General features: G+C 44.0%; 1 protein-coding gene across 1 annotated transcript; it reads right to left on the bottom strand.

The window, feature by feature from the left end:
* Nucleotides 1-21,268: 21,268 nt before the first annotated feature.
* On the bottom strand, nucleotides 21,269-39,858 carry LOC126253584 (cuticle protein 18.7-like). Its single transcript, XM_049955011.1, has 4 exons — nucleotides 39,704-39,858; nucleotides 32,604-32,852; nucleotides 27,385-27,477; nucleotides 21,269-21,539 (listed from the first exon to the last, which is right to left on the bottom strand). The coding sequence occupies exons 1-4, from the start codon at nucleotides 39,713-39,715 to the stop codon at nucleotides 21,384-21,386; spliced, it is 510 nt and encodes a 169-aa protein (XP_049810968.1). The 5' UTR covers nucleotides 39,716-39,858; the 3' UTR covers nucleotides 21,269-21,383.
* Nucleotides 39,859-72,089: the final 32,231 nt, after the last annotated feature.

Genomic DNA, 72,089 nt, shown 5'->3' with positions numbered 1-72,089 from the left:
TGGACAAAGTATGGAAATACCACAGACGCAACACATTACCACGCCCAAAGCGGTGCGGAAATCCAGTCGGCACTCAAAACAGCTTTCAGCCGTCTCGGAGTGGTTAAGTACAGGTTCTATATGGTTTTCAAGGGAATCCTAAAACATTCTTCTAGCAAAATATTGCAACGTTCAGGTAACGATGATGGAGATTGGTAGCGACACGCAGTCTTCTCTCCATAGTAGACCCTTAAGTCTCAGTAATACAGAGATGTGGTTACTGTGGTGGCCAGCGGAGGTGAGAAAATGCATCCTCTTTTTCACAAAACCAGTCCCGGACGATGCGAGCCGTGTGAATGGCGGTCCTGTCGTTTGTAACACATCACCATTGGGGAGCAAATATTTTACTATGGATTTGTACTAACAATCCTGATAAGCACGTAAACCTTGACAGTAATGCGACAGTAAGTGGGTCAAAATCATCTATTCTGATCTCTCAGCTATCATACCGGCACCGAAACGGAAGATAACAGAGGAAAGGCTGAAATACTGAATTCGGTCTTCCGAAGTTGTTTCACCGCGTAACGTCGTAACACTGTCCCTCCTTTCAATCGTCGTGCGAACTTCGAAATGGCAGATACTGAGATAACCGATCGCGGAATTGAAAAGCAGCTACAATCGCTTAGTAATGGAAAGGCGTCAGCACCACATGAGATACCTGTAAGATTCTATACAGATTATGCGAAAGAACTTGCTCCCCTTCTAGCAGTAATTTATCGTAGATCGCTTGAGCAACGAAAGTTATCTAACGACTGAAAAAAGCGCAGGTCATTCCCGTTCTTAAGAAAGGCCGTAAGACAGATCCACACAATTATAGACCTGAATCGTTGAAGTCAATCTTCTGTGGAATTATGGAACATGTTTTGTGCTCAAGAATTATGACGTTTTGGAAAATGAACATCTCCTCTATAAAAATCAGCATGGATTCCGCAAACAGAGATCCTGCGAAACTCAGCTCGCTCTGTTCCTCCATGAGATAAACAGCACAGTGGATGAAGGCGCTCAGGTTGATGCCGTGTTCCTTGATTTCAGTGAGGCATTTGACACCGTCCCGCATTGCCGTTTAATGAAAAAAAGAATGGAGCTTACGGAGTATCGGAGCAGACCTGCGATCGGATTCAAGACTTTCTTGCAGATAGAACACAACACATCGCTCTTAACGGAACTAAATCGACAGATGTATAGGAAATATCCGGACTACCACAGGGAAGTGTGATGCCCCCGTTGCTGTTTACACTATATGTCTAGTAGTAAGCGTCGAATGCTCTTTAAGGCTATTCAGAGATGATGCAGTTGTCTATACCAAAGTAGCAACGCCAGAAGACAGTAAGAATTTGCAGAACGACCGCAGAGAATTGATCAATCGTGCATGCAAGCTCTGGCAGATGACTCTGAACGTAAATAAATACAACATATTGTGCATACATAGGAAAAGAAATCCACTGCTGCACAGTTACACTATTGATGACACACAGTTGGAGACAGCGTCTGCCGTAAAATATCTAGGCGTAACTATCCAGAGCGACCTTATGCGGAATGGCCACATAAAACAAATAGTGGCAAAAAGAAGACACCCCACTCTTACGGAAATATAACCCATCCACGAAAGAAGTGATTTATAAGGCGCTTGTTCGCCCCATTCTTGAGTACTGCTGATCTGTCTGGAATCCCTATCAGGTAGAACTGATATAGAGAAGTTTCAACGAAGAGCGGGGCGTTTCGTCACGGGTTCGTTTAGCTGGTGAGAGAGTTACGGAGATGCTAAACAAACTCCACTGGCAGACGTTAGAAGAGAGGCGTTGTGCATCGCGGAGCGACTTACTATTGAAATTTCTGGACAGCACTTTTCATGAGGAGTCGGACAACATATCACTTCTCCACACATACATCTCGCGTATTGAGCACAAGGTGAAAATTCGAGAAATTAGAGTCAATGCAGAGGCTTGCTGAAGACCCTTCTCCCCACGCACTATTCGCGAGTGGACCAGGGTTGGAGGGATCAGATAGTGGTAACGAAAGTACTCTCCGCCACACACCATTAAATGGCTTGTGGAGTATGATGTAGATGTAGATGTAGACCTTGCACACTTTGCACAGTAACCATAGAGCCCATGGAATAGTACGGTATGGCTGCCCAAATCATCGCAGATCCCCACCATGTTTCAGTCTTGGAACGTAATCTGTGCCAGAAGTTATAAAAAGTGCGAAACAAGATTCGTGAGACCAAACGGCTGTCTTTCATTGCTCATTGTCCAGGATTTGTTGTTAGTGGCATTTGCATCACTGATATAGCTTTGGAATTTCAGCTCGCTCTGCAGTACCTTGTTTATGGATCTTCCCCCGCCCCCCCCCCCCCCCATTTGTTTTGGTGCTGACAGACTCGCAAGAGTGACATTCAGTTCTGTAGTGACTTTTGCAGCTGTCGTCCTCCTTATTTTTCGTCAAAATGCTCTTCAATGATAGAGCACAACTTTCACTCATACTTTCGTCCTCGTTCTGACAAAACAGATGATGTTCTTCCGCTTTCCCTGTATACGGTATAATTGTTCGATACGGTGTTTCTGGAAACACGAAACACTTCGGTTACCTTGGCTTCGAAAGCACTCACTATACAAATACGAGCACCAGCAACAGAGCACCAAGAATTAACCCACATTTTAATTCACTTGGCTCCAACATAATGCACTCATAACTAGACAGAACATTGCTCTGATCCCGACTGACGCCTGCAACTTATTGAAGACATTCCACAGTTTCCGACTGTGATCACATACAACAGAGCAGCCTGCAGGCTTGATTAGCACCTAGAAGTAAGCATTTCATGCGGTGTTTCCATATTTTTATCTAACACCTGTATGTAGTTCCGTTTATTATTCATAATTGCTGTATTTAATGGTGTATTAATGGTTACTAAAACAATTAACTGAGCCTGTCACAGAGTAACAAGTGGGAAATAATGTTTGTGCGACATCAACAAGTTGATTTAAATGTGTGTGTAATAATTCCGTGTGTTCCTACAGATGTTAACAGTAATTTTGGAATGATCAAAAGCAAGCATGTTGTTAGTGCGCAGCGCCAGCAAAACTGAAACTGCAAGTGAAAACAGCGCTAGGTTTCACCAAATAATGAATCATATCCACGAATACTCTGGGAAAAATTCTCACCGGAAGACAGTTCTCTACAGGCATAATTATGATGGCAGAGCAAACCGTTTCTAATTTGTCCTATTCGCTGTGCAGGAGACATGTTAGATCTTAATTTTTAATCTTAATATTTCTATGAAACGATCATGTGCAACTTCTGTATTGGGACTTCCAGTGCATACAGTTGTGTAAGCTTTATGCAATCTCTGAAGAATACAAACCTCACGTGCTAGATGTGATTGCTGTGTAAGTGTATTTACTTTCTGCGTAACCTTTATATCTTAACTTCTAATACAGAACATTTATGCAATCTTTTAATTATACAACATCAGTATGTGTGTTAAACAAATCAACGTTTACGTACGTAGCTACGCAAGAGTCTTGCATCATGACTAAAGTAATCACTGAATATAAGGTGTACCTATCCACTACTATGAGTGCAGAAGAACACAATATCTTTAACATAATACTGTGAACACGATAGAACGTTTCGCCTAACAACTTTAACTGATAGACATCCAGGATAAACAAATGCTCTAGCTGAAATAATATAAATCTGTGCAAAATGCACTCTCTGTTCCTTAACGCACTAAGCGGTGTCTGGACCTAGCACTAAGAATGATATGGCTCACCAACACAACAACGGGACCGTAGCTGTACTCTGCAGTGCGTGTCTGCCATGATTGTATCATCTGTAACAAAACGGGCTGGAAACCATCACGTTGCTTTTGATGTTATATATACAACTCTCTCTAGGTGCTAGTAAACCAAGCGCCATTAAAAGATATTCATTAATACAAGCTGTAATGCGGTTCGAGACAAGCGCTTAAAAGCTTTTCAATAGGAACGTGGGACGTGAAGGCTGAGTGAAGTATATGTTGAAAACTATTGTGCTATGGTTGTGTGCTATCCATGAACGACTAACACGAACAGAAATAGCAAATATGACTCTTTATAATGGGTCACCCTCCTCTAACATCACCATTTTATATAAATATCCAATACCATGTATACTGTCGATTCTTGTATAGGTGAACATTGTATCAGCTGTCTAACTCAGTGAGCTTCACATGATTTTCTATACGATGTGTTATGTTTCAGGCTAAAATGTATAAAAAGAAATTAATTTGTTACACTCTGTATGTACGGTTACTATTACTCTTCTTTTAAAAATATTTTAAATTACGAAATTTATAGCATATTTAGAATTAATATTATTAATTGTAAAATTTGACTTAAATCATTAAATTTGTTCTGGACTCATTTACAAAATAGTGTTATATCTTGCTGATGATTTTTCCTTTGGTGAGAAAGCTTGTAAACGCTTTTTCTTTGTAAAGTCTTTGGAATATTGTGAGTACGGCAGAATGTGAGTAGTTGTGGGCAAGCCTCTGATGGAATGAGACGTGTTTTCAATTGTGTCACCAATAATGTAATTTGTGGCGTTATAGAAGTGAAAATTGTAAATTTAGAAGAATGGGATACAATAAAAAGACATTCATCGCAACAGGCAAGTCTTTATCAGTTATTTCGTCTTCAGGAACCCGCAACGTTATAAAATTACAGCCTCAAAATGTACCCCTGGACACAACAAGAATCAGAGCCAACAACCAGAAGAGAAAATCAAGATAAGTAAAAAGTTTTTCGTTTGTATATCTTACGCCTCTCGAAGCTTTTAAAATTTGTGCAAAGATAGAGAATTTTAATAGTGATGTGTGGGAGGTAAGATTACAACTTCTACATTGATGATAATTGTTATCCACAAAAGCTGTAACTAAAAATTGAAACAGATAGCTCACGAGTGAGCACTTTTGACAGAACTTCCCCTTGCAATCAGTACCTTAAAAAAGAAGGCGAGAAAGAGCGATGTGAACTTTTCTGGGTACACACATATTATGAAGTGCTTACATCGTCAATGTTCTAATAATCGAAATACAGGTTATAACAACGGAAAATTTTAAAGCTCGACATTCTGCTATATTGGCGCACATGAATACATGTTACCTCACTTGACATGTTCCAAGCTGCAGCAACTGCATTCCGAAACCAAGCCTCTTCACCAGCACAATCGCGACATCACGTCCGACTCTACCAACGCACAGCGCTCGACGAGGAAGTTCTACCCAGCACAGACTTACTATGCGACAACATTCTAAGTCACAGCATTCAGAGAGGCTCCTCTGTACATGCACTCAAGAAATACGACTCTGTAGCAAATATTACGCAAACAATAACTGTCATATGTTTTAATACAGAAAGATTACATATTGTCCAGAGATCGTATGTGTGTCCAGCAAACGCCTTTCTACTGCCATTGTTTTACCAGATTCTTGCTTAGCCCCGGAAAGGAGGTTCAGTTGGTTGTTTAAAATCTACTTAAACTATTTTTGTAGTTTGGTCATGGTAATATGTTTAATCATGGTTCTTGCCAGTGTTTAAATTGCAGTATTCTTGAAATTCATAGTTTAATTTGTTAATCGGCGTTTCCTGGGGTTGTAGAAACTTATTCTGCATTGCCTGTTTAGCCAGCTATTTGTACGACAATGAGAACGAATGTTTCAGTCAATGTCGGAGCTGAGACACATTCCCTTATTCTAGCTGCCTTAATTACGTCCGTAACGAAATAGGTCACGAGACTATATTTTTGTTTGAAACTTCCGATGCAGTTAGGCATAGTACGCGTGCGTTTAGTTATTTTCAACGAGAAACGTAAATGCCCAGGAGAGCAGGGTGGTACATTGAAAGCAACCACAAACGGAACCTTAAACGCACTATCGCATCTAATTCGGAGAAACCCTTCACATATTCCTCCCAATTTGACAATAAGGTAGAGAATGAAACTTCCTGGCAGATTAAAACTGTGTGCCCGACCGAGACTCGAACTCGGGACCTTTGCCTTTCGCGGGCAAGTGCTCTACCATCTGAGCTACCGAAGCACGACTCACGCCCGGTCCTCACGGCTTTACTTCTGCCAGTATCTCGTCTCCTACCTTCCAAATTTCACAGAAGCTCTCCTGCGAACCTTGCAGAACTAGCACTCCGGAAAGAAAGGATATTGCGGAGACATGGCTTCGCCACAGCCTGGGGGATGTTTCCAGAATGAGATTTTCACTCTGCAGCGGAGTGTACGCTGATATGAAACTACCTGGCAGATTAAAACTGTGTGCCCGACCGAGACTCGAACTCGGGACCTTTGCCTTTCGCGGGCAAGTGCTCTACCATCTGAGCTACCGAAGCACGACTCACGCCCGGTCCTCACGGCTTTACTTCTGCCAGTATCTCGTCTCCTACCTTCCAAACTTTACAGAAGCTCTCCTGCGAACCTTGCAGAACTAGCACTCCTGAAAGAAAGGATACTGCGGAGACATGGGTTAGCCACAGCCTGGGGGATGTTTCCAGAATGAGATTTTCACTCTGCAGCGTGATTGGCTGACGTCTTCTCCACGGTCCTCTATGCTCTCTCGCTTTGGACTGGCGTTCCGGTGCTTGACTTCACGCCGTAACAATTTGTAGTGCCTAATTTCGAATTTCCTATTCAACTAATGTCCTTCGCACTCTGTACCGATGCCAGGGTTGTGTTCTGATGGTACCTGCTTCTCCGACGTGACGTATGGCAATCTCTGTTGATCCATTCTGGAATTGGAACAGCGGCCCGTCAAATATTTATCAAGGAAAATCGGTAACCAGCCGTATGTTTTGAGTTTCACTTCCATACATGGCTACACTCCACACAAATATTTTTCAGAAAAGACTTCCTGGCTCTTAAATCTATACTCGATGTTAACACATTTCTCTTCTTCAGAAACGCTTTTCTTGTCAAGTGGACATGTAGGTCCATATCTCATAGATGTTATCTATGCTGCCTTAGAAAAGTAGCGTCTTTTGATGATGATACGCTGTCATGGTGAGAAGTTATTTTATTTAGACAAGCGGCTTCGGCACGTACATTAAGTACATAGGGACCTGAATAGGGCATTAATGGGACAACCGATTTCGGCACATACACGAAGTGCATAGGTACCTGAACAGGGCATTAATTAGATGACGAAACTCGTTTTCTAAATAAAATAACTTCTCAAAATTTACAGATGTTTTGCGATTTTCCTTGGTAAATAAATGACGTATGACGTGTCAGAGTTTGTCTAATTTCTCATGAACTTTTTTCAGATCTGGTTTTGATTATTTCATTAAGAGGTTCCATACAGAGTTCCTCATACAGCGTCTGGATGCGCTCGTATCGTGAAGCCCTAAGCATCCGCCGAATGACTTTATTTTGTAGCACCTGAATATGCTGCGTTTGGTTCTTACTAGCAAGGCTCCATAAAAGATTTTTGATAGAACATTAGCCTTCTAGAGTATAACTTCTATTAAGATGTTGAGCTCCGTAACGCAGAGTACTGGCATTTGTTCCGTCATCATGCCAGAGGCTTTAAGCTTTAGGTCATGCATGTGTCTATGAAAAACTTGACAGCTGAGCTCCTTGGTACCTCTTGCTCCTGTATAATACGGTTTCTCTCTAAATGTGGACTTTTTTGCTACAGTATATGGACGCTGTTTTCGTCGAGTTGCTTTTAATCTTGTTATGTCTGCACCACTCTGTGGTTAGGTCCTATCGTGTGTCTTCTGCTGAGGCTGTGATCGAAACCTCATATTTATGTCAGTGTTAGAAGTAACTGCGCAGACGTGAACGCGCCGAATTCGTGACCAGTAGCGCAGATATCCTGATCGATAGCAAGACAGGCAGCCACGCCACTTGTCGGGCGACGAGGCAACAACTTCGACGCATGTACAGAGGCTGTCAATCATACTAAGCATGCACTGGCGGTGTAAAAAGACTGTTGGAGGAACATAAAGTTTTAATGCATCTTTCGTCCGGCAAAGATGATCTTGGTTTTAGAGGTGCTGGTATATATAAAATTCCCTGTATCTGCGGGGCGCCATATATTGGACAAACGTGTCGTACTGTGGAGTACGGATGCGTCGAACATCGACGACACACACGTCTGGACCAGCCAGAGAAATCTGCAGTGGCCTAGCAGCGTCTCAATACAGGACGCAGTTCGGAATACAGGAACACCAAACTTCCGTCGTCGACATCTTCTTACTGGGAGTGTTATTAAACAAAGCAGTAGAAGTGCCGCCCGGAGTGGCCGAGCGGTTCTAGGCGCTACAGTCTGCAACCGCGCGACCGCTACGGTCGCAGGTTCGAATGCTGCCTCGGGCATGGATGTATGTGACGTCCTTAAGTTAGTTAGGTTTAAGTAGTTCTAAGTTCTAGGGGACTGATGACCTCAGACGTTAAGTCCGATAGTGGTCAGAGCCATTTGAACCATTTGAGCCAGTAGAAGTACGCGGCTTGACAGAGACACGGTATACCAACCTAGCTCAGAATGTGATTCAGCGCTGGCCACGTTAAAATCACAGCGACCACAAAGAAGAACTGTTCGCCGTACAAAGGATGTGGCTGCGGTGGCGACTAGATATGCGGGTGACAGGCACGTGACTGGCAGGCTGAAGAGAATCTACAGGTTATCACGAAGACCAAAGTTTTCAGGGCTTTCCAGCAGCAAGACGACGTCAGTGCCGCAACTACGCCTGCCGAGCAAGCACACCAAGTTCTTCAAAATTGGTAGACCGGTCAGAGTTTTGGCGGTATTGACCTACAGCTGATCTTTGGTGTTGCCCCACTCGCGTGAAGCGTTCTCGTTCCGACCCCCAAGTTCGCCACCGTAGATTTCGTAGTATTCACATCGAAATTCGTAGACGCTTATGGTGTACAGAACCTATACGGCATTCGGAAGTCTTTTACGCTAACCAAATTTCACTTGCTATACGAGACGGAAGTATTTTCACAGTCCCTCTGGATAGTATCAATATTTCTGTCTAATTCGTCATCTTAACAAGCTAAATTTTTTGCAAATACCCGTATTCACTCTTGTTGCAGAAGTGGTACTGTAACTACAGTCCGCGGTGACACTTCTGCCAGCGAAACGTTTCCAGTATGTACTTTGAAATAAGGCAATCGGAATACTTTAAGGTACTCTATGGGCTTTTATTTTGCTTATTCCTTTCAGAGTATCCGCGGTGGTGTAGCCCTGGACGTCCTGAGTTCAACCCTTGGCAGGGGTAGGGGTTTTTCCTCTTCCCAATCCCTCCAGCACGGCCCCAGCTCCACTCAGCTACTAAAATGAGTACTGGGGTTCACTCCCGGGTGCAAAAGGCGGCCGGCGCGACGGACCCGCCACCCGTCCTCCTCCTAGTGCCGTGGCAAGTAGCAGTGATGCACTCTGTCTGCTGTCACATTGATTATACAGTCCGGTCACGGACTTGTGGTGCAGACTTTACCTTACCTTTCACTTCCTTCAGTGTTCATCTACTCGCATAGAAGTTCACACGTTAGTAAACTCTCTGCTTATGACACTGCCCCATCCGTGTTTCGTCAGTAAAGCGGTTTGCTGGCTGGTATGATCCCCTCAAATCAGTACTTTAGTTGTTCTCGCGAAGACCATTTCAATCCTGTAGCTTACCGACCATAAGGTTTGCGCGTCTCTCTCAGAATCTGGTAACAATGTGTATAATACCGACCTATTCCTATCCAGTTTCCTTCAAATCCAAGCTGTTTTTCGTTCATCCATTACTAGCAAGCGCAGAAGCTTTTTCTTGCCTTCTCACGAACTCATCCTTGGTTGGGAGAGAGTCACATGTGTGAGCCCTCTCTTCCCTTAATAAGTATTTCTGCCTTCTTGCCGCTATTAATGTTTGGCTGTCCCATCACTCCATATATTTCTTGTTCTGTGCAGCTTTCCCGGCCGTCTGTATCTCGTGATCGATCAGAAATCTTCCTGAGGATTTTGTACATGAATAGTTCCTTCCCTTCCAACTATATGAATTTATGACAGTCTCTGTTTGGTATGCTAGCAGTCGCATATTATTGAATAGAAAGGCTTGTTTATCCATGAGGTCGTAATACCTGCTTTCTGACGAAGCCAAGCTCGACATCTCTTGTCATCCTCGTCAGAGTAGTAAGTAAAGGGCTGTGTATATTGTGAAGCTACTGTCACACATCGTGATGCGATATTAATTCATTTTGTGCCGCTATGTCGATGGATATTTTAGTCAGACTACTTGAGGTGTGTACCAGGAAAGGTAGCCTTGCTGCCTCGACGCTGGGTGTTGTGACACGGGAAACGCCTCTGTGGCCTCTTTTGTCTGCAGAAGACTGTGAATCTCATTAGCTGAAGAGCGCCTCGTTTTGGAATACTGGCAGTTTTCGCTGAGGTCTGCTGGCGATCCGTTCTGCGGGCTTTTGAAAGCCGGGCTGGCACCTGAAGCCCTCTGGTCAGTGAAGACTGTGACCACCCTACAGTCCCTAGAGAATGAATGAAACTGCCACTAATAGCGCTAGTAGCAGCACAGTTCTGTATGCGTTTACAATTCGTTGTTTTACCTCTACGTTCATAGAAAGACTGTTTGTAAAGTAAGATCCGACAGGCCTCTAAGGGGCAACGACAACGAAAATCCGATTGAGCTTTGCACACATGAGCTGAGTACTGTCTCGAGTAGTCCTGTCGATCGCGTCACGTCGCTCTATTCAATGCTGAGCACACACAGAGCACGTAAAGATGCCTACAACAATAGTGTCTCCCACCAAGTACGGCTGCCTGCTGCGAGGTTTCTCCTGATTTCATGCAACCCCACATAACGTACTGGTCGTGCATTTCCTTCTTCATGAGAGTATTCTAAGCCGCACACTGCAGAAGCAACGACCACGCCCCTGCAGCGTTTGATCACCCACAATACTCACCATCGCATCATCATTTCATCACTATTCAGGTAGTGGTGACTCTGGAAATTGAAAGAAAGGAACTTACATGGGCGCTGAAGGCCATGATGTTGAGCGCCCCACAAACCAACATCATCATCATCTTCACTCTACAGCCCAGGCCTCTCACCTTCTGACTTCCATCTGTTTGAGCCAATGAAGGATGCACTCTGCGACAAGCAGTAAGTACATGATGGGGAAGCTATTGATGTAGCAAGACTTTGGCTCCAACGTCGACCAGTAGAGTATTACCATGCGGGCATACATGCCCTCCCAGTAAGGTGGCGTGGGTCCGTCGCTTTGAACGGCGATAATGTTGAGAAATAGGGTTTTGTAGCCAAAATAGTTGGGAGTAATATGGTGTACTGGCATCCTCAATAAAACCAACATGGTTTCAGAAGAAAGAAAAAGTGTTGCACTACTTATTGAACATCCTTCGTACCAGTCATGTAGCCATGACACTGTTAAATATATAATAAAAAACTGACTTTGACTATCCTGCTCTAGAACACACTGCAGGTACCCGGGTAAGATAATTGATCCACTTGCTGAATTTAACGCCAAACAGACCAAAATACAAGGAAATGCACACTGGTCATTCTGTCAATTGTTTTCAGTTATAGGTTTTTGTGATATAATGTACACCAACCAACAGAAGATAGAGGTGCTACGCATATATTGAGAATAAGTTCTTGGAATAGTAACTGCAATAATGTATTTGTTTACAATTAAGTTCGTGGAGCACAGCACTGTAATAATTTTAATCGATAGTTGCGTAAGTAGAAGTAGTCACTGATGAAAAAGTTCTTCATCATGACTCATTACTCTTTTTACTTGCATATAAGAAAATATCAGCATCGACTGCGGCAATGAAACCAACCTTTACCTACGTTTCAGCCCAAATAATTGAGCCTTCTTCAGAAGATATACCTGAATCTATAATTTGTCTAAGAGAGCATGGTCCAGAAATAAAACTAAAACAGCCTGAATAGGCGTAGTCATATTTTAAAAATGCGGTATATAAATACTAAGTCAACACCAAGACTTAACTGTTCTAGTTTTATTTCTAGACCATGCTCTCTTAGACAAATTATAGATTCAGGTATATCTTCTGAAGAAGACTGAATTATTTTGGCTGAAACCTAGGTAAAGGTTGGTTTCATTACCGCAATCGAGGCTGATATTTTCTTATATATGAGATTATCACGATTGCTGACTGTGCTGCGATGTTGAAAGTACAAAAACTTTTTACTTGCGGTTGACGGTGCTCACAGTGCTACTCAGGCAGAATATCTCTACAGAGAGCGATATAATACTGATCAGAATCCACTATCCCAAAGGATGTTTTCTTATCTTGTTGTGACGTTGCTGGAAATTGAAAGTTTCAGCCTTTGGTTCAAATGGCTCTGAACACTACGGGACTTAACATCTGAGGTCATCAGTCCCCTAGAGCTTAGAACTACTTAAACCTAACTAACCTAACTGCCCGAGGCAGGATTCGAACCTGCGACCGTAGGTAGAAGTCACGCGGTTCCCGACTGAAGCGCCCAGAACCGCACGGCCAGCGCGGCCTGCTTCAGCCTTTGCTTTTAATCAGTAGTTGCCTTTGTTATACACAACATATAGTATCAAAGTACTACAGAACTATAGTAGATGTACCTGTATTGTAAATAAGAAAACATTATTACAATTAATATTTGTCTAACATATTTTTCATAGGTGAGTGTCACTTCCACCTCCAACTCGTTGGTATACACTGTACTCACACAAAGGCTCACCTGAATGACTGACGTGAATTTTCTTGGTATTTCCATCTGTTTACTTTCAACTCCAGCAAGTGAACGAGTTACTTTATGTAGCGTACGTACACCGTGTGCTGAACAGGAAAGTCTAAACGAGTTTTGTGTTACGTTTTTAATTACTTCGTGTTTACCTGAGTTGTGCACGGCGATACAGTTTTGAATTGGACTTGGCGAGAAGAAATAGGTTGCAGAATACAAAATATAAGGTACTATTTTAAAAAAGACGTACGTTTTTCATAGCTACGTAACCATCAAAGGTACAAGAGAAGTAGTCAGGCTGGTTAAAGGCCCTGTGGCCGCTATACAACAATGGGTTTCAGATATTTTATTTTACTTCTAAACAAAATGTTAGTTGTGGTGATAAATATAAGTGGGACACGCACTATTAGAGTTTTGTGTCTCGTGCCAGCCTTGAGGCGCTTTTGTGATGATGCACTGATAGCTATTGTGCTTGAGAAGATGAGAGTGAAATTATTCTCTACACATCATGGTGCTCACAAGGACATCTTCTGCCAGTTCCACACCAATGTATTCGAGATTGTTGTATAATGTTCTCGAGTTTTAACGGATATTCTACAACTTTGACGAATGTTTTCTAATATTCTACAATATTCTCGGCTGGAATAGAACTTAGAAATGGCAGATACCTTACTGATCCTCACGCTCGCAAGATCAACTTAAACATTGAGCTGTGCAATATAGAAAGACAGAGGCAAACATCATCAACGAATTTTATCGGCTTAAGAGAAAGATACTATATAACCAAAGACCTGTTTTGTGAATGCATCAATTTAGCAACAAAAAATGACGTAGTTCAACGAACAAGTCTGCGAATACAAAATATGAGACCAGGGAAAGATAAAATATTTAAATCCACTGATATGATGATGAACCATGATGAATGCGTAAACTTCCGAACTGAATTCTAAAATTCGCTCAGTGGTAGATGTTTTAGAATTAAGATGATTAATTGCACATCTTTCCAATTCAGAAAACAAATGCGGAAAAAAGACCTGAGTTGCGTGAAAAACTGCCGCATCATGTATGGCGTTTTAATTCATTATGCCTTTACTTCTACCTATATTCGTAACACATTTCGCGTTCAGTATCCAAACATTACAGTGAATGTACCTCAAAAATTACGTTATTATACAGCTCATATGATTCTTGAGTTTCTCCCGGCGTATTTGATAATCAAAATATCCACGGGTGTACTGCCGGTCTACAGTGTCCAACGGGCACAATATTTCGGCGATCATACATGTCGCCATCATCAGGTGAACTGACGGACTGAGCTCCTGTGAACGTGCCGGCACGGAGATCCGTACACTATGGCTGCTCAGGTGGAACTGGGTTCGGTCGCGGCGGCGGCGGATTTAAATACCCTCCGCCCGCGGCGCGCTCACTCCGTCGTCCGCGCCCCGCGCCACGGTCGCGCGGTGGAACAGATTGCGACGGCGTCTGAGATGACGTCGGTGTGATGGCTCCGTCCGCCGTGGTCGTCACAACTATACATTTGCTCGATTTACTCTTGATTAACCCAATCGCTAGTTCCCAAGCCTTGCTAAGATTATAGTTCCACCTGAGCAGCCATAGTGTACGGATCTCCGTGCCGGCACGTTCACAGGAGCTCAGTCCGTCAGTTCACCTGATGATGGCGACATGTATGATCGCCGAAATATTGTGCCCGTTGGACACTGTAGACCGGCAGTACACCCGTGGATATTTTGATTATCAAATACGCCGGGAGAAACTCAAGAATCACATCATACACCTTTACGGGGAGGAGATGTATCGCAGCATGAAGAAATTTGAAAAGTTGCGCCACCGTAGATGTCGTTTGCTAAGTACTCTTGCCTTTCTAAAGAGATGTCGTTCCGAGAACGTTGTTCCAAATTTTGCTAAGGTTATGCATCACATCGATTCTGCAGCAGCTAAGAGAATCAAGAAACGAGCCAGCCTCGCATTGGTACGTGAGAGAGTGCAATTCACCCGCCGGAGCCTTGAGTTTATCTCACAGGAATTACTCAAACTACATTTGCAACTGGCTAGTAATTTCACTTCTTTTTCCTGGGATCGGATTGATGGTGTCACCTGGGTTGCAGCTGATTCCGCCCATAAGAAGGCAACGGGACGTCAAACAGCTAAGTTCTCACGTCTCCTTGACAAACCATCTCTGCAGGTTCCGGGCAAGACTGTCATCAATTTGAGTGGCATGGTGTTGAGTGATGATGCGGTCTCGGTTTTGCAGAAAGGTCTCAACTTCGCTCCCACCCCCAAGTTCACTCCGGTCGCAGAAATTGTTAGTGCTGTTGAACAGGTTGCAGCTCGACTTCCGCCTGAGTCAGCTGAGGAAATACGTCGTGAAACTTGTCGTGCGTTGACGAAATCCAAGCCGATGAAGTCAAATATCACTAGTAAAGAGAGGCCGGCCATTCGTGATCTGAGGGAGCGCTCTGAAACTGTTGTCTTACCGGCTGACAAAGGCAATGCTACCGTTGTTGTCTCCCATAAGGACTACACTGATAAGATGCAGAGCCTGCTAAATGACGACTCCTACCGGAAGATCAGCGTTGACCCTACAAAGAAGGTGGACAACAAGACGAGGTCGCTTCTCAAGGACGCAGATTTACCGGAGGGTGACGCTAAGAAATTGTTACCCCAAGGTCCGGTACCGCCTAGACTATATGGACTCCCGAAGGTTCACAAAGAGGGGGTACCATTACGCCCCATTGTCAGCAACATCAGGGCACCTACATATTTGTTGGCCAAATACCTGACGGGAATATTAAGTCCTTACGTGGGTAAATGCCCTCATCACATCCGTAATTCCGTGGATTTTGTTAAACGCCTTGATAGCTTCACGTTGGGTGAGTCAGATATCATGGTGATTTTTGACGTCGTTTCCTTGTTCACGAGGGTACCCCTGCGAGAGTCACTAGAATTGATTAGTCAGAAGTTTGACGAGAAGACCACTGAACTTTTTAGGCATGTCTTGACTTCCACGTATTTTCTTTTTAATGGAGAATACTACGAACAGACGGAGGGAGTCGCCATGGGTAGCCCACTCTCACCGGTGGTAGCGAATTTGTACATGGAGAACTTCGAGGAGGAAGCCCTGTCGTCATCCGAATGGAAACCTACTTGCTTTTTCCGTTACGTGGACGACACTTTCGTCATCTGGCCACATGGTATGGATAAACTCCTTGACTTCCTTACACATCTAAACTCCATACACCCCAACATCAAATTCACTATGGAGACTGACGCGAAGGGTAAACTACCTTTCCTTGACGTCTTCGTCAAGAGAAGGCCTGACGGCACCCTAGGTCATGGGGTGTATCGGAAGACAACGCACACTGATCTGTATTTGCACGCAGACAGCTGCCACCACCCTTCACAGAGGAATGGGGTACTTAAAACTCTAGTACATAGGGCGCGCACTATCTCTGACGCAGAGAGTCTACCCCAGGAATTGGAACATCTGAGAACTGTATTTAAAAAAAAATGGGTACTCAGAGTGGCAGATTCAACGTGCTCTCCGCCCAACCACTACAGCACAACCTGTGGATATGGATGAAATCACGAGGGAGGAGGTAGGCACTGCGTTTATCCCATATACAGGCGCACTCTCGGGAAAGATCGCCCGCATTTTGAAGAAACACCGGTTAGGAACGGTGTTTTGTCCTCCGAATAAAACTCGTGCACTGGTGGGGAGCGCCAAAGATGACCTCGGTTTGAGGAAGGCCGGCGTGTACCAGATTCCGTGTCAATGTGGCAAGTCGTATATTGGTCAGACGATGCGTACCGTCGAGGATCGATGCCGTGAACACCAGAGGCACACTCGACTGATGTATCCGAGCAAGTCGGCGGTCGCTGAACATTGTTTGTCGGAAAATTACGCTATGGAGTATGAACGCACGAGGATTCTGGTACAGACGTCGAGATACTGGGACAGCGTTGTTAGAGAGGCCATCGAAATTCGCACCAATGACTGTGGCTATAATCTTAGCAAGGCTTGGGAACCAGCGATTGGGTTAATCAAGAGTAAATCGAGCAAATGTATAGTTGTGACGACCACGGCGGACGGAGCCATCACACCGACGTCATCTCAGACGCCGTCGCAATCTGTTCCACCGCGCGACCGTGGCGCGGGGCGCGGACGGCGGAGTGAGCGCGCCGCGGGCGGAGGGTATTTAAATCCGCCGCCGCCGCGACCGAACCCAGTTCCACCTGAGCAGCCATAGTGTACGGATCTCCGTGCCGGCACGTTCACAGGAGCTCAGTCCGTCAGTTCACCTGATGATGGCGACATGTATGATCGCCGAAATATTGTGCCCGTTGGACACTGTAGACCGGCAGTACACCCGTGGATATTTTGATTATACAGCTCATAGTTCAGAAGATATAGTATCATAAAAACTGTGCTCTGTCAAAAAGAAACTGCAGCTCCAATTCTCTAGAGAACAGGTCAAATACACTAGGTTACAAAAGTAGTGGGATAGCGGTGTGCACGTATACAGATTACCGCTCTATAGCGTACACAGGGAACAAAAAAAGTATTGCACTGGCGAAACTGTCACTTGTACTCAGGTCATGCATGTGAAAAGAGGTGTTCGACGTTATTGTGATCGCACGACGAGAATTACCAGACTTTGAACGCAGAATGGTAGTTGTAGCTAAACACATGGGACATTCCATTTCGGAAATCATTTGGAAATTCAATATTCCGAGATCCACAGTGTAAAGAGTGTGCCGAGATAACCAGATTACAGCCATTACCTCTCTCTATGGGTAACACACTGGCCGATGGTATTCACTTAACGACCGAAAGAGCGTAGAGTTGTCATTGCTAACAGACAAGCAGCACTGCGTGATATAACCTCAGAAATGTTTTGTAGTACGTGCGACGAACATATCCGTTAGGACAGTGCAGCGAAATTGGCCGTTAATGGGCAATGGCATCGAGTGCCTTTGCTAATAACACGACATCGCCTGCAGCGCCTCTCCTGACCATATCTTTTGGATCCTAGATTACTGGAAAACTGTGGCCTCGTCAGAAGAGCCTGATATCAGTTGGTAAGGGCTGATGGTAGGGTTCGTGTGTGGCGTAGACCTCACGAAGCAATGGACCCAGATTGTCAACATGGCACTGCAGAAGTGGGTGGTAGCTCCATAGTGGTGTGCGCTGTGATTAAGTGGAATGGACTCTGTCGTCTAGTTGAACAGAACCGATCACTGACTGTAAAAGCTTCTGTTTGGGTATTTGGAGGCCATTCCCAGGCATTGATGGACTTCATGTTCCGAAAAAACGATGAAATTTTTATGGGTAACAACGGGCCATGTCACCAGGTGACAACTGTTCGCGATTGGTTTGAAGAACATACTGCATTATTCGAGCGAATAATTGGCAGGGCAGATCGCCTGACGTCAATTCCGTCAAATATTTACGGGCCATAATCGAGAGACAGTTCGCGCACAAAATCCTGTACTGGAAACACTTTCGCAATTATGGACGGCTATAGAGACAGTATGGCTCAATATTTTTGCAAGGGACTTCCAAAGACTTTCTGAGTTCAAGCCACGTTGAGTTGGTGCACTAAGCCGGGCAAAAGGAGGTCCGGCATGATATTAGGAGGTGTCTCATGACTTCTGCCAGCTCAGTGTTTGTGTACAAATACGTGTGAAATACGTTAAATGTTGTTGTTGTTGTTGTTGTTGTGGTCTTCAGTCCTGAGACTCGTTGATGCAGCTCTCCGTGCTACTCTATCCTGTGCAAGCTTCTTCATCTCCCAGTACCTACTGCAACCTACATCCTTCTGAATCTGTTTACTGTATTCATCTCTTGGTCTCCCTCTACGATTTTTAACCTCCACGCTTCCCTCCAATACTAAATTGGTGATCCCTTGATGCCTCAGAACATGTCCTACCAACCGGTCCCTCCTTCTTGTCAAGTTGTGACACAAACTCCTCTTCACCCCAATTATATTCAATACCTCCTCATTAGTTATGTGATCTACCCATCTAAACTTCAGCATTCTTCTGTAGCACCATATTTCGAAAGCCTCTATTCTCTTCTTGTCTAAACTACACTCCTGGAAATTGAAATAAGAACACCGTGAATTCATTGTCCCACGAAGGGGAAACTTTATTGACATATTCCTGGGGTCAGATACATCACATGATCACACTGACGGAACCACAGGCACATAGACACAGGCGACAGAGCACTTTCGCAGCAATGCAGGCTGCTATTCTCCCATGGAGACGATCGTAGAGATGCTGGATGTAGTCCTGTGGAACGGCTTGCCATGCCATTTCCACCTGGCGCCTCAGTTGGACCAGCGTTCGTGCTGGACGTGCAGACCGCGTGAGACGACGCTTCATCCAGTCCCAAACATGCTCAATGGGGGACAGATCCGGAGATCTTGCTGGCCAGGGTAGTTGACTTACACCTTCTAGAGCACGTTGGGTGGCACGGGATACATGCGGACGTGCATTGTCCTGTTGGAACAGCAAGTTCCCTTGCCGGTCTAGGAATGGTAGAACGATGGGTTCGATGACGGTTTGGATGTACCGTGCACTATTCAGTGTCCCCTCGACGATCACCAGTGGTGTACGGCCAGTGTAGGAGATCGCTCCCCACACCATGATGCCGGGTGTTGGCCCTGTGTGCCTCGGTCGTATGCAGTCCTGATTGTGGCGCTCACCTGCACGGCGCCAAACACGCATACGACCATCATTGGCACCAAGGCAGAAGCGACTCTCATCGCTGAAGACGACACGTCTCCATTCGTCCCTCCATTCACGCCTGTTGCGACACCACTGGAGGCGGGCTGCACGATGTTGGGGCGTGAGCGGAAGACGGCCTAACGGTGTGCGGGACCGTAGCCCAGCTTCATGGAGACGGTTGTGAATGGTCCTCGCCGATACCCCAGGAGCAACAGTGTCCCTAATTTGCTGGGAAGTGGCGGTGCGGTCCCCTACGGCACTGCGTAGGATCCTACGGTCTTGGCGTGCATCCGTGCGTCGCTGCGGTCCGGTCCCAGGTCGACGGGCACGTGCACCTTCCGCCGACCACTGGCGACAACATCGATGTACTGTGGAGACCTCACGCCCCACGTGTTGAGCAATTCGGCGGTACGTCCACCCGGCCTCCCGCATGCCCACTATACGCCCTCGCTCAAAGTCCGTGAACTGCACATACGGTTCACGTCCACGCTGTCGCGGCATGCTACCAGTGTTAAAGACTGCGATGGAGCTCCGTATGCCACGGCAAACTGGCTGACACTGACGGCGGCGGTGCACAAATGCTGCGCAGCTAGCGCCATTCGACGGCCAACACCGCGGTTCCTGGTGTGTCCGCTGTGCCGTGCGTGTGATCATTGCTTGTACAGCCCTCTCGCAGTGTCCGGAGCAAGTATGGTGGGTCTGACACACCGGTGTCAATGTGTTCTTTTTTCCATTTCCAGGAGTGTAGTTATCGTCCTTGTTTCACATCCATACATGGCTACGCTCCATACAAATATTTCAGAAACGACTTCCTGACACTTAAATCTATACTCGATGTTAACAAATTTGTCTTCTTCAGAAATGCTTTCCTTGCCATTGCCGGTCTACATTTTATAACCTCTCTACTTCGACCATCATCAGTTATTTTGCTCCCCAAATAGCAAAACTCCTTTCCTACTTTAAGTGTCTCATTTCCTAATCTAATTCCCTCGGCATCACCCGACTTAATTCGACTACATTCCATTATCCTCGTTTTCCTTTTGTTGATGTTCATCTTATACCCTCCTTTCAAGACACTGTCCATTCCGTTTAACTGCCCTTCCAAGTCCTTTGCTGTCTCTGACAGAATTAAAATGTCATCGGCGAACCTCAAAGTTTTTATTTCTTCTCCAGGGATTTTAATACCTACTCCGAATACGTTAAATATATGTGAAATATTTTTGACATGTGTGTACGTGGGCTAAGCCACTGGTAAGAAGCTTCTCCTAGACCCCTTAATGATTTCAAACAAATTTGGTACACTTATTAGCTACAATCCGGAAAGAAATACTGTAGGAGTAAGAATCAACAGCCTTCTGTTGGTTTGAGTGTGATAATGTGAATAAAGAAAAGGGAAGGGAAGATGAACAGGAAGAGAGAGAGAGGAGGAAATGGACAGGGAAAGGAAGAGAAGGAGATGGGCAGAGAGAGGGGAGAGAAGGAAATGAAGGAAAGCGGAGGAGATGAGCAGGAGAGTGGGGAGGAGGAGATGTCAGAGAGAGGGGAAGGTGGAGAGGGAGAGAGGGTGGAGGTGTTGGTGAGAGAGATGGGGTGGAGAAGGTCGACAGAGAGGGGTTGATGGAGGGGATGGACGGAGTGAGGGAAAGGGAGGAGATAGACTAATAGAATATTGGTATAAATGCATTCTTGGGCAACGCCAGATGCTAAGATAGGGTTAAATAAAGCACGTGTTTTGTACTTGCTGATTGTGGCCATTTATTGTATAATTGCAGCGTTACATAAGTTAGACAGTTTGTACAGCAGGAAGCAGGTGTGGTGTCTGTATGAAGGCGGCAGATGCTCCCCTCAGCCGAGCAGCGCGGCCTTGGCGTGCAGGTGCGCCAGGACGCCGGGCGCCGCGGCCACGGCGGGAACACCCACACCCAGCAGGTGGGCGCCGCCCAGCGCCGCCGCCGTCGCGTCGCGCACCGCCGTCGTGGCCACGGCAGCCGCGTGAGACACCTGCCGGCGATTTAGCATCTCATTCAGCAACGTTATTAACCAGGGAATGTATTCTGAATATCTTAGATAAAATAGGCTAGATTCTACCAGAGAGTGCTCATATCACTTAATATTTCATGTCGCTGTGACCTTCTGTCCAAATAACGTTTTGATATAGCTCTTCATACTAGTCCATCCTGTGTGTGCTAACGTCTATACGTGCATAGCTACTGCAGCCTACATCCATTTGACCCTACCTACTGTAGTGAAACTTCGGTATTCCTCTGCAGTTTTAAACTCTCCCCCCCCCTCTCTGTCTCTCTATCACACACACACACACACACACACACATTCCGTGATTTCCCCAAATCGCTTCAGGCAAATGCCGGGATGGTTCCTTTTGAAAGGGCACAGCTGACTTCTTTCCCCGTCCTTCCCTAATCGATCGGACCAGTGACCTCTCTGTTTGGTCCTCTCCCCCAAATCTATCAACCAAACAACCCACACCCACACCCACACATACAAACACACACCCACACACACACACACACACACACACACACACACACACACACACACACACACACACGCACGCATCACAGACATGTCTATTCGAGTTCCCTTGACCCCAATTCGAATCAGTTCATCAAAATCACTGGGAACAGCTGAAAATGGTTCAAATGGCTGAGCACTATGCGACTTAACATCTGAGGCCATCAGTCACCAAGACTTAGAACTACTTAAACCTAACTAACCTAAGGACATCACACACATCTATGCCCGAGGCAGGATTCGAACCTGCGACCGTAGCAGCAGCGCGGTTCCGCAATAAAGCGCCTAGAACAGTTCGGCCACAGCGGTCGGCGGGAACAGCAGAAATTTCAGAGAAGCAGGATAGGCTCAGCTAGAATGGATAAAGTAAGGAATGAGGCAGTGAGAGAAATAGTGAAGAGAAGCCCATCCAGGAGACCATAGGAGAAACAAGATCAAGATAGTATCGTCTTGCTAAAAGAATGGGACTTCGAAGGATACCAATACAGGCTCATGAAATGACAGTAGGAAGTAAGGGACGTAAAGGAAGACGGAGACATAGGTGGATTGCTGTAGTGATGGAACGTGTAGAGAAGAAAGAAGAAGACCCGAGCCAACTACAGAAGGGATCGTGGTGGGAGGCACTAAAAGATGGAAAGGCTTATGTGGCAATCAGACCCAGCCAAGGGCTGCAAACTCTACAAATTGATGATGATCTTGACGACTTCTTCATTACATATCCGATGTTCGCATTTGATCTTCAGCATTCTCCTGTAGCATGACATTTCAAAAACGTCTACTCTCTTCCTGTCTGAACTGTTTATCAGCCATGTTTCAGTTCCGTGCAAGTCTCCACAAATAACTTTAGGAAGGACTCCCAATTGAATTTAAATTAGATGTTAAAAAACTTCTCTTCTCCAAAAATGCCTTGCTTCCTATTGCCTGTCTGCAGTTCACATCCTTTCTGCTTTGGTCATCTTCAACTACTTTTCTGCCCAAATGGCAGAACCCATCAACTAATTTTTGGGAGTCACTTCCTAATCTAATTCGCTCAGCGTAGCCTGATTTAATTCGGCTACACTCCATATTGAAACTTCCTGTCGAGGCCCTACCCATTCCGCTCATATTACATGTCCTCTGCCTTCCTCAATATTATTACAATGTGACTAGAAAACTTAGGAATGAGTCATTCAGTTGCCGGATCTTGTTACAGTTTGTTCACAGATGAGCAGCTCAGTTCTCGTCCCCGGGTCTTTCGACAACAATGGACACATGGTGAAGATGAAAAGCAGATGCAAAAACATCTACTGCAATACCCGGGGGACTGAGTAACAAAATAACAAAATAACAAAATAATGACCGATTTTTTGGGAGACCCTGTTGAGAGGTGGCATGAGCCCCCTCTCATATTTCTATCTTACGATTCTCCTCTCTAGTTGCATGCGGTGGAGGGTTGCTTTTCCTTAACACGCGTACTTCCCACGCAGCGTCTCTCGTCACCCGGGTGGGCCGGTGACAGGCGGGCTCTGTGGAACTGGAGAGAGTTAAGCCGACGTGTGTGAGGCAGTCGAGTGAATGCTTTTCAGACGCCGACATTGTCAAGAGACACGCCCGCTGGGGTGTGAAGTAGCGGCTGGGCTAGAGGTTCCGTTACTTCAGAGAAACTTTGCGAAAACACTTTCTGGCGGGCTACCAGCGAGGCGTGGGAATGACTTGTGTACCCACGCAGTTGTGGCGGGAAAATTCCCGCACATTTAGTTGTTCATCCATTACAAAGCATCAGTTATCACACACCATGTACTTACTGAGATCGGTCTCTACACGTATATCAAAATAAATTATTTCCATGTCTAGATTAGATGTTATAATGATTGCCATAGATTAATAACTATAAAAGTAAAACAAGAGTGTCTGAAATGACAGACCATCAATGTTTCATTAGGTAAATTGATTATAACATAGAAGGTCATGGGAAAAAGTTAGGCATAAGACTTTTGTAAGAATTGTACAGATGACGAGGAACGTGGCAATGCAGAGGCCAGCCAGCGCAAAAACAAGAGGTCTTCGGCTACCTGCTAGAGGGCGAGCGTCCCGTCCTACACGCTGACAGTCACCCGGCTGCCTACCTGAGGGATTACACGGGACCCTTGCCCCGCCACAAGCGAAAGTGGGGCTGGCCGTTGACCCTGACACGCGACAGCCTGCTAGCTCTCCGGACGCGGCAGCCGCTTGGAGGGATTCCCTGCGGCAGACCACGTTGTCGTGAGTACACGAAGAAGATCACATATCGTGTCAGAACCTGCGCCTCATGTGCCTCAGGACAGAAAGGGACGCTCTATACTCACCTGTTTGGGTTTTTACAACTCACTAGCATTGGCCGATCTGCATACACAAAGCAGTATCGTGCCACACTAACAAATGTATGGTCTCATGTCTTACTTCTCCTCTCTATTAGAGAGCAGTTTTTAACAATAGTCGCTCCTAGTTCGATCCTGTATGGATGACCTCACACACTTGTGGAGTCACTCCACGTGCCATCATCCCTCGTCGAACTGCAATATTGGGAAACATAAAGTTCTGTCCAGCGAGAGAAGAGACCTAGACTAGTGATGTATCCCAACGAGTAGACCTCAGAAACAATTAATCGACGTGAGGAGAGCCTATCACTGTGTCTTCCTACCATACGGCCGTGATCATATGCGTGGGTCTGACTACAATCTCAACAGCGTACTGCAGACACTCCAGAACTCCCTATTGCTGTTGCCACAACGTAGCAACTACAACCGACGTTTAGCCTTATGTGATGTCAGTACAGTGGAATCAGTGAAGTGCCACGGATATTTCTAACAATGTGATTTAGTGCCTCATTCTCAGCACAGTCGTGAACTTTGTGCAATGTGCACGCACAATTTGATGCCCCATGAACCTTGTTTTTTTTGTTTTTCTTAAATTTCTTTCTCTTATGTTGTTTCTGTAATGTATGTTATACCTTGTATGCGTTTGTGTTTTACACTGTAGTTCTTATTACAGATTACTGTATTGTTCTCCACATCATGTTTTTTTTGTATTTTGTGTTTATTGTTGTGTGTATGCTAACAGTGTGCCTGAAGTCCCCATAAACTGAAGCAGATACCACCACTGTCATTGTGAATGGACCATCAGTTCAGGGAACATTTTGTAAAGGTTATTCTTGCTGCAGGGAGACAGAATGAATCGGAGGTTGTAACTAGATTCTGAAAACTCACAAAGAGATTGTTAACTTAAATATTATCATGTGTGAGTGAGGTCAGGTTAGTTTAATGATTAAAATTGTTGTAACATCTTGGGCATTTAATTGCGGAGCACTCCAACTCTGATTGTAAAGAATAAACTGCTCCATATTTGGCTCAGATGCCCGGGCCATGTTTAGAGCGTGAATGTCTGCGTGAATCGGTGTTTGGAAGGGGCTCCCTGGGTATGGATGTGTGATGTGAGTGTTAGTGTTCCATATTAAGAAGGTGAAGTTGGCTACATCATAAATAATCCTCCCTCTATGAGTTGCATTTTTCAGTTGCAATGATCTTTTTTATAGAGTGCGGTATGTGGAGTCACTTTGTAAGATTGTTCTTGGGCGATTGACTCACTACCTTGCTCCTAAGTGAGCCAACCGCTCACCAATTACAATCTAAAATGGCGTAGGGGCAATGAGAGGTGGCATGAGCCCCCTCTCATATTTCTATCTTACGATTCTCCTCTCTAGTTGCATGCGGTGGAGGGTTGCTTTTCCTTAACACGCGTACTTCCCACGCAGCGTCTCTCGTCACCCGGGTGGGCCGGTGACAGGCGGGCTCTGTGGAACTGGAGAGAGTTAAGCCGACGTGTGTGAGGCAGTCGAGTGAATGCTTTTCAGACGCCGACATTGTCAAGAGACACGCCCGCTGGGGTGTGAAGTAGCGGCTGGGCTAGAGGTTCCGTTACTTCAGAGAAACTTTGCGAAAACACTTTCTGGCGGGCTACCAGCGAGGCGTGGGAATGACTTGTGTACCCACGCAGTTGTGGCGGGAAAATTCCCGCACTTTCTGCAAAATCAGCACAGAAATTGGCGCCAAGAATCTCCATTGGTGGAATGGTAGTGCTCCGGCAATGGAGTGGAATTTCCGCCGGTTTTCGAGTTGCTGATTGGAACGTAACCACGGCCACTGTCGTGGGGGCGGGAATGTTCGGTGTTCGGCCTGTACGGGTGCTCTGGGTAGTCGGCAGTCGCCTTTCGGTCGAGGACGTCGAAGCAGCCAGCCCTCGCCTGCGGTACGCCAGATCGTGTTCTGGGAGATAAGAAGACTGTGGGTAATGTACGTCCGCAGCACCGGCAGATAGGGATTTTTCCTAGGTGATAATCAGAGCTCAGCAGAGCGCGCCTGTTCATCCTTTTCTAACTGTGTTCAGTTTCGAGTAACAGCAATTACTATTGGGTTAGCTGTGTGTCTCTCTTGAGATTTGAGTGGAAAGGAATTGGCTCCACATACCACTACGTCTTAAACCTCAGGATCTAAGTTAGGGACAACTTCACCTTTATAGTGTTTGTATGAATCTCCAATTTTAGCCAATTTGATGATTTATAAATTTCCTGTGTTTCTTTTACTATTCTGTGTTTAAGCTTAATAAATCATATTGTTATTTTGAACAGAACTTTCATTCTGTTAATCGATAGAGCAACCCTATCATTCCTCACTATGCTAATGAAACCTTTGTTTATTTAACTTATGTATCAAATTAAATTATTGCAGGTGCCAAACTCTCTTCTACTCCACTAGCAGGGTTGATTAGAGTCAGTTCGCGTATTTTTTTTATCCTTGTGCAACAGCAAAAGTCGGAGTTAGAATAGGGGGGGCTTAGAGCATGATTTACACATGTGGATTCTAGTAGAATTTAGTGATAAATACACTACTAGCCCCGGCACCTCGCACTGTTTCAACTGACAGTCTCGAATTTATTGTTACCTGTATGAAAGTTCCTGATGGAATCACTATTTATCATCCAAACATTGGTATCTTTGCTCGTATTTACAACACTCATATAAAACTACAATGGCCAATTCTCAGCACGTCAAGACGTATCTGGTGTGTAATTGCTTACTAAAGTAATTGTTACATTCTAATATCTTGAATATCAAACGGATATTACTTAAGACAATTAGATATTTTAATCTTAATTTAACATCTATACAGTAGGCAAACTTCCAGCTAGTGCAAAATATATAGCATGACGTAACAGCAAATGCATTTGCTGAAGATGAGTGCATGAGGGTGCAGAGCTGTTGTGTTTGGATATCTGTAAATGCAAGGGAGATAATACGTACCTTAGCGGCGGCAACTGCTGGGGTGTCACCAGGGATCACCAGGGAGGAAGGGATTCCTATCTGCTCGCCAGCTACCTGAGCCAGATGGGTAGCCTGCAACAAAAAAAAAAAAAAAGGAATAATAAGACTATTAATTTTTATCTCGTTAAATAGTGTTTTTTTAACATTTACAGTAAGACTAGAGTTTCAATAGATTCAATAACGTGGCTCCTGAGCCGTCCCATTGATCGTCTGCAAGCTGAAAGTTCCATATTCACAAATTGTTTAAGTTATACACTATCGGAGACGTCGTATAATCAGAAGATCATGTAACAGTTTCACTTCCCAACCAATTAGTGTATTTTTATGCTTCCTTATCTTTTTGTCAGTAACTTAAAATAACTGCATCTGCTCCCAATTACCACGAGATGTTTACCACCCCGTTACCAGCAATTATTACTCCCTGTGATGTTCAACTTTTTTGCAGAAGTACTAGCCTTCGAATATGGACATGCTTGCATAGTACATATCACAAATGACAAACCACAAGAAAACAAAAAACTGTCCCATGAAGACGAAAATGGGCTAAATGGTTTCATTTGATCAAAACCAATGTCTGTAGCTTTGGAGGATGTTTTTAAATCACACAACTCGTATGCATAACGAATCCCGTCTGAAGCATCTACGGATTGGGACACTCCACACTTGCTTTTTATTTCACCAGTAGAGAAACTTTAACAATGAACTGATGAGATCAAAGGAACAAGTTTCAGTGGAAAGCTAAAACTTACATGAAGTAAGATCAAAATGAAGTATATTGACTGATATATTAGTACACTACGTAGAAATCTAAACTGTTAACGGATGGCTAACGAAATAGAGAAATGTCTCTTCTTCGTCTATTTGGAAATGGATTTGGAAACAAATTGTAGTGCTAAGAAGAAAATTCACAGTTTCATCGAAATCCTGACAGTTCTGGGATATTCTCAGTCTCGCTGAAATCCTGATAATTCCAACCTCACGGCAGTAAGAGCTAGCTAGAACTCCTGCGCGCGGCATTTAGGACAACCGAGTGGTCGGATCTAGGAATCTTTCTGAAAGTAGTTCGATAGCTACAGTGCAGTAATTACTTATTTTGGAGTAGCGATAACTTTTAACACTGCCTCGCTGTTCACAGGGAGACTAGGGACTCCCATCGACACTGATTTTTGAGATGTGATGCTACACAAGGATATCGAAAACTTTGTGGACTGTTAAGAAAGAAGGAACTTGTCGGGAGATTCGGCTACAAGGGGATCGTGTGGGAAACATTGACAAGAAGAATGTTCGTCTTGCCTCTGGTGGAGGGCATACACAATATTTGTGAAAGGCAAATGAAAACCTTAACCCTGCACATAATTGTAACAAGTACCTCGTATGTACACATATGAAGAAGAAACACACTTTTCCATTTGCTGGTTCTTTTAAAAAGAAATACACTTTAAAATTCATCCCAAGTTTCCATCTTCACTCGCGTAGAAAATATAGTCTTACGACATTTGATGAATTTATTTGCAAGCACCCTGTAAATTAGCGGAGCATTAGGTTTATATTAGATGTAGTTTTATTCCCTAGCTCTATAGACCCTCAACGATGTAGAACATATTACAAAACAAGAACACGCAATATATGTTTACAAAAAAAGAGTTATATTAATTTACCTGTTATAGATCCCAAGTGAAACACTCCTGATGGGTGTAGGGTAACTCCAAAGAATTTCAAACACATTTGCATTTGAAATATAACAACAAACTTGTCCCAAATCAAATAAATGCACAATTTAATGGGGCGCTTATCGTAATTGCTAGACTAATGTAGCCATGCATCAACAAAGGCAACATCAGTTTACAACATTTATGCATGTTGATCATATTACTGCTCTGAAGGTGTTCCGTAGTCAAATTTTATCTACAGTAATACATTATTTGTTATTGTTTATACTATATACACATTACTCGGTTCTTGTATGAAACTCTTTAATGAAGTAGAAGGAGTTGAACACCAGAAAAAAATTATGCTTCTCTTAAATTGAAATCTATTAGTAGTTAAACGTTTTATGGCTGTCGGCTTGTTATCGAAAATATGTGTTCCTGAGTACTAGACGCTTATCTGGATCTAAGTAAGTGACTTTAAGTATTTCTGAAGATTATTCTCATTTCTAATGTTCATTCCACGAACTTGTCTCGCACGCCACAAACTGATAAGAGCCTGTGGAGTCTGACCACTTTTGGGACTCTTTACGCTGCGGATGCTCCGACTACAGACGAAGGGGAGGATGATGTGGTTTTCACTACGAAGACAGGTTTTCTGCTGCTTTTCACGACACTCTATACTGTGCAAGCCTCTTCGAATAACTACTGCAACCTACGTCCTTTTAACATCCTGGTTACTTATCCATCTTTTGGCCACGGTCTACTACTTTTATCCCCCACGCTTCCCTACAAAAGTAAACTGGCGATCACCTGGTGTCTTTTAGTCAAATCGCCGGCCGAAGTGGCCGCGCGGTTCTGGCGCTGCAGTCTGGAACCGCGAGACCGCTACGGTCGCAGGTTCGAATCCTGCCTCGGGCATGGATGTGTGTGATGTCCTTAGGTTAGTTAGGTTTAACTAGTTCTAAGTTCTGGGGGACTAATGACCTCAGCAGTTGAGTCCCATAGTGCTCAGAGCCATTAGTCAAATCATGCCTGAAACTTCTTTCTTCCCAAATTCTATTCCGTATCTTTTCATTGGTTGCTTGATCTCCCCTTATACTCTTCAGAATTCGTCTGTAGCACCACATTTCAAATACTTCAGCTCTCTTTTTCCTTGATATGTTTAGCGTTCATTTCCCACTTGCGTACAAGGCTACAATCCACACAAATACCCCCAGAAAAGACTTCCATATCATTAAGTTTACATACGATGTTAATTACTGTCTCTCCTTCAAAAACGTTTTAAATATTGCTAGTCTACATTTTACATCTTCTCCACTCCGGCAATCAGCAGTTATTTTACTTTCCAGACAGTGACACTAATGTACTGCTTTTGGTTCTCTAGTTTTCTTATCTAATTCCCTCAGCATTACCTGATTTAATTCGACTACGTTTCATTTTCCCTGCTTTTCTTTTGTTGATGTTCATCTCATATTCTCCTTTCAATACACTGTATATCCCGTTCAGTTGCTCCTCCAAGTGCTTCACTGTCTCTGACATAATTACGATGTCATCGGCAAACCTGAAAGTTTGCATATCTTCTCCCTGAACTTTAATTCTTTCTCCAAATTTTCCTTGGGTTTCCTTTACTGCTTGCTCAATGTGCAGACTGGGATGGGCTACAAACCTGCCTCACACCCTTCTCAACCACGGCTTCCCTGTCATACCCCTCTAATCTCATAACTGCCGTCTGGTTTCTGTACTCGTTGTATATAACCTTTTCCTTCCTGTATTTACCCCTGTTACCTGCAGAATTTCAAAGAGTGTATTGCAGTCATCATTGTCAAAAGCTTCCTCACAGTCTAGAAAAACTATAAACCTGCGGATTTCTATCCTTAATCTGCCTTCTAAGATAAATCGTTGGGTCAGTATTGCCTCGTGTGTTCCTACATTTCTCCGGAATCCTGAATAATCTTCCACAAGGTCGGTGTCCACCAGTTTTTCAATTCTTCTGCTAAATTTTGTTGCTATAAGGTTTCCAAGGTAAAAGATCGTAATACACTACTGGCCATTAAAATTGCTACACCAAGAAGAAATGCAGATGATAAACGGGTGTTCATTGGACAAATATATTATACTACAACTGACATGTGATTACATTTTCACGCAATTTTGGTGCATAGATTCTGAGAAATCAGTACCCAGAACAAACACCTCTGGCCGTAATAACGGCCGTGATACGGCTGGGCATTGAGTCAAACAGAGCTTGGATGGCGTGTACAGGTACAGCTGCCCATGCAGCTTCAACACGATACCACAGTTCATCAAGAGTATTGTGACGAGCCAGTTGCTCGGCCACCATTGACCACACGTTTCCAGTTGGTGAGACATCTGGAGAATGTGCTCGCCAGGGGAACAGTCGAACATTTTCTGTATCCATAAAGGCCCGTACAGGACCTGCAACATGCGGTCGTGCATTATCCTGCTGAAATGTAGGGTTTCGCAGGGATCGAATGGAGGGTAGAGCCGTGGCTCGTAACACATCTGAAATATAACGTCCACTGTTCAAAGTGCCGTCAGTGCGAACAAGAGGTGACCGAGACGTGTAACCAATGGCACCCCATACCATCACGCCGGGTGATACGCCAGTATGGCGATGACGAATACGCGCTTCCGGATACACGTTCACCGTGATGTCGCAAAACACGGATGCAACCATCATGATGCTGTAAAAAGATCCTGGATTCATCCGAACAAATGACGTTTTGCAGTTCGTGCACCCAGGTTCGTCGTTGAGTACACAATGGCAGGCGCTCCTTTCTGTGGTGAAGCGTCAAGGGCAACCGCAGCCATGGTCCCCGAGCTGATAGTCCATGCAGCTGCAAACGTCGTCGAAATGTTCGTGCAGATGGTTGTTGTCTTACAAACATCCCGATCTGTTGCGTCAGGGGTCGAGACGTGGCTACACGATCCGTTACAGCCATACGGATAAGACGCCTGTCATCTCGACTGCTAGCGATACGAGGCCGTTGGGATCCAGCAGGGCGTTCCGTATTACCCTCCTGAACCCACCGATTCCATATTCTGCTAACAGTCATTGGATCTCGACCGACGCGAGCAGCAATGTCGCGATACGATAAACCGCGATCGCGATAGGCTACAATCCGGCCTTTATGAAAGTCGGAAACACGTGATGGTACGTATTTCTCCTCCTTACACGAGGCATCACAACAACGTTTCGCCAGGCAACGCCGGTCAACTGCTGTTTGTGTACGAGAAATCGGTTGGAAACATTCCTCGTGTCAGCACGTTGTAGGTGTCGCCACCGGCGCCAACGTTGTGTGAATACTCTGAAAAACTAATCATTTGCATATCACAGCATCTTCTTCCTGTCCTTTCTGTAGCACGTCATCTTCGTGGTGTAGCAATTTTAATGGCCAGTAGTGTAAGAAAACTGATGAGTGACAAAGGAGGTAACTGGAATATAGCGGCAAGTTGGGGAGCCTGCGCGGGAACAGGTGTCGTGTGGCCGTGTAACAGGTAGGAGCGTGACGTAGGGTAGCAACTCACCCTGGCGGCGGCGACGGCGGGCGTGTCCCCCGGGATGACGGCGGCGGGCGGGATGCCGACCTGTGCGCCGGCCACCTGGGCGGCGTGAGTGATCCTGGCCGCCACCACCTCGGGGGTGTCCAGCGGCACGCCGCCCGCCCCCAGCACCACGTTGGCCGCGGGCACGGGCAGCCCCAGACCCAGCAGGCCGGCGCCCGCCAGGTAGCCGGGCCGCGCGCTCACGGCGCACACCACGCTCACCAGCACCACCTGCACCAACCAGCCGTCTCAGCCACCGTCCACAGTCTGCACGCAGGGTGTTCAAAGACGAGCAGTACGTCACTTCATGAGGAAGAAATTCTGTTGAGAATGAGATTTTCACTCTGAAGTGGAGTGTGCGCTGATATGAAACTTCCTGGCAGATTAAAACTGTGTGCCGGACCGAGACTCGAACTCTGGACCTTTGCCTTTCGCGGGCAAATGCTCGAGTCTCGGTCCGGCACATAGTTTTAATCTGCCAGGAAGTTTGATATCAGCGCACACTCCGCTGCAAAGTGAAAATCTCATTCTGGAAACATCCCCCAGGCTGTGGCTAAGCCATGTCTCCGCAGTGTCCTTTCTTTCAGGAGTGCTAGTTCTGCAGGGTTCGCAGGAGAGCTTCTGTAAAGTTTGGAAGGTAGGAGACGAGGTACTGGCAGAAGTAAAGCTGTGAGGACGGGGAGTGAGTCGTGCTTGGGTAGCTCAGTTGGTAGAGCACTTGCCCGCGAAAGGCAACGGTCACGAGTTCAAGTCTCGGTCTGGCACACAATTTTAATCTCCCAGGAAGTTTCAACTTCTGTTGAGTCAAAACGTTCGCTGATCCTTCCCGGCCACACGAGCCACCCTGAAATCATAAACGACATTGCAGTGCCTGTGCCGTTAAGAAGAACGGTGAAATGATCCTAGAGACATGAGAGCATATCTGAAGGAACAGACACCGCGGCGACTATAGCCGTTACGAAATACGTGGACTATTCGGAAAGTAAGGAACGATAGGTCGCGAATTGGAAACCAAAGTGAAAATCAAAATTGTTTTATTTTCAATGGTTAGCTTCTAACAATACCACCACTTGCAAAGTAGGTTAGAAAGCAGATGAATAATGTTTCTCAGGCAGCATATATTCGCTTTATCGGGCAACAACAAAGTTAGTAATGTAGGTGAAGCAGGGAAATTAATTAGCAAAGATTATTATAGCTAATGTTATCCATCATGAAGCAATTATGATGACATGTATGCCTCTAGTCCCAGACAGCTTCATGTCCAAAAAAGACTCAAATGTGTCCCTGTTTAAGCTTCATTAGTTACAGTTCTCACGACATTAATGTCCACACAAAGTGCTTTCATCGAGAAGATCCTGGGAAGTTACACAAAAACTATATATTATTTATAGGCTACTTAGCAAGTTTCCAGCAGCAATATTAAGCCCGAAATCTAGGAAAATACTGCAGCTACCTACAGCTCTTGAGATCGCAAAGACAAAAGTAATCTAATTACTCTTGCACTTCGGCATTTTAGAAGTGTTTTACTCACACTCCATACCTTAACACAAGTACAGTGAGAGGTACCTTTTGCCGTGAACTTCACATTAGTTTGCACAGCATGGATGTCGACTGAGCTGTAGAAATAGATGTACACTGTGTGACAAAAACCTCGCAACGAGTAGCAGTCAAACATGGCACTGCTATAGTGACCTTGAAGCAGTCAATCACGGTCCATGTTTCAGGAGATAGCCGGTGATCGCAGCACGAGACACAAAGCACCAGCTTGGTGTCATCCCCTGGCGAGGGGGTCTTCTGACCGGTTGTCCTGCATACTACCTGCCCAAGTAAATTGATTTTCAACAGGGAATCCACAAGAATCAGTGTATCTAAGCGAAGACAGATATTTTATAAGAAAATCAGGAAATCTTAATTTGGCTCGGCCCAACCCCCTTCACTCTGAGTAGATGACTGGACTATAGGCAACACGCATTAGTTATGCACGTAGCTGATTGCCTACGCTCTGCCACCTCTCATACGGTGCTTGACAGAGGCTACCCTTCCTTTTTCCACTCGCAGATCAAACGAGAGGGAAACGACTGTCTACGTGTTTCCGTGCGTTCATGACGCGAGATGTACGTTGGCAACAATAAAATTTTTCTGCAGTCTGTCCCAGATACCGATTCTCTTAAAATTTTTCAATAGAGTTTCGCAAAAAGAACGTCTTCCCTCCAGGGATTCGCATTTGTGTTCACGTAGCATTTCCGTAGTACTTCCGTGTTGATTGAAACTAGAACATGTCTAGCAGCACATCTGAATTTCATAGCTGTCTTCCTTTAACCCGATCTGATGTGGATTCCAAACACTCGAGCACTACTCAAGAATGGGTCGCACAAGTGTCTTGTGCGCAATCTCCTATGTAGGTGAGCCACACTTTTGTAGAATTTTCATAGTAATCCAAAGTCGACCATTCGCCCCCCTCCCCCTCCCTCTGTAGCCGATGTTACGTGCCTCTCCTGTTTCACATCACTTAGCAGTTTTACCCCTAGGTATTTAATCAATGTATCAATCGCCACACCAGTAATACATTACTTGAAATATAGGATTGTTTTTTCTGTTTCTTAACTTAAGTTTTTCCGAAGTAAGAGCAAGCCGCATGCGTCACAGAAAATTCAGATTTTAACAAAATCATTTTGTATCCTACTACAGTCCAAGACGACATTGTTTTGTGCACTACAGTGTCATCAGCCAGGGGTCACAGATTGCTGTTCACCCTGTCCATGAGACCGCTTAAGTATATCGAGAACAACCACATAAGCCTTACGCACTCCTGACGATTCCTTTGTTACCAGATGAGACCCTCCCAAACGCCCTTCAAGCAGATCTTTGGCTTTTACATGTTCTATAGTAATGTTTAGTGACATTTCGAATGTAGCCTACTGATTTACGAATCAGGACCAGTGTCACAAGAAATTGAAACAAGGAACTTTAGGGAAGAAAGCGATCACAAAAATAGCACAGCCAGTGTGTTTATTGGGTACTGTTGCCTCAGAAGGTATAAAACTGACACAAGCTTTATTTAATGTTAGGCATGGTGTTTGAAGCCCGTTATTTTCTGTCGAGCAGAATCTTCCTCCTAACCCACACACTTATATGATGTACGCAGCAGTTAACCAACATTATCTGACAGATTTGTATCTAGGAAACGAAGCAGCAAAGGACATGCAAATGAAATTGAAATGCATTGGAAGTATCTACATAGCATACACATAACAGGAACCGGTTCGCCGATACTCGCACGGAGCTAACATGGCAGCACACACTTGTGACGTCATCTCAAGGGCAAACAAGGCATTACCGCTCAGTCGCTGTTACGCTATGATGCAGTTTCTTGGCTTTGGACTGCGGCAGGAAACGCCCTGAGGGGCGCGTCTTCCACGCTACGGGGGAGACACCTGCGTCAGCTAACTATTCGGTTTCGGTGAGCCGAGAACGAGGCTGTCTGGTTGGCACGGCACCGGCTATTGCATTGTTCTTGTCGATTACCGCATTCCGCACTGGGAGTGGCTACCGAAGCGGAACCGTTTCTCTAAAGGTTACCGCGGAACTGCTGCCTCGCCATAAACCGCATGAGTGGCCGAGCTTTTTGCTGCCGTCAGCGGCCAGTGCGATGTTATGTCTGCCCGAAAGAAACCGAGAACGCTGTTTCTGGGCAATTGAGCTCCCTTAATTTCGCCGTTAAGCTCAGTAATGGCAAATATTTGTAGAAATTACCAGAACCACAAGAAAATCAAGTGCTCAAGCCTCCATTCATGCCTTGTGAGAAACGAGTGGAAATTGCAGCTCGTGAAAGAACCAGAAACTGCCACCGCTACGCTGTATTTGATGGATCGACAGGAAAATGTAACTACTCGAGAATGCGTTGAAGCAACTAAAAGTTACAGTTTTTTAGGAAATGAACTCAAATTTATCCTCATATAAAATTGATACACTAATGAAGGTTTCGGGGCTTGTCAATGAAATGGATTTTCTCGGTCAGTTCGCAAGTCAGCACGCGGACACACTGTGGTATTGGGGCAACAAGAAACCCTAGAAACTGTCTCTGGAAAAGGAATAGAGTTAAAATTTGGGAAAACCATTCAATATCTGTAATTATACCACTCTTAACTATCTGCAACTGTTAATTTAGCATTTGAATGCTGTAATTCATTTAATTATCCAGGAACTCAAATGAGGATATTATTGGTGAAATATTTAGTTCAAATTCAAATGGCTCTGAGCACTATGGGACTTAACTGGCGAGGTCATCAGTCCCCTAGAACTTAGAACTACTTAAACTTAACTATCCTAAGGACATCACACACATACATGCCCGAGGCAGGATTCCAACCTGCAACCGTAGCGGTCGCGCGGTTCCAGACTGTAACGCCTAGAACCGATCGGCCACCCCGGCCGGCAAATATTTAGTTCCCCAGAGCTTTGTGACTGAGACCATATGACCAAGTTCAATAACAATGAATATGATTTAGAGGCAAGACGATAGTTGAAAGTGACATGCACTAGCCGAAATTGCATTCCTGACGTACATCGACCTCTGAATAGGTTGAAAAGTGTGGTACCACTTAATTTAAGTGTAGCATCGTGAAAACTTCGTAAGTAAGAACTGGAGTGAATTATTTGAAAAAGTAGTTAAAACAGTCCAATAAAATGGCAGTACATAATGTTCTAATGTTCTGAGAGGGGTTTTCCCATAAATGTATGTGAGGCATAGCTGATAACCAATAATGATGAACCACGCCTGAGACCAGACACCAGCGAAAATATGTGTAACCATTTAGAGAAACGGCTCATGGGGAATTAGAACAAATGCTACCCTCTACCAAGTGATATAATTAGTAACTGGAGTCACGTTTTTGATACAGAGCAGGTGAATAGCATGCTTGGGATGTGCCGTAGAGATGGCTATTGGAGAAACAATAACAGAGCTGCTAGATCTGGGACTATTAGGAGGTCACAGAGGATGGACTTGAAAGCGATAGATATATTATGTAACGGCCAACACTAAAAATAATCAGGTTAGAATATGGTCAAGAATTGACAATAACTGATCAGGATGAAGATGTATTGTTGTTAATATACGTGCAGTATTGTATGGCCACAAGAACAAGAACAGCAAAAGAAATTTTCTAATAGCTCATAGCATCACCGGAAAAATCCGATGTCCTGTTTATACGTACCTGACTCACGTCTATTAAACCTGCGACAAGTTAAAAATCATCAGAAACCGATGCAAATTTCGTACTAATCTGTAACAGTATTCGTCGAAGTGTTCGGGTCACTTATTTCATGTAAATAATATGCTGACGAGTTAAGTTAATTTCCTCATGTAGCGAAGGTTAAGGAAAACGTGTCAGTCTCTGTTATGAAACTAGCAAAGATTTCAGGCTGTGATATCGGTGGATGTTCTTTTCGTGCCATTGTGACGTTGTCACAAGTGCCTTGGACTCCTTTAGTTTTACGTAAAAAGCGGCCATTGTGACGTTGTCACAAGTGCCTTGGACTCCTTTAGTTTTACGTAAAAAGCGAGTTTGCAGCTCTGGAGATTTTGCTGTTGACATGACGTACAGAACGTAGATTCAAACGTCTCTGGAGACTGGGAGTACAAATTCACTGGTGCCTATCTCGTGATGTACTTGACGTCAGTACTGTTTAACAATATAGCGTATGTCTGTGAGTAAAATGTAACCACAATTAATAGTGGCAACTGATTCACGTTTTAATTTTTATGACTCCTAATAATTCCTCTCGTGTCTTATTATCACTTCGATATTGTCTTGCCTAAAGTCAAAGTGGGCTTATTGGAAAACTTGAAGTGCGATAACATTCAGACTGTCTTACTTGGTTTATTATCACAAAGTTTACTATACTATTCACGATGTTATAGTTGCAGTGGGGTACACAGCTATGACAATTTGTTTTAAGGATAACAGTTTGCCGCATCTGCTGTTACTGTTGAGATTAAACCAACCTTATATTTTCTATTGCACATTACTACGTAGTTACCGCTTTGTAGCCAACGTCAAATGTAGAGTGTAGCCTGTTAAACGCACATTCTTGCGTTACGTTCAACGTAAAATTCTCTGATGTAGACAAGAATCCAAGGACGTGTATTTAACAGATTGTACTCTACACTCGAGAGGGCTGCACAACGGAAACTATGTAGTCGTGAACGATATAAACGAACGAATTAATACTGAGATCAACAGCCATTGCGGCAAAGATCATTCAGTATACTCACAGTGTCTTCTCTATGCCAGCGCATGCACCCATGAAAAGGACTTGAAGCAAAGTAGCACTTATAAAGCATGTCGAGATAACCCCGTCTTCAATCCGAAAGCCGGACACGGTGGCCGAGCGGATCTAGGCGCTTCAGTTCGGAACCGCGGTGCTGCTACGGTCGCAGGTTCGAATCCTGCGTCGAGCATGGATGTGTGTGATGTCCTTAAGTTAGATAGATTTAAGTAGTTCTAAGTTCTAGGGGACTGATGACCTCAGCTGTTAAGTCCCATAGCGCTCAGAGCCGTTTGAACCATTTTTTCAATCCGAGAAGTTGGTTTGAACACCAAAGTGCTCTTCTAGGGAGATGGTCTGCCCTTGAGGTACTCCGACCCATAAACCCATTCATCCAAGCAGTTGTAGAGTGACGTGCAGTTTAACGTGGGCTCGGTACCAAGGTGCAACTCGACATTTTCTACATCAACAAATGTCGCCAGAGAGGAAGTAAGCATTAAGAGACAGCTGTATAGCCTATCCCCAACCGGAGATCAAAAGTGGGAGCTTTTAATCTGGCATTCAAACGCAGTGTCATAGAGGGACTAAGTACGAAGCTTATTATAAAATAAACAGGTTCCACGCGATCTTATATGTTAGCCGTAGAATTAGCAGCGGTGAAACTCCATTGTTTCTCAGCTTACATAATTCCGCGAGCAGGGAAAAATTAATTAAAAATTTCTATTGTCGCTGAAGTGTGGTGGCATGACGCCACAATGAGAAACGTTGCGTGAGAAAATTCTCCGGCGTCAGCCGACGACCGCCGTACTTACCAAGAGCTTCATGTCGGTGTGTATGTGAGTGTTTTGGTGTTCGGCTGCTGACGAACTGTGCAGTCCGGCTGACGCGGGGCCCTTTATATAGCGGCTCGGCAGACAGGCAGTCCGGGCCCGGAATGTCTTCCTAGACGTGGCTGGCGGCCGCAGGTAAACGCCCACCTAGAGGACGAGCTGCTACGTACGGGAAGCGGCGCAGGCTAGAGGCTGCGAACGACGCCCCACCAAGCGACCAGAGGGGTGTCCTTACAAGGGGAGGGGGTGTCCGTTGTCATCTGCCGCGGGGCACGTGACCACACTGCAAGGGCGACCGGCCGGCGGCCAGGAACGCCCACACCGCAGGCGTAGCCCTGCGCTGTGACACCGTGCCCTTTGATGTCCGCCGATATCTCGAGCCAAAGCTTGTAGCGGAACAGCTCCGTAAGTAACATAAAGCACTGTATAACTCGACTGTGAAGCTGTAACACCAACATCTTAAGGGGGTAGGACGTCAAATGGGACGACTTGGAGCAGGAGAGGCAGCAGAGGACATTTTAATTTCAACTGTCTATACTTTTACCAACAAATTTATAAAACTTTTGTTAGCATGACCAGGAAGGCTTCAGGATTCACACTCATAGCAGTGGAAGTTCACAAACATGACAAAATAATTTTTTTTTTTTTTTTTTTACATGTGAAATTTCATCATTTTTTCAGTTACTGGTGGCAGAATTTGTTGCTATAGGTACACTTTTCTTCATAAGTAGGAGAGACTCTTCGATGAAATTTGCACAGCATACAAACCAAACTTACAGGTGTATGAAGGTCTAGAATTTATTTAATTTATGAAAAAATGAATAAGCTGTTACATTTTAAACTTCATGATTAGAACAAACTCACATTTTACAGTTAATTATCTCAATTTTTGCCACAGTTTTTAATAGATTTGGAAAATTCTAAAGTTTCATACACCTGTAACTATGGTTTGTATGCTGTGCAAAATTCATCGTAGAATCTCTCCTAGCTATGAAGAAACGTGTACCTATAGGAACAAATTCAGCCAATAATAAGTGAAAAACTCATGAAATTTCGGATATAAAAAAAATATTTTGTTGAGTTTTTGAACTTTCACTGCTAATCCTGAATCCTTCCTGGTGATGCTGCAAAAGTTTTAAAAATTTATTTGTAAAAGTATAGACAGTGGAAATTAAAATGTCCTGTAATGCCTCTCCTGCTCCAAGTCGTCCCGTTTTCAGTAATTTATAGATACCAAAATTTGCTGGTAGATTAAAGCTGTGTGCCGGACGGGGTCTCTCACCGAGGACCTTTTCCCTCCGCGGGCTAACAAAGAACGACTGCTCTCATAGCATTACTTCGGCAAGTACCTCCTACCTTCCAAACTTCACAGGAGTGACATCGGCGAACAATCCATCATTTGCGAAAATGAGCAAGAGAAACCGGCTAAAAGCCTCACTCAGGCTGGCCGATAGACCAACCATGGTCGTTCATCCACGCGATGATTCCATCTGGGTCTGGCTCACCTTGTCACGCAAGACAGCGCGCTGCGTCTTACTCTACACCAGCATGTCCGCTCGTGCAAGTGCAAGTGCAGTTACCGCTTGAAAATGGCTTAATAGCTGAAACTGGTCAATAATTGACGATAATAATTGCTATCATTGATGGAAACGTTGTCATTTCGGAAAGCGTAACCATGATGATGTCACGGTAAACTGCCTTAAACTGAAAAGCCACCACTAAAACTTCGCCTAATGCATGTTTTGTTCTATTTCTCTCGCAGTTAATTGTTGTTGCCTTTACTGTACCATTAAGCGTCACAGAATAGACAACAATATAAAATAATCTCTTCCAACATATACAAACAAAAGCATGTAAACATAAGGAAATTTTTAATTTACGAAGATGTCGAGAGGATTTGCGTGCTTCAGTGATGTGGAATGCTGTACCGGCGGTAGGGTAGCTTCTGGTAGGGTCTTTCAGAGCAGCCAGACAAAATAATGTCTCATAACATCATATACTTTCCTTTTTCTGATCCTGGGTTTTCCATTCTTGACATGACATCCTCCTAGGGGGATCCCATCTTGGGAGTATGTGAGTGGCAGCCACATGGCCCTTAGCTAAGTCTTACATTATTTCCACTTAATTGTATCGCGCTTCTGCCGTGTAATTTCCTATCAACCTCCCGTGGCTAACTCTTGGTTTTTCGAACCCTACAGTATTAGTTTTCGAGGACCCCATGTGTCTTTCTTTCCACCAGTACCTCGTCTCCTACCTTCCAAACTTCACAGAAGCTGTTCTGCCATTTGATGTACGAGGTGTGGCTAGAAAAAAACCGGACTAGTACTGGTGAAACAATAAAACGAATGCAATAAGGCTGAAAGTCGCGTGGCCTGTCACGTGACTCTCGCTCCGCCTACTGCTCGAGTTTCATCTGCCTCCTGCACTCAGTCTGCCCGTGGCGTCTGTTTTAAGTAGTTGACGTTTTGTCTGTGCGTCGGAAAATGTTGAGTGTACAGAAAGAACAGCATGTTAACATCAAATTTTGTTTCAAACTAGGAAAATCTGCGAGTGAAACGTTTGTAATGTTACAACAAGTGTACGGCGATGATTGTTTATCGCGAACACAAGTGTTTGAATGGTTTAAACGATTTAAAGATGGCCGCGAAGACACCAGTGATGACACTCGCACTGGCAGACCATTGTCAGCAAAAACTGATGCAAACATTGAAAAAATCGGTAAACTTGTTCGAGAAGATCTCCGTTTAACAATCAGAGCAGTGTCTGAGTTAACAGGAGTTGACAAGGAAAGTGTTAGGCAGATTCTTCATGAAAGTTTCAACATGAACAAAGTGTGTTCAAAAATGGTTCCAAAGTGTCTCACAATTGAACAGAAGGAACGCCGAAGAATGATTTGTTCTGACATCCTGGAAAACATTGAAAGTGATCCCACCTTCTTACAAAATGTTATTACTTGCGATGAATCGTGGTTTTTTACTTACGATCCCGAAACTAAACGTCAGTCGATGCATTGGAAAACTCCTGGTTCTCCACGACAAAAAAAAGCACGAATGTCAAAATCGAAATTCAAGGCAATGATGATTGTTTTTTTTTTTTTTTTTTTTTTTTTTGACATCAAAGGGATTGTGCACATTGATTGGGTACCAGAGGGACAAACAGTGAATCAGCATTACTACATTAGCGTCCTGGCTACCCTACGTGAGCGAGTACGGAGAAAACGGAACGATTTGTGGAGAAAAAAGTCATGGATCCTTCACCAAGACAATGCCCCAGCTCACAGTGCGTTGTCAGTGAAGACGTTTTTGGCAAAACACAACATTCCCATTTTAGATCATCCACCCTACTCACCTGATTTGGCCCCCTGTGACTTTTTTCTTTTCCCTAAAGTCAAGTCAGCTTTGAAAGGAACTAGATTTGAGACTGTTGAAGCAGTAAAAGAAAAAGCGACGGAAGTAATGTATGGACTTACCGAAAATGATCTGCAGCATTGCTATGAACAGTGGAAAATTCGTATGGAGCGGTGTAGAGACCGAGGAGGAGAGTACATTGAAGGAGATAACATGAAATTGTAAATAATTGTAAATAAATGTTTTTTCCAGCATCAGTCCGGTTTTTTTCTAGCCGCACCTCGTATCTCACTTCAGTAAAGAGCAGAGACTTGCCTTGTTGGAGTTCTTGGGGCGGTATTCCCAAGTACTCACCAATAGGCTGGGGGCCACTGACAAAATCCAGTATAAGATCATGCTGATGGACCAGGTTCCAATTAAGCAGTCACCCTACCTGGTGTCACTATCGGAGATGGGAGACTTAAGGAAAATCATGGCTGGTGGTGAAATTCGGCCGTCGGTCTCGCCGTGTGCATCACCAACCTTTTGTCTTCAAAGCCTGTTGGGTTAGGGTACAGTCCATTGTGAATTATACGGCACTGAATGCGATTCAGGAATATGTACTTTTTGCCAAATTTCACAATTGTTTTACTTGATTTTCAGGTGCTCATTATTTACTGTACTTGAGCTGAAGCAAGCGAACCACCAAGTGCCTCTCACAGAGGAATCGAAGATTCTTACTGCATCCTTCACATATTGGAACCTCTTTGAATACAACTGAGTTCCGTTAGGGTTAGCTGCCAGAGCAGCCTTATTGTCACGTTTATTAGATTCTGTGCTGGGCGACTTACAATTTAAGTGTGTCTACAATTACCTATACCATGTTTTTATCCACAGGAAGATCATTAGTGAGCATTTGGATCACATAGTTCAAGACCTTCACTGCCTCCAGAAATTTGTGCTGAGTGTATAAACTTCTAAGGTCGTCCTCACCCAGAAAGAGAGCTTGACCCTCGGTCGTCTTACGTCCAGTGAAGATGTGAGGGTGGGCCATGAACGTATTAAAGCTGTTCACCTGTTTCGTAGGCTCAAGGATAAAAACGCTGAAGCTAGGTTTACAGGCATGGAGAATTTTTTCTACAGTTCCATGCCCAATTTCGTTCAGTTGGATGTTGCCTTTACCCAACTGCAAAGGAAGGATGGGCATTTCCAGTGGGATGATAATCGACAGACATCATTCGATGCACTGAGGGCAGCATTGCCCACTCCACGCATCGTAGCTGCACCAGACTTCGACGGGATTTTTATCGAGCGGAGACGCTCCTCCAGTTCTGTGACTGCTGCCGTCCTCCCTAGAAGGAAGCCGAGAGGAAGCCTGTCGGCTACACCTGCAGGTCTTCATCCGATGTGTAATACAAATACCCTGTAATGTTTGGATTAAAAGGTTCAAGTTTTATCTTAAGCGTAAGCCACTCCACTATGAGACTGACAACCCGGCGTTAATTTAGGTTGCTAGCTAGGTTAATGAAGACGGAGAGAATAGGCAGGTGAGCTGTGTGAATATCCGTTTTTTGTTTTAGTGGTATTATAGAGGGTGGTCCATTGATAGTGACCGGGCCAAATATCTCACGAAATAAGCATCAAACGGAAAAACTACAAACAATGAAACTCGTCTAGCTTGAAGGGAGAAATCAGATGGCGCTATGGTTGGCCCGCTAGATGGCGCTGCAATAGGTCAAATGGATATCAACTCCGTTTTTTTTAATAGGAACCCCCATTTTTATTACATATTCGTGTAGTACGTAAAGAAATATGAATGTTTTAGTTGGACAACTTTTTTCGCTTTATGATAGATGGCGCTGTAATAATCACAAGCGTATAAGTACGTGGTATCACGTAACATTCCGTCAGTGCGGACGGTATTTGCTTCGTGATACATTACCCGTGTTAAAATGGACCGTTTACCAATTGCGGAAAGGGTCGATATCGTGTTGATGTATGGCTACTGTGATCAAAATGCCCAACGGGCGTGTGCTATGTGTGCTGGACGACATCATCCAAGTGTCCGGACCGTTCGCCGGATAGTTATGTTATTTAAGGAAACAGGAAGTGTTCAGCCATATTTGAAACGTCAACCACGATCTGCAACAAATGATGATGCCCAAGTAGGTGTTTTAGCTGCTGTCAGGGCTAATCCGGACATCAGTAGCAGACAAACTGCGCGAGAATCGGGAATATCAAAAACGTCGGTGTTCAGAATGCTACATCAACATCGATTGCACTCGTACCATATTTCTATGTACCAGGAATTGCATGGCGACGACTTTGAACGCCGTGTACAATTCTGCCACTGGGCACAAGAGAAATTACGGGACGATGAGAGATTTTTTGCACGCGTTCTATTTAGCAATGAACCGTCATTCACCAACAGCGATAACGTAAACCGGCATAATATGCACTATTGGGCAACGGAAAATCCACGATGACTGCGACAAGTGGAACATCAGCAACCTTGGCGCGTTAATGTATGGTGCGGCATTATGGGAGAAAGAATAATTGGCCCCCATTTTATCGATGGCAATCTAAATGGTGCGATGTATGCTGATTTCAAAAATGGCTCTGAGCACTATGGGACTCAACATCTTAGGTCATAAGTCCCCTAGAACTTAGAACTACTTAAACCTAACTAACCTAAGGACATCACACACAACCATGCCCGAGGCAGGATTCGAACCTGCGACCGAGCAGTCCCTCGGTTCCGGACTGCAGCGCCAGAACCGCTAGACCACCGCGGCCGGCTATGCTGATTTCCTACGTAATGTTCTACCGATGTTACTACAGGATGTTTCACTGAATGACAGAATGGCGATGTACTTCCAACATGATGGATGTCGGGCACATAGCTCGCGTGCGGTTGAAGCGGTATTGAACAGCATATTCAGCATATTTCATGACAGGTGGATTGGTCATCGAAGCACCACACCATCGCCCACACGTTCACCGGGTCTGACGTCCCCGGGTTTCTTTTCTGTGGGGAAAGTTGAAGGTTGTTTGCTATCGTGACCCACCGACAACGCCTGACAACATGCGTCAGCGCATTGTCAATGCATGTGCGAACATTACGGAAGGCGAATTACTCGCTGTTGAGAGGAATGTCGTTACACGTAATGCCAAATGCATTGAGGTTAACGGACATCATTTTGAGCATTTATTGCATTAATGTGGTATTCACAGGTAATCACGTTGTAACAGCATGCGTTCTCAGAAATGATAAGTTCACAAAGGTACATGTATCACATTGGAATAACCGAAATAAAATGTTCAAACTTAAATACTTTCTCTATTTTAATTTAAAAGACCTACCAGTTACCAACTGTGAGCCATATGTCTGTAACTATTAGAGCGCCATCTATCACAATGCGCAAAAAGTGGTCCAACTAAAACATTCATATTTCTTTACATAATACACGAATATGTAATACAAAATCGGGGTTCCTATTTTAAAAAAACGTAGTTGATATCCGTTTGACCTACGGCAGCGCCATCTAGCGGGCCAACCATAGCGCCATCTGGTTTCCCCCTTCAAGCTAGACAAGTTTCGTTCTTTGTAGTTTTTTCGTTTGACGCTTATTTCGTGAGACATTTCTCCCGGTCACGATCAATGAACCACCCTGTATAGGCCGAATGTTTCATCACGAATCTGAAGCAGCAGATCGACTGCAAGGTGAAGAACAAGTGGTTTCCATCGGGACAGAACTCGTAAATTTAAGAAATTATTTTTTACGAGCACTATTTCTCATTTTATCATCATCCCCCACTATTCACAATCATCTTACGCGGAGCACGTGAACCGCAATCTTAAGTTGACCTTGACCGTCCGTCACGTAGATTGGAGACAAAGTAGGGTAGACAAAACGAACATTAAGGTGGGGTGAGTCGATTGGTTACACTAACTTACTTTAGCGTTTAACATAGCGGTACATGAGACTTACAAGACGCTGCCTCCAAATTTATGTTCGTATTCCCTCTTAAACTGCTATTTTCAATCTATGCTCAATTAATGACCTTTCTCCTGAAGAGAGTGCTGCCCTCATTAAGAAAATTTAGAAATCTGCCAGAAAGAACATCAGGCTTGCACACCGGAAGAAAGCCTTCCTATGTAACAAGTGCAGGCATGCGACATCGCTAAGGTTCAAAATGGTTCAAATGGATCTGAGCACTATGGGACTTAACATCTGAGGTCGTAATTCCCCTAGACTTAAAACTACTTAAACCTAAGTATCCTAAGGACATCACACACATCCATGTCCGAGGCAGGAATCGAACCTGCGACCGTAGCAGCAACGCGGTTCCGGATTGAAGAGCCTAGAACCACTCTACCACAGCGGCCGGCCATCGCTAAGTCTTGGAGACAGAATCTACCTTAAGAACTTTGGATACAAGGGTGCTGAATGCGCCTTCTGTCAACTTGAGGCTTTCACCCTCCGGGTCACTTGAGGACACGGACTTGTTATGTTACATCCCAGGAAACCTCGGCCAGCACATCCCTATGGTCTGAGGGATCGGGCTAGTACAAACCGACGGCTGGTGGCCTCAGATCGTTAGCTGTTGTTTTCTTCGTTCGGTATACGGTCAGCGGAGCACCAAAATAATTATATCCGGTGACAAACATCGAGTCGTTCCAGCCTTTTGTAGTGTTTTCCATGTTAGTGGTTACAACTCCGCTGTTGGAATATGTAAAAAAAATTATATACTAAATTGTGAGTGAGACTGTGAGGATTATGTGTACAAGTTAATCTACCGCCGGGTTTACGGAGTGTTCCTATAAATACACTCCTGGAAATGGAAAAAAGAACACAGTGACACCGGTGTGTCAGACCCACCATACTTGCTCCGGACACTGCGAGAGGGCTGTACAAGCAATGATCACACGCACGGCACAGCAGACACACCAGGAACCGCGGTGTTGGCCGTCGAATGGCGCTAGCTGCGCAGCATTTGTGCACCGCCGCCGTCAGTGTCAGCCAGTTTGCCGTAGCATACGGAGCTCCATCGCAGTCTTTAACACGGGTAGCATGCCGCGACAGCGTGGACGTGAACCGTATGTGCAGTTGACGGACTTTGAGCGAGGGCGTATAGTGGGCATGCGGGAGGCCGGGTGGACGTACCGCCGAATTGCTCAACACGTGGGGCGTGAGGTCTCCACAGTACATCGATGTTGTCGGCAGTGGTCGGCGGAAGGTGCACGTGCCCGTCGACCTGGGACCGGACCGCAGCGACGCACGGATGCACGCCAAGACCGTAGGATCCTACGGAGTGCCGTAGGGGACCGCACCGCCACTTCCCAGCAAATTAGGGACACTGTTGCTCCTGGCGTATCGGCGAGCACCATTCGCAACCGTCTCCATGAAGCTGGGCTACGGTCCCGCACACCGTTAGGCCGTCTTCCGCTCACGCCCCAACATCGTGCAGCCCGCCTCCAGTGGTGTCGCGACAGGCGTGAATGGAGGGACGAATGGAGACGTGTCGTCTTCAGCGATGAGAGTCGCTTCTGCCTTGGTGCCAATGATGGTCGTATGCGTGTTTGGCGCCGTGCAGGTGAGCGCCACAATCAGGACTGCATACGACCGAGGCACACAGGGCCAACACCCGGCATCATGGTGTGGGGAGCGATCTCCTACATTGGCCGTACACCACTGGTGATCGTCGAGGGGACACTGAATAGTGCACGGTACATCCAAACCGTCATCGAACCCATCGTTCTACCATTCCTAGACCGGCAAGGGAACTTGCTGTTCCAACAGGACAATGCACGTCCGCATGTATCCCGTGCCACCCAACGTGCTCTAGAAGGTGTAAGTCAACTGCCCTGGCCAGCAAGGTCTCCGGATCCGTCCCCCATTGAGCATGTTTGGGACTGGATGAAGCGTCGTCTCACGCGGTCTGCACGTCCAGCACGAACGCTGGTCCAACTGAGGCGCCAGGTGGAAATGGCATGGCAAGCCGTTCCACAGGACTACATCCAGCATCTCTACGATCGTCTCTATGGGAGAATAGCAGCCTGCATTGCTGCGAAAGGTGGATATACACTGTACTAGTGCCGACATTGTGCATGCTCTGTTGCCTGTGTCTATGTGCCTGTGGTTCTGTCAGTGTGATCATGTGATGTATCTGACCGCAGGAATGTGTCAATAAAGTTTCCCCTTCGTGGGACAATGAATTCACGGTGTTCTTATTTCAATTTCCAGGAGTGTATATACGTACACATTATAAGTGCACACAAAATTATGGGCTTTTCTGATTGTGTTTCTTGGTGCCTGCATCAGTTACTACAAGCCCCTTTTCTATGGACCTTAATCTTCAGTTAGTCCTTTTTTGACTACAGTCATCTCCATAATGTTAGTAGTTCCTTGTTCAGTATTATCAGAATTTATGGATTTGAGGGCAAGATGGCAGTGTCGGTAGTCCATTAACGTCCTCTCCTGTCTTATTACGTATTTATTGTATAAAATAAAATACATTAACTTTCGCGCTCGATTGGCGAGATCAAATAGTGCCACTGATGCCGCATTGTTTGTCGGTTTGCGAAACGTTACGGAAGCTTACATCGACAGCAGCGGCAGCACCGGTACTGGGCGACTCACCAAAAGCTCGCGTCTCAGGACATATGCACTGACGTATGTGAAAACTGTAGCATGAAAGAAGACATACGTGAGTGATATTAGGCCTATAACACATATTAGCCACTTGACAGAATAAAAATCATCATGATCACACAACTGAACAATATTTTTTATTTGTAAAAATAAATATAATACGAAGATAAATAAATAAAATGTGAAAAACATATCATTCTGGGTTTTTTTGTCACACACGTCCAAAATATTTTCAGGACCATTGTGTAATTGAAAAGATCTGTTTGGATTTAGACGGAACTTAAGGACTAGATATGCTGTCTCAGTGTTATAAGTTACAGACATAATGCTTGACATAAGAAAGTTATCATGCATCGCATAATGTGAACTGGAATGTGTAAATGAAGAAGATGTCTTGTGCTGGTGTAGATTTCAGAGGCAAATACTGTATGGATACTACAAAAATATTACAGACAGGCACTATACTCGCGAAAGATGAAGCAAGGGTGACACACGGAAGACGGACGGTTTTGAACTGCGTAGTACTGAGGGCGCGGTGGTGGGATGTGGTCGTGGTGGGGATAGTTCTGACCCACACAAGACGCCATTTCATTTACTCAGTCACTATGGAGCAGTGGGACTTGCAGCGTCGAGTGTTTGTCTCTTACAGTTTCGTGAAAAGTGGTGAGTCTATTATTGCTACGCAGCGATTGTTTCGTGAGCGGTTTAATGGCGGTCGACATAGAGCTGTTCCGAGCCCTAACACAATCCTCAGATGGGTGGAAAACTTCAGATCAACTGGAAACATACTGGATAAGAAGCATCCTGGCCCGAGAGGCCCGAGACGCAAAGTAACGACACCAGAAAATGTTGAAAGGGTAAGGCAAGTGGCGGTCAGCTAGACGTCATGCTAGTGAGTTACAAATCAATCGTGAATCGGTTAGACGAATTTTGCATAAAGAATCAAAATTCCATCCCTACAAAATGCTCATTGCCCAACAACTTAAAGAAACTGATTTAGCTGTACGAGAAGGCTTCGCTTACAGAATGCAAGTGATTTTGGATCGAATGAAAATGAAATTTTATTGATGAGCGATGAAGCTGATTTTCATTTAAACAGGACAGTGAATACGCAAAACCTACGTTACTGGGCTCCAGAGCATCCACACCTTATCCACCAGCGTCCTCTACACACAGAAAAAGTAAGAGTCTGGTGTGCTCTTGGCTTTGTTGGCATAATTGGATTCTTTTTTTTTTTTTTTTTTTTTTTTTTTTTTTTTTTTTTTTTTAGGAGAACGGGGCCACAGTTACTGTTAATTCGGTTCTCTACATTCGTATGCTTGAAACATTCTTGAAAACAGAATTAAGAAGACGACAAATCCCTTTAAAACGCGTTTGGTTCCAGCAGGATGGCGCAACATCGCACACCGCAAACACTTCAATGACAGTTATTAGACACATGTTTCCTGGCCGGATTGTCTCACGTTTTGGCAATGTTCCTTGGCCTTCCAGGTCTCCCGACTTGTCAGTATGTGACTTTTCTCTGTGGGGGTACCTTAAGAACTGTGTCTATAACCACAAACCACGAAATTTGGACGAGTTGAAGAATGCAATCATTCAAGAAATTGCTGTCATCCCTGCAGAGATTTTAGTCCGTGTGATGGAGGATTCTGAGAAGAGACTTGAGTCTTACATTCGAAATGATGGACATCACCTTGACGACATTATTTTTTACAAATAACTTTGTTAACTAAAATGGCAAATAATGAGCTTTGATTTTGTGTAAATAAACATGCATTAATTTTAAAGCTGGCTGAGTATAATTTCATTAAAAACTGTCCGTCTCCAGTGTGTCACCCTGTACATGACATTTATAGACTGAAGGTCTAAAGAAACTGGCATAGGCATGCGTATTCAAATACAGGGATACGTAAACAGGCAGAATAGGCGCTACGGTCGGCAGCGCGTATATAAGACAACAAGCGTCTGGCGCAGTTGTTAGATCGGTTACTGCTGCTGCAATGGCAGGTTATCAAAATTTAAGCGAGTTTGAACGTTGTGTTATAGTCGGCGCACGAGAGATGGTACACAGCATCTCCGAGCTAGCGATGAAGTGGGGATTTTCCCCGTACGACCATTTCACCAATGTACCGTGTATACCAAGAATCCGGTAAAACATCAAATCTCCGACATCGCTGCGGCCGGAAAGAAATCCTGCATGAAGGGGACCAACGACGACTGAAGAGAATCGTTCAACGTGACAGAAGTGCAACACTTCTGCAGATTTCAATGCAGGGTCATCAGCAAGTGTTAGCTTGCCAACCATTCAACGGAACAGATTCATGGTGTCAATTCCCTCCAGCACTGCTTCAGACATCAGTCGAGTCCATGCCACGTCGTGTTGCGGCATTTCTGCCCTACACGATATTAGGCAGGTGTACTAGTTTTTTGGATCTTCAGCGTATATACAGCAAGAGTTCGGCAGGATGTAACTTGTCACCAGTGGAATCAAAATGATCATATCTGCTGACGGCGTAGGTGTCATTGAGAAGAACAAAGAGAAACTAGAATAACATTTGGAAGAATCCACGAGATCTTGAAAAAGAAATATACCATGAAATCTAATACAAAGGAAACCACAATTACGATATGCAACATCGAGCAATCAATAGCACACATTAGGTTTCATGATATACCACTCAGACACATATATGCCCTTAAAAATTTAGGAACTAGAATATAGTGAGAGTGCAAAAATTCAGCCGCCATAAAAAGCAGAATTGCAGAAACAAAGACACCCTATCACAATAAAAAAAAATAATTACTGCTTACGTTAAGAAATGTAAACGTGAGGAGCGAAACGAAATTTTTTAAGAGCTATGTTTAGAGCATGGCCTTGTATATCTCGGATGTGTAGACTATGGATGCATACAAGAGCCAAGTGGAGACATTCGGAATGAGGGGATGGCGACCGATTTAAAAGATTTATCGGAGAGCAAAGCTCACAACTGAAGAAATTCTTAGAATAATAGGTGAAATGAGATCTGTACTACGAACAGCACGAAGAAGAAATGGCTTTCTCTACTGACGATATTTTTCTAGCTAACGTAATCAAAGGAATGAAAAATGGTACGGAGCTAGGATCAGGGACTTGTAAGGTACTGTGCATAAGAAAACTAACTATTTGAACGTAGTTATTCACCACAAAGGCGAAATTTAACATCAACAAAAAGGAGCTATACTTATTCGCCACAGGGGCCAAGTTTAACATAATCAATTACGAACCGTTATGCTCACAGGAACGCACCAAATTAAAAACAAAATGAATAAATTATAGCTTCTATAATAGCCCAGAGGATTCCGTTCTGTAATTACAAACTCTTTGACCTCTATAAACATTAGAAAATTGCCCAAGAGGCACTTACTGGGTCTAGCAATAGATTTAGCTAATTAGGAATTAATATTACAAAGACCAAATTGTTCATACTCTTCAATCATTCAAAAGAGTTTCACGATAAAAGAATACGGGCCTTCTATACAGGCTTTAAAACAAGGAAGTGAGGATCAGCAAACCAACAGGCAAATTTTTAAGGATATCTAAACCCAGTATAAACAGGCAGCAGTAGTACAGATAAAAGCAAGTCTTTCTAGGGCAGGTACTCTCAGACAGAACAAGGCAAATTGGAAGCTCTCTTACTGCCGAATAAATTTTTAGCTCTGGATGTCTTAATTACCGGGATGCTGATAAACTTTAAGGGCTTCGGGCAAAACAACGGCCAGCAGTATAATCCATATCAGCTTAGGGCAAGAAGATGATACGAAATTAAATAGCAAAAGCATAAGGCTTTTCACGAAGCTTGGTGGACATTTAATAACAAACACGAAATTGTAGGGGAATTGTGGAGAGTGTATGTGGCCACGTACATAGTCAGCAGGGAACAGGTGTAGTCGAACGCCAGCTTATGTCCCGCTACGGCACATCCACACCGAAGCGGCGACTCTCCATTAGACGTAGACATGCTCCCCCTCTTCCCAGAAAGTCAAGCCCCAGCAGATAGACCTCTTTGTGTGGGCTGTGTGGGCGCTTAAATCCTTCCAAGACCCCAGAGAAACCGAAGTTAGGAAACGAACGCAAAGACTTTCCGCAAGCAAACGTATCGATATGAGTGCGCACATAGTTCAGAATGATTCACAAGAGAAGAAGAGAGAGACTTGTATTGCAATACTCTCAATGGATCAGGGATGATGTCGGAGCACGCTCGTACACTATGAGCAGAATAAAAAATATAGACATTCTGACGGAGAATAGTTAGATTCGAATAATATTATTTGCTCTGTTTTTTTTTTTTACCTCTACTTCCAATGTTAATTCAGACTTTTACTGATTTTTGTATACATTTATCAGATTCTAAAATTAAACTTGTATATATGAATGTATGAAATTGTGTTTTTCCCGTATTTTGTTGTTGTGATTTTGTGTAACATTAACGTAAATGAGTTGGTTTATGTAAATGAAATACTATGCCCATTAGGTCAAAATTATTTCAATGCCATTAAACGAATAAGAAGACGGTTGAAAGGTGGAAAGTTGGTGAGAGATATGAGAATCCTTAAAAAAAGAAACAGTTCATGTCCTTAGGAAAGAAGCAGTCTCTGGCGATGAGGCTTAGGCTACAATGTTTTCATCAGAAGGAGAAAGAAGTACTGCAATGAGAAGAAAGTAAATTGAAGTGCTTGTGGAGAAACTGCACCTTGTGAAGAGCGTTGTCAGAGACTGAGTAACGGCATCTTGGTAGAACGTGCTGGCGACCTTGTAATCAGACATCAAACGAGGGACATTTCAAAAGTAACGCACAGGTTGGTATTACTGTGTACTGTTTGATGCATCGACAATGATAATTACGTCAGATGTAGCTGGGAGCTTGAGGAAAAAGCACATTTTTTTCCGCTGTGTACTATAGCAAAAAATTGGCGAGAGTTAAAAATGAACCCTGCTGTGGTCTCGGGTGCTGTGACTGATGAAGAGTGGAGGTCGCACATCAAGATCAAAACTTTAAGCAGCAAAAACCTGACAGTGCGATAAGTGAAGTTTGTGGTGAGCTTACAGTGGACCGTAGTACAGTTTCATGTTGAGTTAATCATTTTCGTGATTCTTGTACGAGCACAGACGATAATCCAAGACCCAGAAGGCCAGAAGCGGCAACAGATGAATGGAGCGTGAAACTTGTCGCAGATGCTCTTGAAGAAGATCACATTGCGACTTGTGAGGGATTCTTTGAAGCCACAGGAATTTCCCCAACACCAGTATTCCGTATTCTAGCAAATGATTTGATAAGAGAAAAATTCTGCGAGACCGCTTGACTGTCGAAGAGAAGCAGAAACGCCTGGATATTGCAACCTTGATCAAACAACGATTCGACCGTGAAGGTCAAGGACTCTTGTTTCGAATTCTCGCTATTGATGTAACGTGTGTTAGAGACTTTGAACCGTAGTTTAACAGTCCAATGACTGGAGAGCCTCAGATTTTCAACGTCCAAAGAAAATTACACACGCTCAGTCAAACCTCAGACAATTCATGATTTTTGCTTGTGGTCACCAAGGAATCGTCATGTCAGATTCGTGACCCATGTGGAACAAGTATCACAACAGTGTATTATCGTAGCTTTATGAAAAACCTGCGCAGAACAGTGCACGAAACCCGACCTCAGTTGGTCGAGACTGGACCAATTATTCTCCACGTCAATGCTCCCCTGTTTGCGTTGTAGCCCAAAAACTGTGCGAATGCGGATGGGAAGTGTTGCCGCATCCTCCCTACAGCACGGAGCTGAGTCCACCAGACTTGAATTGTTCCCCACATTGAAAAAACCTATGCGTGGACGTCGCTATCTTTCTCTGGAAGAGCTTTTTACCACCATTACCCGAGCCAATCGACACATAAACAGAAGTGACGTCCTGGATCCTGGATCCAATAACAGAGATGTTGACATTCAGTCACGGAGAAGCAAGGAGGCTACATTGCACGAAATATTTTTTTTTCCTCGTCCGTCTTCCTCTCCCGTGCCAACCTCTTCATCTCAGAGTAGCACTTCCAACCTTCGTCCTCAACTCTCAGTTATGCTGGATGTATTCCAATCTCTGACTTCCTCTACAGTTTTTGCCCTCTACAGCTCCTTCTGGTTCCATGAAAGTTAATCCCAGTTGTCTTAACAACTGTACTATCATCCTGTCCCTTCACCTTGTCAGTGTTCTCCACATATCCATTTCCTGCTCAGAACCTTCTCACTCCTTAGCTTATCAGTAAATCTAATTTTCAACATTCGTCTGTAGCACCACATCTCAAAAGTTTAGATTATCTTCTGTTCCTGTTTTTCCACAGTCCATATTTTACTATCATACAACGCTGTGCTCCAAACGTACATTCTCAGAAATTTCTTCTTCCAATTAAGGCCTACGTTTGATACTATAAGACTTCCATTGGCCAGGAATGCCCTTTTTGCAAGTTCTAGTCAGATTTTGATGTCCTCCTAGCTCCGCCCGTCATTGGTCATTTTGCTGTCTAGGTAGCAGAATTAAGTAACTTCATCAACTTCGTGGTCACCAATCCTGATAAGTTCCTCTCATTTCTGCTACTTCTCATTACTTTCGCCTTTCTTCGGTATATTCTCAATCCATTTTCTGTACTCATTAGATTGTTCATTCCTTTCAGCAGATCACGTAGTTCTTCTTCACTTTCACTCAGGATAGCTACGTCATCAGTGAATCGTATCATCGATATCCTTTCACCTTGAACTTTGATTCCACTCCCGAATCTTTCTTTTATCTCCATCATTGCTTCTTCGATCTACAGAGTGAACAGTAGCATCTAAAGACTATATCCCTGTCTTACATCCTTTTTAATCCGATCAATTTGTTCTTGGTCATCCTTTCTTCTTATTCCCTCTTGTCTCATATTGTATATTACCCGTCTCCCCCTATAGCTTAACCCTATTTTTCTGAGAATTTGGAACGTCTTTTTCCAGCTCAACAAATCCTATGGACGAGTCGGCTTTTCTTTAATCTTGCAATCATTATCAACCGCGCCGTCAGAATTGCTCATCTGGTGCATTTACCTCTCCTAAGGCCAAACTGATCGTCATCTAGCACATACTCAGTTTGTTTTTCCATTGTTCTGTATATTATTCTTGTCAACAACTTGGATGCTTGAGCTGTTAAGCTGATTGTGCGGTAATTGTCACACTTGTCATCTCTTGCGGTCTTCGGAATTGTGTGGATGATATTTTTCCGAAAATTGGATGGTATATCGCCAGACGCATAGATTTTACACGCCAATGTGAATAGTCGTTACGTTGCCACTTCCCCAAATGACTTTATAAATTTTAATGGAATATTATCTATCCCTTCTGCCTTATTTCATCTTATGTCCTCCAAAACTCTTTTTAATTCTGATTCTAATACTGGATCCGCTATCACTTCTGAAACGACTCCTGTTCCTTCTATCACATCAGAAAAATCTTCCCCCTCATAGCGGCTTTTAAAGCCTTCTTTCCACCTATCCGCTGTGTCCTCTGCATTTCAAAATGGAATTCCCGTTGCACTCTTAATGTTATCATGCTTGCTTTTTTTAATGTAAGGTTGTTTTGACTTCCTGTATGCTGAGTCAGTCCTATATACAATCATTTCTTTTTCGATTTCTTCACATTTTGCATGCAGCCATTTTGTCTTAGCTTCCCTGCACTTCCTATTTATTTTATTCCTCAACGACTTGTATTTCTGTATTCCTGAGTCTCCCGGAACATTTTTATACTTCCTCCTTTCATCGATCAACTGAAGTATTTCTTGTTACCCATGGGTTCTTCGCATTTACTTTCTTTGTTCCTATGTTTTTCTTTCCAACTTTTGAACTGCTCTCTTTGGGGATGTCCACTCCTCTTCAACTGTACTGCCTACTGAGCTATTCCTTATTGCTATATATATATATATATATATATATATGGCCTTAAAGAACTTCAAGCGTATCCCGTTATACCTTAGTACTTCCGTATCTCACTTCTACGCGTATTGACTTTTAGTGAATAATCTCTTAAACTTCAGCCTACTCTTCATTGCTATCATATTGTGATCTGAGTCTATATTTGCTCCTGGGTATGCCTTATAATCCAGTATGCTATTTCGGTTCAAATGGTTCAAATGGCTCTGAGCACTATGGGACTCAACATCTTAGGTCATAAGTCCCCTAGAACTTAGAACTACTTAAACCTAACTAACCTAAGGACATCACACACACCCATGCCCGAGGCAGGATTCGAACCAGCGACCGTAGCAGTCCCGCGGTTCCGGACTGCAGCGCCAGAACCGCACGGCCACCGTGGCCGGCTGCTATTTCGGAATCTCTGTCTGACCATTATGTAATCTAACAGAAATCTTCCCGTATCACTTTGTCTTTTCCAAGTATACCTCCTTCTCTTGTGATACTTGAACAGAGTATTCACTATTACAAGCTGAAATTTATTAAAGAACTCATTTATTCTTCTCCTCTCTCATTCCTTTTCCCAATACCATATTCTTCTGTAACCTTCTCTTCTAGTCCTTCCCCTACAACTGCACTCCAGTTGTCCATGACTATTAGATTTTCATGTCCCTTTACTTATAACATCAAACGTCCATACCTCTACTGACATAAATTTTTCTTTTTTGTCTGTTCTATCTTGTATCATTGTAAATATTGTTTGATTGTACTGATAGCACAAGAGCGTTCCCTTTTTCCTTTGTAAAAACTTTGTAAGTAGGCTGTTTAGGTTTTTATGTTGGTAACGCCACGTAGCGCTCTGTATGAAAATCACTGACTGTGCTGTGTGCAGTCTGTGGCTGGTTGGCATTGTTGGAATATTTGCTATTGTAGTGTTGGACAGCTGGATATGAACAGCGCAGTTGGAGGTGAGCCGCCAGCAGTGGTAGATGTGGGGAGAGAGATGGCGGAGCTTTGAGAGCGGACGATCTGGACGTGTGTCCGTCAGAAAACGGAAATTTGTAAGACTGGATGTCATGAACTGATATATAAAATACATTGTTTGTTCCCTACCAAAATCTTTCATTTGCTAACTATGCCTATCAGTAGTTTGTGCCATCAGAAGTTAGACTCTTTTATTTAGCTGGCAGTATTGGCGCTCGCTGTATTGCAGTAGTTAGAGTAACGAAGATTTTTGTTAGGTAAGTGATTAATGAAAGGTATAGATTATTGTTAGTCAGGGCCATTCTTTTGTAGAGATTATTGAAAGTCAGATTGCGTTGCGCTAAAAATATTGTGTGTCAGTTTAATGTTGATCAGAATAAGTAAATAGAGAAATGTCTGAGTACGTTCAGTTTTGCTCAGCTGGTTGAAAATCAAATAACGTAGAGGTTAACCAACACAGTCATTCTTAATTTTTCTAATGGGACGTTACAACTTTGATCTCATGATTTGATTCTATGCAATGTATTGTATCTATCATTTAAATTCTTTGTGTCATTTGGAGGGAACGAAATTTAATGTATATAATTGTAATTTTGTTTAAATAATTTTTTATAGAAATACCAATGAGTGTAAATGATACGTTTTGTTTAAAGTAACTACTTGCTGTTATGTAAAGACAGATCCTCACTGAGGGCTTTTAGTTATATTGTATGTAAAAGGTGGTGTGGTTCTCCTCGGGAGCGAAACTTTGTAGCGCGCGCAAAATGTAATTGGCATAGGTAGAAGAGGTGGATTAAGAATCAGTCGGGGATGAGCTGCTGAATCACCAACAGCTCACGAAAAGGTTGTGAATTGTGCTGGTGCCGAGAGGGGCTTTTTGTGCCGTTTTCCTATGTGCCAAAGCCTCGGATGGATGCAGTAACTAACTGGAATTATGTTGGAATTGATATCTATTATCGCCACCAAGAAATGACAGAGTCCAGCAATTCTACCTGCAAATCCACCTACCAACATGCCAACATGCACTCACCAGCACATTGCGCAATCACTGTAATGGAACAGAAGAACTATAGTAATGTACAGTGAAGGATCAGCTCACTGGATGTTACAGTGTACTCAAATATAAGGTAAATAATAACTGAACTCTTGTACCTACCGTGATTTATCCCCAGTCACATATCCACTTAGGGTTCCTCCCACGCTAAAGTGCTTACCGAGTGTCCTTCATTGAAAGGATATTAAAGATAATGCAGTAATAGAATATGCTATAATTAATATTGTTTGTTGAAAGGATCTTACAAATATCTCAATTTTGTGTTTCACTGCAGTAAAAGTTCAGAATTGCAACTGTTGAGAGTTATATGTCCATGCTTTTTAAGTGCTTGTTTCACTAATGTAATGAAAGTGCGTTTATTTTGCTTTACTACAGTGGTTAAGATTAAGGGCCACCCTCCATTGAAAGTAATTCAAATGCACGAAGTTACTTAATTATAGAAAGTTTCAATTACTCTTGCTTTTCAAGTCAAATTCTGAAGAATAGTGGGTTCCTCTTGTGTAGTAAAAGTGCATATTAATGGTGTAACAGGATCCACAGTTTGGCTATTCTACTCACGCTAGATAACGATTAATAGGAAGACCACTATCTATGAAAACAGTAACTCCTTTATTCAAAACAAAGTGAGAAGTAATTTGTTACTGAACTCCACTTAATTTTCATTCTAAGTAGAAAGGTGTTTAGTTGTGAGAGATTTAATGTATGCACAATAACTAATTTTGCTGTGAACCATATCCATATTTCATGTCAGGTAGGAATACGTTTGAAAAGTAATATTTACCCTATGTACAATTTACGATTCTGCAGTGAATATAAATAGTAACGTTATTGAGACCATTCAGTTTGACTATGTCCTCAAGCTAATAGTGTGTTTCGTTATCTGTTATATCTATACAAATATACTCCTGGAAATGGAAAAAAGAACACATTGACACCGGTGTGTCAGACCCACCATACTTGCTCCGGACACTGCGAGAGGGCTGTACAAGCAATGATGTCACGCACGGCACAGCGGACACACCAGGAACCGCGGTGTTGGCCGTCGAATGGCGCTAGCTGCGCAGCATTTGTGCACCGCCGCCGTCAGTGTCAGCCAGTTTGCCGTGGCATACGGAGCTCCATCGCAGTCTTTAACACTGGTAGCATGCCGCGACAGCGTGGACGTGAACCGTATGTGCAGTTGACGGACTTTGAGCGAGGGCGTATAGTGGGCATGCGGGAGGCCGGGTGGACGTACCGCCGAATTGCTCAACACGTGGGGCGTGAGGTCTCCACAGTACATCGATGTTGTCGCCAGTGGTCGGCGGAAGGTGCACGTGCCCGTCGACCTGGGACCGGACCGCAGCGACGCACGGATGCACGCCAAGACCGTAGGATCCTACGCAGTGCCGTAGGGGACCGCACCGCCACTTCCCAGCAAATTAGGGACACTGTTGCTCCTGGGGTATCGGCGAGGACCATTCGCAACCGTCTCCATGAAGCTGGGCTACGGTCCCGCACACCGTTAGGCCGTCTTCCGCTCACGCCCCAACATCGTGCAGCCCGCCTCCAGTGGTGTCGCGACTGGCGTGAATGGAGGGACGAATGGAGACGTGTCGTCTTCAGCGATGAGAGTCGCTTCTGCCTTGGTGCCAATGATGGTCGTATGTGTGTTTGGCGCCGTGCAGGTGAGCGCCACAATCAGGACTGCATACGACCGAGGCACACAGGGCCAACACCCGGCATCATGGTGTGGGGAGCGATCTCCTACATTGGCCGTACACCACTGGTGATCGTCGAGGGGACACTGAATAGTGCACAGTACATCCAAACCGTCATCGAACCCATCGTTCTACCATTCCTAGACCGGCAAGGGAACTTGCTGTTCCAACAGGACAATGCACGTCCGCATGTATCCCGTGCCACCCAACGTGCTCTAGAAGGTGTAAGTGAACTACCCTGGCCAGCAAGATCTCCGGATCTGTCCCCCATTGAGCATGTTTGGGACTGGATGAAGCGTCGTCTCACGCGGTCTGCACGTCCAGCACGAACGCTGGTCCAACTGAGGCGCCAGGTGGAAATGGCATGGCAAGCCGTTCCACAGGACTACATCCAGCATCTCTACGATCGTCTCCATGGGAGAATAGCAGCCTGCATTGCTGCGAAAGGTGGATATACACTGTACTAGTGCCGACATTGTGCATGCTCTGTTGCTTGTGTCTATGTGCCTGTGGTTCTGTCAGTGTGATCATGTGATGTATCTGACCCCAGGAATGTGTCAATAAAGTTTCCCCTTCCTGGGACAATGAATTCACGGTGTTCTTATTTCAATTTCCAGGAGTGTAGTTTGTTCTGCTCTAACCGTTAGCTCCAACCTTAACGTGAACATACTGTATTCAGGTGCCAGAGTTCATTGCACTCGCGTGTGGCAAAGTATAGGTTGTGTTTGTCTGTTAAAGTTACTCATACCTATTTTCTTGAACAAGAATGTTAATTAGACTGGCGACCGTTTTCTTCATCCTTTGAACAGTGTGGATATGTAAAATATTGTTAGTTACTGTTTAAATATTTATGTAATTCTGACTTTCACTTCCTATAAGCCACTTCCGTTAGGTATATCACGGTCAACACAAGTAAATTCCTTCCAGAGGGTAACACTGCTCTACTTCTTTATACAATAATTGCTTTGACTAATAATTACATGATACAATTTGCCTCCAGCTTTGAGGTTATGGTATAACAGTAGCAGACGGTAGTGCTACATGTGGCTTTTCCGTGACAGGACTATTTGTTCTGTTGGGACATATTACGTAATAAACCAAATTTGGTATTTGATTGCACAAGCTACGTAAATGCTGTTTCAGTGTTATATGCTGACTGTATCACTCCTTCAATATCCTCATATAATTTCTCTATCTCCTCATCATCAGCTTGAGGGGTCGGCATGTATACCTGAACGATCGTTGTCGGTGTTGGTTTTGAGTCGATTCTGATATGTACTACTCTAACACTGAATTGTTCATGGTAACACACTCTCTGACCTTCGCTCCTATGAATAACGAAGCCTACTCCCGTTATACTATTTTCTGCTTCTGTTGATACTACCCTATACTCATACGACCGGAAATCGTTGTCCACTTTCTATTTCGCTTCACTGGTCCTTACTACATCTAGATTGATCCCCTACATGTTCTTTTCCAGATTTTCTAGCTTCCGTACAACGTTCAAGCCTCTGAAATTCCAAGCCCCGGCTCTTTGCCCTACTGTCCATTATGCCGTTAAAGGATTTAGTGGTCATTCCATTCTGGAGCTACGTCGAGTGGATCTCTATCGCTCGTCATTGCGAAGCTGCGTGAGCTTGAGGGCTGAAATGCCACACTGTCAACGGCCGATTTCGTAGGAAGAGGTTGTCCTGCCACCCTCACTTCCCTCACATGCGGAAATGGCCTTTTTTAATTATCATGGCGTGTTGGCATTAGCTCTCACGTTTCCACTTCTTTCTCATCTCTTCAGCGATGTAACTAGGAAACATTCATCGGTAGAAACTGATACGGTATCGCGTTAAAAGCATTCCCCTTCGTGGATAGGCCCATATGTTACCAACACAAAGAAGAGGCTCACCTTAATAAGGCATAACACAGGAGATATACTAAATTCGGAATGTGGCAACATTAAATACGGGGTCCGTATGTTTCAGTGCGTTGTCCGTTCCTTTTCTTGAGCAATATAAATGATTTTCTCAGGACACTAGAGGACCTTTCACAAACTGTGATGTTTGCTGCTGACGCAGACATACTAATAAATGACGCAAACACGTTCATACTAGCCATGGTCAGGGGAATAATGTAACAGAGTTACAAATGGTTCACAGAAAACAGTTTAACACAGGTAAAGATCAGTTGGCATGAAGTTCCATATATGAAGTTTCTAAACTTCCAAGTTCGTTAATAACCAAAGTGGTGCCAGCACATCGACATTTCTGTATGTCCTTCACATAGAAACATCTTTCATTGTGCATGTACACAAAATTTTATTGTGTTGGCCGGCATATGGGATTTCTATCACACTTCGCAAATTTTCGGTCAATACTGTCCTATGAAATAATCTTCTCATTTTATTCAAGCAAGATCGATAGAGTATTTGTTATGCTGAAACTTCCAGTAAGTATATTGTGTAACGCTGATTTTGCATAATCCTCCTGTAAGACTTAAGGATTCTTATGTTTATGTATCGCTACACTTACTCCGTAGTGCTGCTTGTGGTTAATATTAAACGTGAGTTAATGAGAAAAGTGTATTTCATAACCACAGAACTAGAAGTAAAAATAATTGTCGTATAAACTATGTAGTTTTATATTATGGTGTAAAAACTTACAAAATTTTGCCCGCAGACATCGGGCAGGTTCAAAAATGGTTCAAATGGCTCTGAACACTATGCGACTTAACTTCTGAGGTCATCAGTCGCCTAGAACTTAGAACTAATTAAACCGAACTAACCTAAGGACATGACACACGTCCATGCCCGAGGCAGGATTCGAACCTCCGGCCGTAGCGGTCGCTGGGCTCCAGACTGTAGCGCCTAGAACCGCACGGCCACTCCGGCCGGCTCGGGTAGGAAATTTAAAATCATAAAATAATTAAATACAAAGGAGTTTCATATTAGCTACATTATAATTTATCAGAATATCTGCACTCAATAATGCCAAATTTCGCTTAACTATAATTTTCTTATAAGCACATAAAGCAATTCCCATAATTATCAGTGTACTAATAGGTTAACCCCCGTCAAAGTTTTTTTTATTAGTATTCATTGTAGAATATGTCTTAGCACTGCTTCTGGTTGTTACTTTTTCGTTGTGATATTTGCAAAATATAATGTGTGAATGAATGAATCAATGAATGAATGAACGAACTAACAGAAGAATAAGAAGGTGTTACTAGGCTTGTGTATGCATCATATGTCGACAGTCTTAATCTCTTATAGAGGATACAGTGTTCCAAACAAGTTGCAAGTTTTGATTCATTCGGGCCGTTGATTCTCGATGTTGCAATTTTACCTAACGTTAGAACAGAAGAACACCAACGCAAGTATGTGTCACTAGACGGTCGAAGTACTGGAAAAGTCACATGGGTAATTTCATAACTACTGTGGTAAATCGTGATTTAATAGCGAAGCAGATGAAGTAGAATCTCCTCTTGAACACGAAATGCTCCAACAGGGGTGTAGTACTGTGAGTGGTATTTTCATACGAAAATGTTTGCATGGGAAGGAATGAAGCACGTACCACGTTCCCAAAGGTGAACGAAGCAAGGAGATGCTAGCAGATAATTAGCAACCATTAATGGACTACTGCAAGTAGTTGGAAATTCCCAGGCGTGTCTCAGCATTGCTTTGAACTTCTACGGAAATATCATTTGAATGGGTCCATTCGTCAAATGATGGTTTGTCAGTAGAGCACTCCAAAACTTCCAGACTTTGAGTGACCTCATTCCGTTTAAAAAATTACGCTAGTTGGGCATTCCGTATTTCACTGTGATTTCACAGTCTCATACACAGTACGACTTTACCTCTTCCCGTCTAGACACTCTTGTCTAAACCTAATTATGTCTCACGTCTCACCTTGTGCAATATCCCTATCACCACGCACACGCTGAAAGATACAGAAGTAAGTACATATCTGAAAACTTTACTTCTGCAGGCCGCTCCTCACCCATATTCTGTCCCACTGTTTTATTCCACCAGAGTTTATTTTACCCAGTGTGGTAAAGGCGTTCGATACAGTTCGCCGGCCGCGGTGGTCTCGCGGTTCTATGCGCACCGTCCGGAGCCGCGCGACTGCTACGGTCGCAGGTTCGAATCCTGCCTCGGGCATTGATGTGTGTGATGTCCTTAGGTTAGTTAGGTTTAATTAGTTCTAAGTTCTAGGGGACTGATGACCTAAGATGTTAAGTCCCATAGTGCTCAGAGCCATTTGAACCATTTGATACAGTTCCCCACATGCTACGGTCGCAGGTTCGAATCCTGCCTCGGGCATGGATGTGTGTGATGTCCTTAGGTTAGTTAGGTTTAAGTAGTTCTAAGTTCTAGGGGACTGATAACCACAGCAGTTGAGTCCCATAGTGCTCAGAGCCATTTGAACAGTTCCCCACAGTCGTCTAATGAACAAAGTAAGAGCGTATGGACTATCAGACCAATTGTGTGATCGGATTGAATAGCTCCTAGATAACAGAACACAGCATGTCATTCTCAATGGAGAGAAGTCTTCCGAAGTAAGAGTGATTTCAGGTGTGCCGCAGAGTAGTGTCGTAGGACCGTTGCTATTCGCATTATATGTAACTGACCTTGTGGATAACATCGGAAGTTCACTGAGGCTTTTTGCGGATGATGTTGTCGTATATCGAGAGGTTGTAACAATGGAAAATTGTACTGAAATGGAGGAGGATCTGCAACGAATTGACGCATGGTGCAGGGAATGGCAATTGAATCCCAATGTAGACAAGTGTAAGGTGCTGCGAATACATAGAACGAAAGATCCTTTATCATTTAGCTACAATATAGCAGGTCAGCAACTGGAAGCAATTAATTCCATAAATTGTCTGGGAGTAGGCATTAGGAGTGATTTAAAATGGAATGATCATATAAAGTTGATCGTCGGTAAAGCAGATGCCAGACTGAGATTCATTGGAAGAGTCCTAAGGAAATGCAATCTGAAAACAAAGCAAGCAGGTTACAGTACACTTGTTCGCCCACTGCTTGAATATTGCTCACGTGTGGGATCGGTACTAGATAGGGTTGATAAAAGAGATAGAGAAGATCCAACGGAGATCGGCGCGCTTCGTTACAGGATCATTTGGTAATCGCGAAAGCGTTACGGAGATGATAGATAAACTCCAGTGGAAGACTTTGCAGGAGAGACGGTCAGTAGCTCGGTACGGGCTTTTGTTGAAGTTTCGAGAACATACCTTCACCGAGGAGTCAAGCAGTATATTGCTCCCTCCTACGTATATCTCGCGAAGAGACCATGAGGATAAAATGAGAGAGATTAGAGCCCACACAGAGGCATACCGCCCAATCTTTCTTTCCACGGACAATAAGAGACTGGAATAGAAGGGAGAACCGATAGAGGTACTCAAAGTACCATCCGCCACACACCGCCAGGTGGCTTGCGGAGTGTGGATGTAGATGTAGATGCAGATGTAGAGGTAATTCATAATGTTCGAACCCAAAATATGTTCCAAAATTTTCTTCTATATCCTTCCAAAATCCAAGTTCGTTGGGAAGTAGCATCCTGATCTTTCTTCCTTCCCTCCATCCCACTGAGTACATCGCGGATCGGCAGACGTATTTGGATCGATGGTCAGTGTGTTGTTGAAGACTCCTTCGCGATAATGTATCCAGACGGATTCAAAGCGCTTCTGATGTCTTGTGGAATCCCAGCCACAGAGTGTTGCTATAGTCAACAGATCTAAAATTGAGATGTGGAGAATTCTCCAGTAAAATTTCTCATCGTTATCCAGGGTGAACACGAACACCGCCGAAAAAATTTCAGAGACGGCTCAGAGATATTTTCTGAATATTTTGCACTAAGAGACCCTAGGTCTCTTGTGACTCATTACAGAATAATAATGTAATGAAGTTGTTCGGTATGTTACCCCACTTACATTTGCTTCTCTGAAAACCCCTCCTCAAGAATGAAACAGTCTATACTGACCATCACCAAAACGTACAATACAGAGAACAGAGTAATGCAACAGACTGCACAGATGTGTTGGACAGTGGCACGTCACCCTTTTCAGCTCTGAGCGCACAGTTAGCACGTAAAGATGCCTGGAACATAGTGTCTCCACCCAAGTATGAGAGATTTCGTCTGACGTCATACAGCCCACATAACATAAATGTCATGCATGTTCTTCTTCAGGACAATTCTCGGCCGCACTCTGCAGGGGCAGTGAAGATACTCCAGCAGCGCTTACAATGGGAAGGTTTTGAACATCCACAATACAGCACGTAATTGCCCCCCCCCCCCCTCCCGGAGTTTCATCTCTACTCACATGAACCACTACCCATGAAGACAACATTTTAGCACAGACAACGAGCTGTACACAAGCGTAGAGGATTGGCGGAAAGGACAGACGGCTGCCTTCTATGACGTAGGTATTGGAAGTTACAACAACGCTACGACATATGTCAAAGTCTTTTCGATGACTATGTAGAGAGTAACTGGTAGGAGTAGCTAACTGTTGCAAATAAAACATTTTTCATTTTCAAAAGGGTTTCCATTTGGCGACCAATCGGTCCTTACTTTCCGAATAGCCCTGGAAGACCACATCGCTGAAGAAATTTCGAAATTTTGCCGATGGCTTACGTTCATTCAAATGGTTCAAATGGTACTGAGCACCATGGCACTTAACATCTGTGGTCACCAGTCCCCTAGAACTTAGAACTACTTATACCTAACTAACCTAAGGACAGCACACAACACCCAGTCATCACGAGGCAGAGAAAATCCCTGACCCTTACGTTCACTCTTTATATATTCACGTAGAGATCTACGGAAAAATTATTGAACTACAGCATTATCCTAAAGCAATTTATGACGAAACGAAATATTGCAGACATGTATTTGTGTATAATCTGTAAATAAATGAGACAGCCTTGTGTGTTATTAATGTACTAAAATGATTTATATGTACCTGCGATGCACGCAGCTAGAAATCGAACATAATACCAAAAGCATAATTTCTTTCTGGAGCTGAGAATGATCTTCCCGACTACAATTTTAAGCATTGCCTTTAGTGTGGTGGATATGTATTTCTTCCTGTCCCCTGGTAAGAATAAATGTTCTATCTTACCCAGAGGAATGGTTACGCACTACAAGCTTGGAATGTTTCAAGGAAGGAGAAGGAAATCTTCCATATCGTTCCAAAGGAACTATCCCGGCATTTGCCTGGAGCGATTTTAGGTACATCACGGAAAACCTAAATCTGTCTGACTGGATGCGGATTTGAACCGTTGTCTTTCAGGATGCTAGTTCATAACATTTCGCACTGTCGGTAAATAGAAGAGCGTCAAGGATATGATACGCGAGTTGGGTTGGCTGTCATTAAAGGAAAGGCGTCTTTCTTTTCGGCGAGGTCTTTCTACGAAATTTCAATCACTGGCCTTCACTTCCGAATGCGAAGGTATTTTGTTGACGCCCATCTGTATAGGGGGAACCATCGAAATGAATGAGAAAAGCTAGAGCTCGCACGGAAGGATTTAAGTATTACATCCTCCCGCGCGTTGTTCGAAAGCAGAATGAGAGAAGTAATCTGAAGGTGTTTCGATGAACCCTCTGCCAGACATTTCAGGGTGAATTGCACAGTAGTCAATTACATTATTTTGATTATTTTGTAGCACTATATCCCACATAAATAATTTCTTCTTTCATACTTTCATCTTCGTACATATCTATGTCACACATCTTCAGCAATTTTTATCGAATGTATCCCAATATTTGTTACTAGCAAAACTCATTTGTTGAATATACCTTTCTCCACCTTCGTGAAGCTTCATTTGATATCATCCTTACTTCCACTACCATGGGTAATTGTATGGTGCAAAAAGTATTTTGTTTCTTCCACTGAGTCCTCTAGAACTCTGATTTCTATGCCGTCGTTTATTTTATTTCCACGACGTTTTACCGAATTCGTCTTACAGTATTGATCAATACTGATAATGCAGAAAGTGTGGCATAATTTACTGAAACATGTTTCGGGTCTACGTTACACCATTATCAAGAGCTATAAAAGAGGAATTCACCCAATCAGTGCATCGCAGTACTACACATGCTGACAAACAAGCAATTATCTATATTCTCTTGTAGTGAAACATACCTTAAAGTTACTGTGCCATTCGTCTTTATTTCTATTATTCTGAACTCATATTCTGTGCCCCTCCCTTTTTGAAATAGTCATTCACCTACATAAACTTAAGTCCTACTGCGAAGCTTAAATAGCTGAACGCGTGCAGACGAAGATCACATAGGTATCAGAGGCGTAAGTAGTAGAGGATAAAGTTAGCACCTTCTGAGGGTCCTGCCCATTTGCACACAGTACTGTGATCATAATTACTGGCCACACCGTTGGTATTCTGATCGAGTTGCCGAGCCACGGCCCGTCACTTTTCGGGGCGTAACCTTCACATTTCACGGTGGGTTCCCCTGGTGTCCTCGACAACGAATGCCTGCGATCCGTTCTTTCCCACACCGGATGCTGCTTTCTTCTCCCGTTTCTGTATAGTTATCTACAGTACTGTGCCGTTCACTACTCTCTAGAGTAATAGCTGAAAGACTAACGTGAAACGTTAAAATGGTCGATAGTGAACCCCCCAAAACAGTGGTCTCACACACGAAGATTTATTCACATTTTACATCTACCTTTTCTCATACACTGAAGAGTCAAAGAAGCAGGTACACTTGCCTAACATCGTGTAGAGACCCGCGAGCACGCGGAAGTGCCCCAACACAAGCAATGTCTGAAGTAGTGCTGGAGGGAATTGACACCATGATTCTTCAGGGCTGTCCGTAAATTCGGAAGAGTACGAGGAGGTGGAGATCTTTTCTGAACAGCACGTTGCAAGGCATCCCAGATACGCTCAATAATGTTAATGTCTTGGTAGTTTGGGGGCCAGCGGAAGTCTTTAAACTCAGAAGAGTGTTTCTGGAACCACTCTGTAGCAATTCTGGACGTGTTAGATGTCGCTTTGCCCTGCTGGAATTGCCCAAGTCCGTCGGAATCCTCAATGGACATGAATGGATGGAGGTGATCAGACAGTATACTTACGTACGTGGCATGTGTCAGTGTCTAGATGCATCACTCCCACGGCACATTCCCCACGCTATTACAGAGCCTCCACCAGCTTGATCAGTCCCCTGTTGACATGTAGGGTCTACGGATTCAGGAGGTTGTTTCCTTACCCGTACACGTCCATCCGGTCTATACAATTTGAAACGAGATTCGTCCGACCAGCCAACATATTTCCAGTCATTAATAGTCCAATGCCGGTGTTGGCAAGCCGAGGCGAGGCGTGAAGCTTTGTGTCGTGCAGTCATCAAGAGTTCACGAGTGGACCTTCGGCCCCGAAAGCCCTTATCGATGACGTTCCGTTGAATGGTTGGCACGCAAACACTTGTTGATGGCCCTCCATTGATATCTGTGGTAGGGTTGCACTTCTGTAACGGTGAACAATTCTCTTCAGTCGTCGTTGGTCCCATTCTTGCAGGATATTTTTCCGGCCGCAGTAATGTTGGAGACTTGATGTTTTGCCGGATTCTTGATATTCACGGTACACTCGTGAAATGGTTGTACGGAAAATCCCCACTTCGTGGCTATCACGGAGATGCTGTGTCCCATCGCTCGTGCGCCAAGTATAACACAACGTTCAAACTCACTTAAATCTTTATAAGCTCCCATTGCAGGAACATTAACCGATCTGACAACTGCGCCAGACACTTGTTGTCTTACATAGGCGTTGCCGACTGCAGCGCCGTATTCTACCTGTTAACATATCTCTGTATTTGGATACGCATTTCTATATTAGTTTATTTGGCACTTCAGTGTATATTCACGATGCTTCATAATTATTAGCGAAAACTAGCACGAGTGAAATTATACACTAACAAAAGCAAAAACTTCCCAGTAATCAAGAGTTCAGAGACGAAGCGTATGCGAGCTGAGACTGACTTTAGTATTAAGTGTTGTCCTAGTTAGCAGAATTTTTTTTTGAAAACTTTTCGATGCTTACGTACGTAATGGGCTCAAATATCACCCATGGCTCATGGCTGAGTCACGTGGAGCTAACGTGATGGAGCACCGGTACATACTGCTACTACGACAAGACGATGTCTAACGCCCCAATATCTTCTAAGGTGGATAGGTCGGGAAGGGCCTGCAGCTTACCCTACAGTATCACCTGAGCTAAGTGCTCCGGATTTTTCTACCATTGTTCATGTTAAAACAAAAGAGTTCAGCGCTCTTACTGATACAGCTGCAGATATGGAGCAGCGACAGATAAAATATTGTCGGGATTTACGAGATCATCCAGGAGTGTTTGAAAGAATTGGTAACTCACTGACACTCCACATTCAATTCAGATGAGGGGGAACTGACTCAGCCGCCAGCAGCCCTTATACGGATATCAGAGACGATGTGTTGACCGTTAGTCAAATTCTTGTGTCGTCCTGTGCGACCCTTTACGCTCGTGGAAACATTGTCTCCGACATACTGAAGATCGACAATAGACGCTTTTGACCTCAGGAACCCAAATTCCCTAGTAATCTCCGATTTGCTATGGTTGTACCAATTGTCATCCAACGTTCACAGTAGAATAACTTCCGACGCGTTGCCATGTTCACTACATAGCTGACTGTAAGTGCTTGGAAACT

This window comes from Schistocerca nitens, chromosome 4, assembly GCF_023898315.1.
Source record: "Schistocerca nitens isolate TAMUIC-IGC-003100 chromosome 4, iqSchNite1.1, whole genome shotgun sequence".
Taxonomy (NCBI): Eukaryota; Metazoa; Arthropoda; class Insecta; order Orthoptera; family Acrididae; genus Schistocerca; species Schistocerca nitens.
This window is presented reverse-complemented; position numbering and strand designations above follow the sequence as displayed.

Coding starts and splice junctions, on each gene's coding strand:
- LOC126253584 (XM_049955011.1), bottom strand. Junction 27,478..32,603: donor CCGCCGTCGCCGCCGCCAGG/GTGAGTTGCTAC, acceptor TTTTTGTTGCAG/GCTACCCATCTGGCTCAGGT. Junction 21,540..27,384: donor CAGCAGTTGCCGCCGCTAAG/GTACGTATTATC, acceptor AATCGCCGGCAG/GTGTCTCACGCGGCTGCCGT.